General features: G+C 39.0%; 3 protein-coding genes across 4 annotated transcripts; 1 reads left to right on the plus strand and 2 right to left on the minus strand.

Annotated features, from left to right (window-relative positions):
* Positions 1 to 16,504: 16,504 nt before the first annotated feature.
* Positions 16,505 to 25,169, minus strand: MS3_00001125 (uncharacterized protein). The gene is made up of 3 exons (XM_051208631.1): positions 21,986 to 25,169; positions 16,748 to 17,097; positions 16,505 to 16,705 (listed from the first exon to the last, which is right to left on the minus strand). Exon 1 carries the CDS (start codon positions 24,817 to 24,819, stop codon positions 22,357 to 22,359), a length of 2,463 nt encoding a protein of 820 aa, XP_051070922.1. The 5' UTR covers positions 24,820 to 25,169; the 3' UTR covers positions 16,505 to 16,705; positions 16,748 to 17,097; positions 21,986 to 22,356.
* Positions 25,170 to 34,774: 9,605 nt separating this feature from the next.
* MS3_00010340 (uncharacterized protein) lies at positions 34,775 to 35,463 on the minus strand (the record flags this gene model as incomplete). The annotated part of the gene is made up of 5 exons (XM_051218702.1): positions 34,775 to 34,781; positions 34,817 to 34,862; positions 35,048 to 35,097; positions 35,131 to 35,363; positions 35,401 to 35,463. The coding sequence occupies 5 exons, from the start codon at positions 35,461 to 35,463 to the stop codon at positions 34,775 to 34,777; spliced, it is 399 nt and encodes a 132-aa protein (XP_051070923.1).
* Positions 35,464 to 35,639: 176 nt separating this feature from the next.
* Positions 35,640 to 53,038, plus strand: DUSP23_1 (Dual specificity protein phosphatase 23; the record flags this gene model as incomplete). Of its 2 annotated transcripts, none has more annotated exons than XM_051210899.1 (3): positions 35,640 to 35,891; positions 40,086 to 40,189; positions 51,986 to 53,038. In XM_051210899.1, the coding sequence occupies 3 exons, from the start codon at positions 35,729 to 35,731 to the stop codon at positions 52,049 to 52,051; spliced, it is 333 nt and encodes a 110-aa protein (XP_051070924.1). In that variant the 3' UTR covers positions 52,052 to 53,038. The 2 variants fall into 2 exon arrangements, with proteins under 2 accessions (XP_051070924.1, XP_012798104.1); XM_012942650.3 differs by lacking the exon at positions 51,986 to 53,038 and adding an exon at positions 49,907 to 51,955 and having other exon boundaries at positions 35,729 to 35,891.
* Positions 53,039 to 61,057: the final 8,019 nt, after the last annotated feature.

Below are 61,057 nucleotides of genomic sequence, written 5' to 3' on the forward strand. Positions count from 1 at the left end.
AAAGTGTCTTACAGTGATGTATTTAATTTTTTTCAGAATAAAACACACATTCATATGAGAACATCAGTGCAATATATATGTTTCTGTCTTTTTGACTTAAGTATGCAAACAATATAAAATAAAACGTTATGCAGTGTTCTATGAAAGGTGGTCATCTACGTGTTCTGGAAACATTACCTTTTGTCAGAGCGCGTTGTTGAGTGGCGGTTATCCGGTATCAGTGAAGTTTCGTCGTGGATGGTGATTATCGGGAACAGCATCGTAACTATGGGGTCCGTGTCAAGTAAAATCAAAATTATTGGAGTTTCCTCCTGAATACATAGATATAAGATGGTCAGTCCTGATACTATCGTTATTTCGGTTTTTATTGATGGTACATCACTTAGGGTTACAGTGAAAAATTTTATGGGGCACTCCGCACTCAGGTTCTAGAGGTCGGAGTAATGAAAGCTCGTACTCTTAGTTGTAAGGTGGATTGGACGATAACATTAATTAATAGCATTATAATGGAAGCAGGTTTAACTATACGCATCTCAGTTGCAAGTCTGCTAGTGTAAGAGCTTAGATCCATATTGTTTGAAGAAGAAGGACCAACGAACTCTCTCGGAAGTCGAAGTGTTCTTCTGTAAACTAGTCGTGCAGCTGTGTATCAGGCATCAGCGTTTGCTCTATTGAGAATACTAAGTAACATAAATGAAGAGCCTCAGTCTATTGTGGTATGGTTACGAGCCAAATTGAAGCTCTTAACAGTCGGTGAAGTTGTTCTACTAACCGTTAGCTTGTGGGTGGTGGATGGTCGTTCGGAATCGTATGATTCCTAGTGATGCGGTAAGAAAACAGGAAAGTCCAGATTCCAACTGGAATCCACAGTCTGTAGTACTATTTGAAGTACGGTCGAATTTTGCTAACTACCGTTCGATTAGGGCATGGGCATCTGTTTCAGCCGTGATGTCTTTGATTAATACTACTTCTGGCCATCGTGTGAAATGGCACACAATTGTTAATTGATAAGAGTATCCATTGGAATCTGGTAAGGGTCCTACTAATTCAAGATGGATATGTTCACACCGAGCGTCAGGAGTTTCTAAAGAACCTGAGGGGAATTTGTTGAAGAGTCATCTTAGATTTTTGGGAGATTACAAAACAACGTGAACACTCCCTCACATCGTTATTCATGCCAGGCCAACAAAATCGTTCAGCTAAGAGTTTAATGACTGAGAGAACACACCGATGAGAAAGCTTGTGCAACGTATTGAATACGTTGCGTTGATAATGTTTCAGCTCCACTCGACGACCCCTACCTGTAGATGGATTATATAAAAAATTGCCTTGCCTGTTTTCATCTATTCGGTCAGTAGTTTCAAGAATCTTGTTGACAACTCGTACTCAATATCGGTGTTTTCCTTTTAAAGCTTGGCGAGCTTAAGAAAATTGAAGCCTTGGAAACTGTTCGATGAAGGTACACGTGACAAGGTACCTGCAACTACATTGTTCACTCCAGAGATATGTTGTATTTCTGAAGTAAACTGGGAAATGTAGTCTAGCTGTTGAGACTCTCGAGGATAGTACTTGTTTGAAGACAAGCTAAGAGAAAAAGTAAGAGGTTTATATTCTGTGGAGAGTGAGTTCGCATCGCCACACGTCATGGTAAAAGTGCCGCACAGCACAATACATTGCTGGGAGTTCCCCAAAGAAGGTAGTGATCATAGGGATTTTATAAATGTCATCATTAGCCATAGGAAACTGGTTATATTATTCGACCAGACAGTTTTTTTAGGAAGTGGTTGTGCCTTTTCAGGTAGCCTTCGGGTCATGGATATGGTGCAAAGGGTTATGGAATTACGGTCTAATTTTTATTAGTATTGCCGTAATAATAGACCTTATCCTAAAATTGTAGATTTGTCATGATGCGAAAACCTAATCTATAAGATCTTACGTAGAAGTCACATCATCGTCTATTCTGACTCACTGTATCGTAACAATGGGCAATATGTTTGGCGTTTCTAAATGACACATTTAGGTTGGAGATAGGACAATTTATTTAATGTGAATAGAAGAGATAAGCTACGCAAGAATGACCACTCCTGCAAGGCTGAGTAATGCCATCCGACCCAATATCGAATAAGTGTTCCCGCGTTCACTATTGTTGACCTTCTCTTCGTGTTAATTGTTAAATATAAATTTTTTCAGTAATTATATGCTCGACTTTGAAGGTCGTGTGGTTAAAAACCAATGCCACTACAGGGTAGTGTTTGTGAATGGCTTTTGCATTCAGTCATCGTTAATCACTAGTTGGACACTAATCGTCGCTATTCTTTTCAGGACCGTGTGCAGAGGAGATGCCTATGGGCTGAATAATTCCCTAGTCTATTATGTGCCGGAATTCGTTTTTGGCAAACCTTAGCTTTATGGGAGCCAGTCGACACGAGATGAGATGCACAATATTCCCAGGTACTTACGGTAATTTTGTTCGCGTTGGGGACAGTTTGGGTACTTGTTGAGTGTTCGTCAGAAGTATAGATCGATTATATGCTTAACAATGACTGGGATAACCTGCAATCAAAAAATGCTTTCGTCTGGGTCGGGTAGTAGTTTATGGTGTTGTAGCAGTTCTACACCAATGATTGGTATAAAGACATCAGCAACAACGAAAATCCAGTGAATGGGTTTGCGTAAATCCATGTTAATACAGAAATATTGCTTACCGTATGTGACGGTCGATTTTCCATTTGGTATCTGTAAGTTGAAGAACGGTCCATGCATAAAGTCGTTAGAGTTAGCAAGAATAACGCTTACGTCTGCGCAAATGTTGAAGAGGTAGCTAAATTTCGTCGCCGAATGAGTGACGTGCAACAGCCGACTATGCGTTCTGGCGGTGAGGTTTCCCGAAAGGATTTTCTTGTCCGGTAGTTTGTAGCTTGGAAATCTGCAGGGGTTTTTGCAATTTATGGAAGGCTTACCACACATATTGTGGTACCGACACTAATCAGGAGTGTATTCCTCTTGCAGTCAAGAGACAAATAATTTTCTTCAGTCTCTTTTTCCGGAAATTTCGTAGTGTCTATGATTATAGTGAATATTAAGGCAGCGAGCGAGTTTATGACAAATATACAGATCAAAACTAGGGAAAACTTCTTCCACATCAAGTATGCAACAATATTGAACAGACTTCCCTCCGAAATACGCATGGCAGCTGAATTACATACGTTCGTAAAACTGCTCGATCAATCCCTCACTTGCACTGATCTTGCATGTACGAACACACCTGCGCCCCACTCAGACATCATAGGTTCTCTCCATGTCTAGACCAAAATGGACTTTAAGTTCAGTTCGCCTTATTTTTCCTACCTTGCAGTTGTATTAATTACTTCTTCCACCATATTTCTTCACTTGAAGTAGACAGGTAATTCACTGGACCTATCGATACTGTTCAACTAAGCTCGGTCGCTAAGGGACACTCACTACCAGCCCCAAAAATTCAAGAGAAACGCACAATTGACTGCCTACTGCCAGTGGTCTTGCATCTATGGAGCCTGTTACCAATCAACTGGTTAGGACAACAGAAAATAACATCGGCACCAAGTTACTGTGAGTTCCTTCTTGTTTATCCTGTATTAGCTTTTTACTCTCCTGTACACTATGTTGACTAGCAATTAATATTATTTCTCCACTCGTTACCTTCTTTACAACTCATATACTTCTTTACTTTTTCGCCTGCTTTAGTAAACAACAATCCTACATTATACCCTTCTTAATGCTTATACTCTGATTGGCAAATTATACTTTATACTATAGTCAATTAAAGCACTACATCGATGCCCTACCCATAGTCCATAACTTGTAACTGCCTGATAAGCTTGTAAAGTGGTACTTGTGGAAATAGTGTTTTCCAACAGGTTGTGAAACACAGAGGATTGTGTGAGTTATGACATATATCCAAAAATAAGCTCAAACGAGCCCAACATCACAATTGGAGGGGGGTGGAGTTACTGACCAGCAAGTTTTGATGGTGAGGGGGATGACTTCAATCCACCAGTGTTTGTGGGGCAGAACATTTTGAATGTATCAGGCTCTTTATGATTGATAATAATTCAATCAATCTGTGATATAGATTGTCTTCCTACGCTCGCCAGTCAGACTAATGTTTCCAATTTTATTCTGGATTAGCTGTTCCACTAACATTCTACTATAACATGCTAACTCGCTATAATATTTTTAATTCTTTGAATTATAGCACGAACTAAGAGTCCCAGAAATAACGCAATTGAATTAAGAAGTGAGACACAAGCACAAACGAATGTATTGTATTTGGAATTCGAAATCGAGCATTCAACCAGTGTAAAGGCATCATTGGTTCATTCAAACACCACATCCGCTACAGCTAAAATTGGAGTCTAGGTGTTTGGAATCAATCGTACGTCTTCTCAAATTCATCCTGAGTCTCTCTGACATTGTATTGGATAAGGATTCTGTATTATCTGGTTCCTGAAATTGTATTTGATCTACATCTCGACTGTGTGTACTTAAGTCATCGATGTCTAGAATTCGCACCATCGATTTTCCGACATTCTTCAGAACAATACCCGTAGATGGTCGAAGATCATTCCCTCGATAGTATGTAACTTCTACAGACTCCAGACATCTCATATTCGACCGAAGAATTCTTCCTTTCAATAGCTTCGCTGGAGTTTCCTTCGTCACCGAATGTTTGACATTTCTATATTGCAATAGAAAGGTATCTACTCCCCTCTCCAGCTCATTAAATGTTGAGGGGGCTATAGAATCAATAGCAGTCTTTAATGTCCTAACAAAATTCTCTGCCTGACCATTAGAACACGGATGTCTGGGAGCAGTAAATAGATGTTTGCACCCTATACCGTTCAACCAGGTAGTGACTGTATCTGCAGCAAAATGTGAGCCATTATCAGTCACCAACACCAAGGGAACACCTTCTCGACTAAACACCTTTCTTGATGCTTGTATTGTGAAATCAGAATTTGGTGAAGTTGTGAAAAAAACTTCAGGCCACTTTGAAAAAGAATCAATGACTACTAGTGCGTAGTATTTACCAAGAAATGGTCCACAATAGTCAGCATGAATCCTCTGCCAGGCCTCAGACCATACTGGCCATGGCACCCACTTCGAAGGATGATTTTTGAACTGATGACATTTCTCACAATTGTTTGCCGTACGACATATATCTGCATTTATCTCTGGCCACCAGCATGTGAGCCTTGCCAAGGACTTCATTTTCTCAACACCTAAATGACTACTATGAAGATCTTCAAGAACAGATTTACGCAATGAAGGAGGAATGACAACACGATCATTTAAACACAGAATACCATCAGGAGTAGTAGATAACTCATCCCGCTTTGAAAAAATAGATAGGAAATCTCCGTTTCAAATTAGCATTCCAACCTTTCCTTATAGCACTGAGTATACATCCAAAATATCTACGCGTTTCTCTAATGAGATCTGAACGTCTCATTGGTAAAGGTTGCACTAACAAACAATCCGAAGTATTAATAGATTTATCTTGTAATGACTGTCGAGAAATGTAATCAACATGTTGAATCTGTTTGGCACTTCTGTGCTGAACCGTATAGTCATATGCACTCAAAGCAATACTCCATCGCTGAACCATAGCAGCTGAGGAACGTGCTAAGGATTTTTCGGGATGATAAATAAACTTTAAAGCTTCATGATCAGTAACAATAGTGAATTTCTTTCCGAATAAATATTTATGAAGTCTTTTAACAGCCCAAAACACAGCTAATGCTTCCCGCTGAGTCTGTGAATAACCTTGTTCAGTAACAGTAAGTTTGCGTGAAACACGAATAACTGGCCTACCTTCCTGTTCCAAAACTGCACCAATTCCCACAGGTGATGCATCAGTAATAAGCACAGAATGTACATTAGGGGAGTACGTTCGAAGAACAACATCACTTTGAAGAAACTTCAGTAGACCTCGTAAGCATGACTCTTTTTCCTCACTCCATTTGAATGGATAGGATGTTAAAATATTAAATAAACAATTTGCACGACAAGAAAAATTAGGAATAAAACGGGAATAGTATTGAAGAGCACCCACTAGTGAACGTAATTCTGTAAGATTTTTCGGAGACAGTGCATTAGACAGTGGAGCTAGTCGTTTCATATCTGGTCTAAAACCATTACCATCAACTAGGTATCCAAGGCATTCAAAACTAGATACACAAAATGAACACTTATTTGGATTCACTGTCATATTCTTCTCAACTAAACGACACAATAAAGCAATAAGCCTCTGGTCATGAACTACCTTATTAGAACCATGAACAATGAGATCATCTTGATAAACTTCAACACCTTCAAGATCACTAACTACTTTATTCATAACTTCCTGAAATATGGCTGGAGAACAACTTAGACCAAATGGAAGGAAATTGTATTTAAACAGACCAAAAGGAGTGTTAATTGTCGTCAAAATAGATGAAGATTCATCTAAAGGAATTTGAAGATAAGCATCTTTTAAGTCAACTTTCGAGAACACTTTAGAACCATGAAGTCGATTTAGAATATCTTCAGCTTCTACCGTCGTGCACGTTTGCTTCAACAAATGGGAGTTCAATATTAATCTATTGTCTTGCCGTCCGACTTCAGTGGCTTAACAATAAGAATACCCCATGCTGAAGACTGAATTGGTTCAATTATGCCTTTCGCACACAAATCGTCCAATGTCTTATGTACTGCTTCTCGAAGACCATAAGGAGTTATTCGTCTTTTAAGAAAGACTGGATCACCCTGTACTTGAAGTTTTATAGGCTTAATTTTCATACCTCCACTGCACTTAGCACACATAGCTATCAAATCTTTAAGCAAGGCATCGAAAATGTTCTTTAGAAACTAGGAAAGACAACTCCAATTTAAGCCTTTTCAAACTTCTTGAACCCATTATTGACCGTCCTGTTTCGCTAACTAAAAATTCACAAGGTATGTATGAAGAATTATCATCTCTTATTAGCAATTCACAACATCCTCGTATGGGCAGTCTGTGTCCAGTAATCCCCAATATCGATACTTCAGTGGGTCGTACAACAACGTTAGGATCTAAAGATTTCAAGTTTTTGAATGAAATAATGGGCTCTATGCTGCCTGTGTCCAGAATAAAGTCATGAAATGAACCAAGCGATGTGTATAACTGCTTTTGAATATGAGCATTACCTTTCAAAATGGTAGAAAAAGATTAATGGTCATTAGGAACAACTGAATTTTTAGGATTTAAATTGCAAGATTCAGTACTACTTGAGGCAAAATAAACAATAGCTTTGCATACTGACTGAATGTGTCCTATCTTACCGCATTTAAAACATTTAGCGTTACGAATTGCACATGAATTACGAGAATGAAATTTGCCACAGGATAGACATTTACCAAACTTCATCTCACCTTTGTGATTTGCTTTGTAATTCCTCGTTGAAACACCTTTCATATTTACAAGAGAATAGGAATCACTATTAGACGAACAGAAGTTTGCTTGGCCCTGAGGTTGTATTTCATCATGACGACTAAGCAAAGTATTAGAAATTTTCATCGACTGGATATCTAGTTCGTTCACTGCTTCGTAGTTAATACATGTAGTTCTAGCATGTTGAAAGGAATGGTTCGACATTCTTAACAGCTCTTTCCAGATCCGAAATGTTAATTCCTGCAATTAAGCGATCTCTCAGTTGCACATAAAGTTGATTACCGAAATTACATTTGACAGCTTGCTACTCCAATTTGAGGATGAATTCCCGAGCCTTTTGGTCATTTTGACGAACCATCTTATGAAACTTCGCCCTTTCACGGCATTCAAAACTGGTGCATTTTCCATGACTTAATAATAGCTCTTTAAGAGTTGCATAGGGGAGTGAGATAGGTTTTTCTGGATATGCCAAAGTTTTTAATAAGCTGTACGCTTCTTTCCCAATGAATGTCAGAGAATGTTCCACAATTTTATCACCTTTAACATCTTTCTTGGTCATGCTCCAGATTTCGAAACTTTCCAAGTAATCCTCAAAAGCTTCAGGAGTTGAATGAATATCTAACTTTTCCATTTCAGGCTCCATCGCCAGGCCAATATAATATTTTGAATTCTTTGAATTATAGCACGAACTAAGAGTCCCAGAAATAACGCAATTGAATTAAGAAGTGAGACACAAGCACAAACGAATGTATTGTATTTGGAATTCGAAATCGAGCATTCAACCAGTATAAAGGCATCATTGGCTCATTCAAACACCACACTCGCACTTTCACACTAGGATTGTGTGGCTGGTATCGGATGGGCAAAAAGAAGAAAGAAAAAATTAGACAATAAAAGATATAGTCATTGGTATTCTTAACACTTCACCCTCTATATGCACACTCTCTTTTAACAAACCGCTTTCCTTGTACCAACCTTGACTTCTCTTCCTTCATGTGAGCTTACTCCAACTTGTTAGGCGACAAAACTCATTGTTCTTTATTACTACACTCCCTAGTATGGTGCCTCTAACTTCATTTCACTCTAACAAGAGATAATATGAATTTAACCTAATTTATTATAACTCCGTCTGTTCTACTACACAATGTTAAGCAAAGTTTGCTGTTCATATCCAAGTGCCCTGCTGCTCTTCTTTTTCTCTGTATTCTTTTTCAGAATCTTGCTCTGAGGGCACAGCTATGGAACTTCTGACGTCTGGAACAAACTTGACGTACGCTTCTCCTCAAGGTCATGGTCTACAGCAAGCACTCTACGAATCTACTTTATAACAACTATAAACCTAAAAGTTGGGAAGCATGCTGTGCACCAACAAATGATGTAATTTATAGATCATGCTTGTGAAAATGGCGTGTGCCTGCACATGCAGAATTATATATTATTATTATCTGTGACGTGATTTTGTGTTGTTTATGTCTTTTTTGATAGAATAAACCTAGAAGCTAGGGGTTTCAGCGACCTATGCAATCCGGTTGGCAGATGCAGCCAATGTGTTAACAAGAACCGAATTCGATTCCTAGGGAAGCTTGGACAAGAAGAGCTGTCCTAACAGCCTCTCGTCCCAGGTCCGTCGACCAACGGCCCCTTTCATGCGTAGCAACATTTCTGTTACTGAGCTCTATCGCAGGTCGATATTCCGAAAGAACTGGTCTAACGTTCGTCTGTCTGTTGTGTATACGCTTAAGGATGACCCTGTTTGGTGGTAGACATAGATTTTAGTCCAACAGAGTAAGATACAGCATCTATTTAATCCAACACATTTTTGTAGCAATCTCAGTAACCACATTTTTGTCTGACATGTATAGGATTAGGCGTGTTGTGAGTGATTTTTGTGTCCAAAGGTTATAGAACAAGTTTATGCCAGAAAAGTTAGACATATAAATTGTGATTCTCATCTATTGTCATTACCTTGCTAGGTTTTGATGAGTTTTAAATACAGGATAATGGACTTACTCTCTAATCTTTTCATTAAATACAAATGCGTAATAAACCATTAAAGATGTTAGTTATACGTGAGTTTAAAATATTAAAGATTCCCGTTGTGAAAATTAGAACAACACATATAAGCGAACAATTGTTTTAAATTAGATCGTCATCAGGCTTTACTCTAATATACATGAATATTTATACGAAAATTTTTAAACCAATCAAGGCAATATGAGTCAATAATCACAATGAAATAGAATAAGTCACTACACATAATAGGTAAAAGTACAAGTTGATAGTACGAAAACAGGTGAACAGATAGTGGTAAGAATAATAAACTACAATAACAAAGCTCTTATCAATAGTTAATCGTTGGAAATAGAAGGACAAATAAACATGGGTAAATAGACTAGGAATAGTAATCACAAAACATTAAAAATCATTACGTAATAAGATGTGTGTAAATAATTAGATAGTGAAGAATACAAAGAGGCGGATAATGACAAACAAATAATGGATGTGGAAATAAGGTTAACAATAACACAGATAGAATAAAATAAATAATGATAATAATAAAATTTAAAATAAAAATAAAATAAAAATTGTTAGTTAAGTTATAACTGGCCATGGAAGGGACAGGGGAGTCACGTATTTCTTCTGTACACATAGATTGGGGTTATATGTACGAATTCCAATGGCTTCAGCTATATATAGGAGACGGGAACGGACTCCGTCGGGAAATGATGGAGGTATACGATAGATAACTCGAAATGATTTCAATTTATCTACTGCATGACCGCTATCAATAAGATGTGCTAGTATAGAACTGCGAATAGTTTTCTCTGACCCTTTATGTACCAAGTTGGTAGATGTTCACTCATTCGTTGGTTAAGTTGCCTGGTAGTACGCCCTATATAGCTATCTCCACAGGAGCAGCTGAATTTGTAAATGCACATGGAAGAGGCCAACTCAGGTAACTTATCCTTCGTTTGAGTAGACATCGCTGGTCGACAAGAGAAGGTCAACGCAAGATTGGCTGCGTAGAATGTCTTGGTGATTACTTTGGTTAACCTATATTTCAGAGTGTCACTAGCCACATCCCCGTTGAATTGCACTTTCATGTATAAAGGTTTCTTACGAACAGTCGAAATCTCCGACTTCTTTATTATATCCTGCATGTATTTCTTAATGAACGCGCTGGGGTAGCCGATCTCGGTCAGTGAGTTGTTGAGAAATTCAAGCTCCTGACTTAGAGTGTCTACTGTACAGATCCTTTTTGCTCTACTCGTGAGACGTCTGACCAAATTTCTCTTGTAACGGATGGGTGTGAAACTGCAGAAGTGAGTATATTGGCATGAAGAGGGGTTTCTTCTATACACGCTTCTACTTAATGTGCCGTCACTTCGTCTGCTTAGTGTGACGTCAAGGAAGCTCAGCTTCTTATCATGCTCGCTTTCACCAGTGAAGGTGATCGCTGGGTGAACACTGTTGAATTGGTCTAGGAGTTCCTCCTTACTAGTGTTTTGGTCTACGATAATGAATGTGTCGTCAATGTATCGACAATATAAATCCAGTTTCTTAATAGTCTCATTGAGAGGTCCGTTTTCTAGCTTTGCTAGGAAGAGGTCGGCTAAAATCGGGCCTAGAGGCGAGCCCATGGCTATCCCGTCTATTTGTCTATAGTAAGTATTGTTGAAGACAAAATGTACATTCAGAGTGCATCTTAGGAGCAGTTCCCTTAGGCTATCGTTAGGCAGGCCAATGTTGATTTGTTTCTTTGATATTTGCTTGCATATAAAATCAATAGTCTCTATAAGTGGTACGTTGGTGAACAAAGATTCTACATCCAATGAGATCATATTTTTCATACTGACATTAATATTTTCTACTTTGGAGGTGAAGTTGAAGACATCTTTTACACTATTTCTAACAACTGATTTGTGTAAAGGTTCTAGGATTCGTACTAGCCACTTTGCGATTTTGTGGTAAGGAGAATTGTACATATCTAGAACTGGACGTAGAGGAAGACCCGATTTATGTACTTTAGGCAAACCATACAATCGTGGTGTAAATGATCCAGTCGGCTTAATTGAATCGTAAATCTCAGTCGTAAGTATTCCCTTTTTCGTTAGATCTTTAAGGAAATTGGCCAATTGTCTTTCTACTTTATTATTAATGTCACAATTACTAGTAATTTTCTGAAATTTGCTAGAATCGCCAAGCACTGTTTCCATTTTTCCCATGTAATCATTTTTGTTCATGAGAACTATACCTCCTCCTTTATCTGGTTTGGTTATGGTCAGGGTTTCATCTTTTCTTAGTTTCATTAAAGAGTTCTAGATATGTACAATTCTCCTTACCACAAAATCGCAAAGTGGCTAGTACGAATCCTAGAACCTTTACACAAATCAGTTGTTAGAAATAGTGTAAAAGATGTCTTCAACTTCACCTCCAAAGTAGAAAATATTAATGTCAGTATGAAAAATATGATCTCATTGGATGTAGAATCTTTGTTCACCAACGTACCACTTATAGAGACTATTGATTTTATATGCAAGCAAATATCAAAGAAACAAATCAACATTGGCCTGCCTAACGATAGCCTAAGGGAACTGCTCCTAAGATGCACTCTGAATGTACATTTTGTCTTCAACAATACTTACTATAGACAAATAGACGGGATAGCCATGGGCTCGCCTCTAGGCCCGATTTTAGCTGACCTCTTCCTAGCAAAGCTAGAAAACGGACCTCTCAATGAGACTATTAAGAAACTGGATTTATATTGTCGATACATTGACGACACATTCATTATCGTAGACCAAAACACTAGTAAGGAGGAACTCCTAGACCAATTCAACAGTGTTCACCCAGCGATCACCTTCACTGGTGAAAGCGAGCATGATAAGAAGCTGAGCTTCCTTGACGTCACACTAAGCAGACGAAGTGACGGCACATTAAGTAGAAGCGTGTATAGAAGAAACCCCTCTTCATGCCAATATACTCACTTCTGCAGTTTCACACCCATCCGTTACAAGAGAAATTTGGTCAGACGTCTCACGAGTAGAGCAAAAGGATCTGTACAGTAGACACTCTAAGTCAGGAGCTTGAATTTCTCAACAACTCACTGACCGAGATCGGCTACCCCAGCGCGTTCATTAAGAAATACACGCAGGATATAATAAAGAAGTCGGAGATTTCGACTGTTCGTAAGAAACCTTTATACATGAAAGTGCAATTCAACGGGGATGTGGCTAGTGACACTCTGAAATATAGGTTAACCAAAGTAATCACCAAGACATTCTACGCAGCCAATCTTGCGTTGACCTTCTCTTGTCGACCAGCGATGTCTACTCAAACGAAGGATAAGTTACCTGAGTTGGCCTCTTCCATGTGCATTTACAAATTCAGCTGCTCCTGTGGAGATAGCTATATAGGGCGTACTACCAGGCAACTTAACCAACGAATGAGTGAACATCTACCAACTTGGTACATAAAGGGTCAGAGAAAAACTATTCGCAGTTCTATACTAGCACATCTTATTGATAGCGGTCATGCAGTAGATAAATTGAAATCATTTCGAGTTATCTATCGTATACCTCCATCATTTCCCGACGGAGTCCGTTCCCGTCTCCTATATATAGCTGAAGCCATTGGAATTCGTACATATAACCCCAATCTATGTGTACAGAAGAAATACGTGACTCCCTGTCCCTTCCATGGCCAGTTATAACTTAACTAACAATTTTTATTTTATTTTTTATTTTAAATTTTATTATTATCATTATTTATTTTATTCTATCTGTGTTATTGTTAACCTTATTTCCACATCCATTATTTGTTTGTCATTATCCGCCTCTTTGTATTCTTCACTATCTAATTATTTACACACATCTTATTACGTAATGATTTTTAATGTTTTGTGATTACTATTCCTAGTCTATTTACCCATGTTTATTTGTCCTTCTATTTCCAACGATTAACTATTGATAAGAGCTTTGTTATTGTAGTTTATTATTCTTACCACTATCTGTTCACCTGTTTTCGTACTATCAACTTGTACTTTTACCTATTATGTGTAGTGACTTATTCTATTTCATTGTGATTATTGACTCATATTGCCTTGATTGGTTTAAAAATTTTCGTATAAATATTCATGTATATTAGAGTAAAGCCTGATGACGATCTAATTTAAAACAATTGTTCGCTTATATGTGTTGTTCTAATACGTGAGTTTGTTCTTATTCAGTAACGTGTAAGCCGTTAGCTGTGTAAACGGTCTTTTCGTTTTTAATTATGTACCTAATTCGGATTTAAGCATTTAACTATTGACTTATATTTTTGTAATAGGCCCATTACCATGTGATATATAGAGACAACTAATCTGTTTACAATCTTCTCTTTCAGTGTAAGTAAGCTGACTGCTGGTGTACTGAGGTACGAAGTTATTAGACATAAAAGGAATGCTTTTGATACTTTCCCGTTTGTGTGCTGATACTTTTGTCCATTGCAGCTATCCAGCTTTTAGCTTTCAAGTATGACGTGTTGACAAACCTTAAATGAAATAAATACCACAGGAACCGGTTCTTGGAGTTGCAAGACAAAAAATTTACAGAATACTCAATAACTTAGCACCTTTTATTCTTAATACCGTGTGCCTGATAATATCAATTACCGGTTGATCTAGGCTATTGCTAAACCAAGTATATTCATCTAAAGATTGTCTAGATTGATGGACGATGTGGTTTAATATGTATACAACACAAAAGTAATTAAATAACAAACATTTTTAGAACTTTCTGAACAACTTCAGAAGTAAGAGACCTACCTACAAACCATCGTGACAAACAATCTCCATTTATCACCGAATGACCCAGTATAGCACAAGTTATCCTCAACCATGTGATGCAACTTAACAGAACATATAACATCAAGAAGTAGCAAATAAGGAACCTTCGTGGGATATGTTGTAAACTATATTGAAAATAACTCTTTAAGATGTTTTATGTGACCACTTGACAAACAGAGATGTGACACACCTTGCTTATACGACAATAGGTGATATAATTTCACTCCAAATAAGCGAACTATTATAGTCTATTCAAATACTTAAGCCCACCGTTCCTTTGGCCCCCCAGTCAGTTCAAACCAAAAAGACAATTTTCATCTCTGAATGACTGGTGAGACGATAATTTATGTAGTACTTACTTACTTACGCCTGTTACTCCTCGTGAAGGAGCATAGGTCGCTCACCAGCATTCTCCATCCAACCCTGTCCTGGGCAATCCTTTCCAGCTCCTTCCAGTTGTAATTCATCCTTTTCATATCTGCTTCTATTATCCGACGTAATGTGTTCTTTGGCCTTCCTCTTTTCCGCTTCCCTTCAGGATTCCAAGTTAGAGCTTGCCTCGTGATGCAGTTTGACGATTTGCGTAATGTATGTCCTATCCATTTCCATAGTCTTTTCCTAATTTCCTCTTCAGCTGGAAGTTGGTTTGTTCTCTCCCACACAAGGCTATTGCTGATGGTATCCGGCCAATGGATGTTGAGTATCTTGCGTAGACAGCTATTTATAAATACTTGTACTTTCTTGATTGTGGTTGTTGTAGTTCTCCAAGTTTCAGCTCCATACAGTAGAATTGCCTTGACGTTCGTATTGAAGATTCTCACTTTGATATTGGTTGAAAGTTGTTTTGAGTTCCATATGTTCTTCAATTGTAGGAATGCGGCCCTTGCTTTGCCAATCCTCGCCTTTACGTCTGCATCTGAACCTCCATGTCTATCGACGATGCTTCCCAGATATGTGAAGGATTCTACATCTTCCAAGGTTTCGCCATCAAGGGTGATTGGATTGCTGTTCTCCGCTTTGAATTTGAGGACCTTGGTTTTCCCTTTGTGTATGCTGAGGCCTACTGATGCAGAGACTGCTGCTACATTGGCTGTCTTTATCTGAATCTGTTCACGTGTACCTTTGGGAATTCTAAAGTAACCGTCGGAATCTTTACCTACTGGCCAGGGTTAAAAGAGGGCTATTAATTAGTGTAAGAAGACTCAGATGCATGTGCGAATCAGGCGGAATTAAATACTCTGATTACCTGGTTTAAAAATGGCTGGTGCTTTTCAACGCGACCAAGTATGTTTGCGTGTACAGTGGGTATACGAAATTTAGTAGGTGATCCACAGGTAGTCTATGCCCATGGTCTGGTCTCACGAGGATCTTGAGGTGACAGTAAGTTGTGACATTAAGACGACGGCCAACTGCCACAAGGTCTTAGCCAAGAGGTTTGAAACCCTATGGGCTTTAAGACGAACATTTACTAACCTAGATACTAATATGTTTGCTACAGAATACACGACCTTAGTGAGATCCAAGCTTGAAAACTGCGTTCAGACTGCAAGCTCCTGTTTAAAAGGCGACTTGGATACCTTAGAAAAAGTACAAAGGAGGGCTACCTGTGAAATTCCAGAACTCCGGGGTCTGCCATACAAAGAGTGGCTTGAGAAACTATACCTCATTGATCTGTTCTATCGCAGATTAAGCGGTGATCTAATTGTGATGTATAGAATAATAAGAAATGATTCTGTGTCTGATATATCCTCACTTTTTCTTCCTAGCAGATCATGAAATGTCAGATGTGTCGAACGAGTAGAAAAGCCAAGAACGAACAAAATTCATGTAACATACAGGTTTTCACTTCGAGTCATCAATCCTTGGAATCGGTTACCAGAAGTGGTGTCTGCCCCTTCAATTAACTCATTCAGCAGAAGACGAGATACTCTCAGAAGCTTATTATCAAAGAACTAACACAGGCCGTAGGTCTTTGCCCTCAATACACAAATCTAAATCTCAAATCTGAATTAGGATTAGGGTTTAGTGTTGTATATAAGCGTTGGAAATTAGAGTTACCTGCTTGATTTAGAATGCCCAAGTACCATGCAAAACCAACACAGTCATAAAGTTACTTATTCCTACCCCTTTATAAACAATTTGCAGCAAACATTTTTTATACTAGTTGCAATTGCTAATGTTGAGTTTAACGAGGTATATTTAAAACGTGTTTTCTGTGTTAATATTATCGGTATATCTCCCCATGAAACTACGAAGACGGGAATAAAATTTGGGCGGGAGTTTATTGATGCAGAAAAATCAGTTTACAAGTTGAATTTGTGGTTAAGTCAAAAATACTTCAACAAATAATTTCTCATAGTAAACAGTTCCTGTCACGTCTCCATATTTTGTTATATTCTGATCCATATTTTCTATTGTAAAGAATACTACACAAAGACAAGCGTTAGAGAAAATACAGTCTTACCCACTTATTGATGATTCTTAATTAAAACCTGGCCTCGTTGAATCTGTACATACTGTTTGCTTAGTCTGGGTAATAGAATTGTTGTGTTATTATGGAATGTGTGTGTGTTAGATAGCTTCCTCCGACTACAATGTCTACGAATATGATGAACCATACGATTCGTGTTTCGTAAATGACTGAGCTTACTGGTATGAGTTCGTCTTTTTATGTACGCTAGTAGCATATAATGGCAAGGACTCCGGCATGTCACAATTTATCGACGATGCAGGTTACATCTGCTCGTAATTCTAGACAAACAGAATAGCGCTCCCACGACCAGAATTATCCGTTACTACCAACTGAAATAACGAATACCTACAAAGTAGAATTGATCAATCAGCAGTTTACTTTTAGCGTGAATGTGATGGGTATTGGTATTGTGAGAAGAGAAAAATTATTCTGTTCTACGTTTTGGAATCCCCTTAGCACACTTTCGAGTTCAGTCCAGCTTCCGAAGTGCCTGTCCAGTATTATACATTAAAACGCCTCACGTCGACAGAAATATTTCTTGAACATGAAGCACTACAAACATTACTGGGTAATTAGTAAAAATCAGTTATTCATCGCAACAACACCTTACTAACTGAAGAAATTACTACTAACATTTAAGACGTACGGGTTATTTGACATTTTGTCTTAATCCTCGAGTAAAACAGTGATCCACAAAAATTTCAGGCATCTAAAACTGTTAAGTTATTCTTATTTTTGTCACGTTGTTTTCTGGATCTTATAAAGGTTTAAACAAAGGCAGTGAGGTTCAGTTTTGGATTTGGCATCCCAGATCAAGTTAAAAGGCAACAATCGAGCCAACGTATGCACTACAAGACAGAGGAAGCTAAGTTGATGTTCTTCAAAATGATTTTGTGATTTCGCTGCAGCAAAAGATCAATTAAATATGAAAAAACTTAATATCCAAGCAACCCAATGGACACCCAACAAACCCCACAGCAATTAAATTACGAACCCACCGACAAAACGGTAAGGAAAATCTCCGATTAGTGGGTTTTCGAACATTCAGGTCTTGAAAGCGAATGCTATCAAGGACTGTGTGGATAAGCCGTTCTCCCCAGGAGTTTTATATCCCAACGCTGGTGGTCTAAGAAATAAATCCTATGAACTAGAAACATTGGTGAACAAATTAGGGCCACTCGTTGTAGATGTGATAGAAACTTGGTTAGTCCATGGCTTCGATATTACTTCAGAATTAGCTGGATACCACTACCCAAGAAGTGATAGATATAGATGTTAGAAAGGAGGTGGCATCCTTCTATACATAGCCAATAATATAAATAACCACTCCTCTGTTTGAGAATCCCGTGATAGTGGAACTTGTGAAGTCATTAGCTATGAGCTCACTATCGGATGTTTGTACATTTATACTCGATGATATCTATTGCAGCCTAATCTGCTTAGCTGATGACTTTGTTTTAGAGCAAACTCAGCTATGGAGTGCAAATAACAGATGCTTGATATTAGAAGACTTCAATACACCTGATATTGTTTGGACAGAGACAACTGCGGAGAGATCTATAAAGTCCTTTGATAGTAGGTCTCTGATAACATTAATGGAGTATGCACTAGTACAGCATGTATCCGAACCCACACGTTTTGGTGCAGACCAAGGTTCTTCTCCGTCGGACTTGTTAATCACTCATGCGACTGAGGGTATTGCCAACCTAAATGTTCTTCCACCGTTAGCGAATCGCTATCCCACTGTTTTGCCATTCACTCTTAGAGCTAGTTGCATGATATACGATCAGCTAAAGCCTCACCCAAATGTATGGAGAGCTAACATATCAGCCATTCAGGAGTGCGTTGCTAAGACAGATTGGTCAGTGGATACTAGCTCAACAGTTAAAGAAACATGGTCTATACTTAAAGGCAAGTTTAATTCACTTACGTCCTCGTTCATATCATACCTAGTACCACATAGACCGAATAACAGTCCACCATGAATAACTAAACAAGTCAAGAAACTTATTAGACGTATGAAAAAAGGCACTAGAATATGTTCATTTCTGCTGACTTAGAACAGTACGGATCCAGTTACTGTAAGATTAGGAATTCTTGTAAAGCATTATTAAGTATGACTAAACGGCTATATGAAAAACATTTGGCTACTGATTGTAAATATAGTCCGAAACGGTTATTCTCGTATATAAAAAGACGAACTCAGCGAAGTGATGGAATTCAATCACTTTTGACACAAGAAAATCTGCTAATATCGGAAAGAAACGATACCGAAAAAGCTGAAGCTTTATCAGAATATTTTAGTAATGTGTTTCCTACCAGTAATGAAGAACAACCAACGATTCATTGTGATTGTGGCGCCTCACTGATGGACCCTGTAGTCATTGAGAAAGGTACTGTTTCAATACTACCTCAGCATCTCGAATCTGATAAATTCAGTGGGCCTGGTGATATTCATCCCAGGATCATGAAAGCCCTATCAGATGTAATTGCTGTACCTTTAGCGATACTGTTTGATATGTCTCTGCTGCAGTCCAGATCGTCCAAAGACTGGAAAGACGCGATAATTAGTTCGACGTATAAGGCTGGGAGTAGAGATCTAGTTAGTAACTATCGACCCGTTAACATAACTGGTGAAGTTGTAAAACTAATCGAAAAATTATTCGGATAGCTGTTATAAACTATGTGGAAGGGGATGGTTTTCGGAGAAGTCTATCATGTTTGACAAATCTTTTCGCAAAAGAAGATTGAGCTGCGGCAAAACATAGAAATATTCCTGTAGATGCGATTTTCAAAGATCTGAGTACAGCCTTCGATAAGGTCTTTTATTTTGGTCTTAAATTAAAACTGAAATCCATTATACGGCCATAGACTGGGAACCTGTAAAATGTTCAGTTCCCCAAGACCCAATCCTCGGTTTCTTTTCTTTTTACCTTATGCAAATGAATTACGAACTGATTCACAGCATATCAGATAGAATAGTATTACTGGATGATCTCAGCTCATTGATGGCATGGATGGACTGGTGGTCACAAGAAGTAAATCGTAACAAGAGTCTGGTGATGCAATAAAATAACCATGGTGATTCGTATCACTACACAATATATGGATCCGTGTTACCCAAAGGAAGAAACTATAAAGATTTAGGAGTCATAACAAGCAGTGATCTCAAAACTACCAGTCACTGTCAGGCTCTTACTACAAAAGGCTACAAGATATTATTGTCTATTAGTACGTTTTTCCAGTATTTGATGAGATATTTAGATTATTATAATCGACTTTCGCGTGACCACATTTGGAATATGGAATTCAAGCAGCTAGTCACTGCTTCAAGTATGGCGTGGATATGCTGGAACGAGTCCAACGACGAGGGACTAAGATGGTAAAAGGTTCATCTGGCCTATCTTATGAAGACAGACTGAAATACCTTAACTTATTTCCATGATCTTACCTAGATGACTTTAATGCACCTATGGTAGACTGGGAAAATCTACGAACTGAATCGTCAGCAAATCCCTTAGAGCAGGAACTAGTTGATGGGTTTATCACGTGCCCTAGTGCAAGAAGTGAAAGAAACGACTAGATACTACCCGGCCACTGAATCATCTTTACTAGATCTTATATTGCCTCACTATGAGGGTGACGTTGTGAACCTCCATCACATGCCACCCCTAGGTAAAAGTGACCACTCAGTTTTAACTTTCGACTTCCATATAACTGTCAATCACGAGCACGTGTTAGCTAAATCCAGACCTAACGTCTGGAAAGCAAACATACCAGATATCATGCGTTCAGCGTCGTCAGTAGATTGGACAATAAACCCAGAGTCCTCAATTGAAATGGCTTGGGACATATTTCGAAATTTATACTTAAAAGTTACCGTACCTACATCCCTAGGACCATACCAAGGTGGCCGAGAAACTCTCCACCATGGTTCGGTAGGGAGATCCGCATCCTTCTTCGTAAGGGAATAAAAATGTGGGATAGATTTAGGTTACTGCGGACTGATGAGACAAAATAATAATTTTATTCTCAAATAACAGTTCGTTACATGAGACATGCCAGTTTACAGGCAAGATCAAATTGATACAATATCCACTGTAGTAAATTACATAGCTGGGTTCATAATTTATAAGATATGAATGTAGATGGTTTTAATCAGTACTACAGTTGGCGCGCTTCACGAAAGTTGCGTTGCGAATGTGCAACTGATGGTCAAGGACAGGTCCATGAAGTTGGGAGCTTCTAAATGTCGCAACCTTATGTCCCTTTGGAAAGTCTAAGGCTTTGAGGATGGTGCAGGATGAAATCTTTCGTTCCATATCACAAGGGGGCTGAAAGAGGGAGCAAGTAAGAGAAAGGACGAGAGGCAGAATAGCCAATATTCATGAAATGTTTAAGGTATGATTACTCAGTCTAATTTTCTTTTATTAAGGTATTTGTTAAGAAAGAGCATTTTAATAGGTTAAAGAAAATAAGTGTTAACAAGGTGTGAGTGGACATACAACTGACAAATGGAGGCGATTCGGAAAGGAGCTGAGAGTATGGAATTATGTGTGATTATAAAATAAAATATAGTGCTAGAAACAGTATTGTGATATACAATTGGCTGTCTTTCTTTTTTTTTATCGAGGCTATTGGAGCCCCTTTTTTTATTATTTTTTTTCCAGGTATTATAGGGTCTTGAGTAGGCTTCGTATATTCGCGAATTGTCTAGTTTGCTTGTAATAGGATTACTGGGTAGGAAGTGAAACCAATTCAACGTTCGTAACACGATTTAATGAGGTATTTTGCGTGATAAATCAGCATCAATACCATAAGTTCGTGACATCCCACTAAACCATAAGGAGCCGTAATTAAACAAAATGTTCTGTCCTACAGACATGGGTGAATTGAATTTATCTCCCCACCATCATGTTTGCTGGTCAGTAACGCCACCCTCCCTCCTTTTGTGATGTTAGGCTCTCTTACGTTTGTGGTAAGTATGAATACTGCTTTAATCAAAGCCCATAGTTGGAATACACTGTCTCTACTAGGTCCATGTTACAAGCAAATCAGATAGTTGAAAAGTCTGTTTTATGGGTTAGATGTCCATATAGTATATCACACTGCTATGAAAATAACTAATGGTTTAAAGAAGTAAGGGCTAATAGCAAGTCAAAAGATATGAGAGGGTATAAAATTGTAGAAAAAAATTTTCAGGGTAAGACAAATAAAGCATTGAGAAACTCACAAGACTTTGTGGCCAAATTTTGAGCTTTGTATGATCGGCCTTGGTAGATCAGCATCCATAAGATTGAGCTATCTGTCTACTTACAGTAGAAAAAAAACATGACTTTTAGGAAGAATAATGTACATTTAACCTGTAGAGATTTGGGAACTAAAAGCTAGGGTTAGGAGCATAAGGCCATGATTAATAAACAATGAATAATAGGAAAGGATAAGCCATATATTCTGTGATTTGGTTATATTCGTATTAGTAACAGTCGAACTTGTTATAATCTTGTTCTTTCTAGATACTAGGCGGTCCGTAATAAAGTGCCTCATCGGTGGGCGGGAGTTCAAGGAAATGTTGAAGCTCTTTGGAGTCTAGAAATAGGGTTATTAGCTTTTTGAATCTGGTAAACGTATCACAGTTACGGATAGGCATTGGCAGCCTGTAAAAAACTTACAACGCATTTGTTTTTGGTGTTTTACGGTAAGTAGTGTATATGCGTTGTTCCTAAGTCTATAGGCTGGGTCGTGGGTGATAGTCGGGCAGGAGGTTAGAAAGGAAAGCCCATATATCGCTTTGTAGAGAAATATTAAATTGTTTATTAGCCTATGGTGCCATAAAGGTTCTAAAGATAGATGCTTACATCTGTCTGTGTAATCGATATTCGAGTTACATCCTAGTAGTTGACGTGTGAAACGTCTTTGAACATCTACTCTTATCTTGTCTGCGATATTCATATTAGAGAAGACAAAAAAGCAGTATTCAAGGGAGGGTCGTACACATATTTTGTAGAGAGTAAGTTTACCCTCTGTTGTGAAAAAGTTTTTCATTATAAAACCAATTAGCCGTCTAGATTTAGAAATAATAGAGGAGGCATGTTCTTCAAAGTTCAGGCTTCCTGTGTAGTTAATTCCTAAATCGTGTACTGATTCGAGTGTTTGGACTCTACATTCATTTAAGTGAAGTCGCGGTTTATAGGGATGCTTTCCAAAGTGCATGATCCCGCACTTGTTGAGGTTAAATGGTAATTGCCATTTTTCACTCCATATAGTTAAGTTATTGAGGTCCTTTTGGATCTGGGATACACTTTCGCTTAGTGTCTCAGGCTTATAGCTGTATACTATTTTGAGATCATCAGCATATAAGTATGGTTTCCCAAATTCTATGGTGTTACATATATCGTTTATATACATAAGAAACAAAAGTGGACCTAATACGCTTCCCTGGATGACTCCACTGGTGATTGGTCTAGGGGACGAGAGACAGTCATTGTACTTTACCATCTGTTTACGTTCTGTTAAGAACGAAGCAAACCATGAGTACAGTGGGTTGTGTATTCCGAAGGACTTTAGTTTGACGAGTAGCCTTTTGTGTGGGACCTTATCAAAGGCTTTCTTAAAGTCTAGGAATAGGACTGATACAAGGAGTCCGCTGTCTCGTTTCAGAGTTATATCATTCAGGTAGTCTACTAGGCATGTATCGCATGATCTGGACCTAAGAAATCCATGCTGGGAGGTCGAGATGAGATTATTAGTTAGTAGATGTTGGACTACAGCCGCCTTAACTACTTTTTCCATCACTCTGGATACCACTGAAGTTATGTTTATAGACCGGTAATTTTCAACGTTTGCTTCAGGTCCTGTTTTAATTTTGGGAATGATATGTGTAGTTTTCCAGGCAGTAGGGTAACACGCTGAAGAGAGTGATATCGCGAATAGTTTGAGAAGCAAAACACACATATCATCACCACGTTTTAACATGCTAGATGGAATACCATCTGGTCCATCAGTGTAGGAGTGTTTCAATGTACTGATTGCCTTGGAGATATTTTGTACACTGAATTCTACATTAGTAATTTCACAGGGAGTTACTGGGATTGGTTCTGAATCATTAAATGGTTTTTCGTTAGTTAGTGAGAAACAAAAATGTTCAGTAAATAATTCTGTGATAAGTTTGGGATCTTCGTATACTTGTTTGCCTTTAATGAATATACTCCCTCTCGATTTAGAGCGTTTATTTTGGAGTAGTATGGTGAGTGCAGAGGAGTTATTATTAAGTTCAACTGCACGTTTTTCCTGTGCTACTGCTTTTTGTTTACTTATTGCCTCTGTTCGGACAAGTATTTCTGTCATCGTTACTAAAGAGGAAAAGTCATTTAAGTTGTGGAATCGAGTACAATGTCTTTGAAGACGTCTTCTTGTACTGATCGGTATATAGAGATCTTTGGAGAACGTAGGTTTACAGTATTCTAAAGGTGCGATGTTGTTGATGATACTTTTGATGTTGTGATAAAATATATTGGTTAATGTGTCGGTATTGTTTGAGGTAAAGAAAGTTCTCCAATCAGTGCTTCTTAGGTAATTGTGGAAGTTATTCCAATCAACCTTGCGATAGTTTCTACGATATGTTACGGTTTTACTTCTATCGGTTGTGGCTTTTACATTAAGGCTGCATATGACAATATTATGATCACTACCTGGGAACTTTTTTCCAATATACAAAGTATTGGGGATGAGGCCACTGGTAAAGACTAAGTCTAAGATGTTTTGATGTCTGGTAGGGCTATCGACATACTGAGTCCATTGTCCAAGCTCTAGACATTCAATAAATGATTCATAACGTCTCGGCGCTTTGACTGGCAGCCAAGAAATTTCGGGCATATTGAAGTCACCACAAATGAGCTTGCCTGTGAATGAGAGGGATGGTGCTAGTGTGAATACCTCCGATAATACTGCTATTTCATCTATTGATGCGTTAGGTTGACGATAAACACAGCCAACCAGTAAGGTAACGGAATTCGACGGCTTTAATACAATCCACACCGAATCCTTCAGTTTGTTTAGTTCAGGCATATCACATAGCAGTGAGTTTAGGCTAGAGTGAGCGTAAATAAGGCATCCTCCGCCTCGTCCATTCAATCTATCGCTTCTATATAGAAAATAGTTATCAAGAGATATACTTCGGTCGGAAATATTACTGTTCGTCCATGCTTCAGATATCATAATAAGTGATGGTTGGTATATGGATACAAACAGGGCTAAATCCGTCTTTTTGTTGCAGATCGATCGAGCGTTGATAAGACATATATTAAGCAAGTGGCCTACTAAGTTAAAATGGGTGAGGGTATCTCGGATAAAGTCATCGTAACCCTCGCGGGTGTGAGATGAGTTTGATGTGAGGGATTGGATGTTCTTCATTAGCTCGGTATTTTGATAGCTAGACTTAGTGGGAGATGTATCAAATGAGCTAGTGAAGTTGATTGGGGAGTTTACCCAGGAGGAAAGGGTGTGAGTACTCTCTGATGGAAACTGTACGGAGGAAACAAATTTATGGTTTGCATGTGGTTTGAAATAACCTGGGCTATATGCTTCAACAGAGGTGTCACTAGGGGTCTTATTCCAAAAAAAATCTTGTACAGGCCTACTGTGAAGTGTATGGTTATTTACAAAATAGTCTTGATGGTTAGACTCGTAGCCCCTGTTATGGCTATTTAGGTTAGCGTGAGAGGGGTCTGCTACGCGTAACTGGGAGGAGTTGCGACTGTTGTTATACATGGGAGCCGTTGTTATGTGATGGGTCGGTACTAAAGGGTGTGGGAGGTTTTCTTTCTGAGAGTAATTACAGTTGCGATCCTGGGGAATGTAGGTAGGGTGTGGAGTGAACAGCTCGGAATACCTGTGCCTTGACTCTCCGTAAATCTAGAAAGTTGTACGAAGGAAAACGTTTTAAGGAATCCATAGAATGTCCTAAACGCCTGTATTTCTATATAAACCAAAGGACAAAATGAAGAGGAAATATTCATGTACTACGGGGAGACAGTACTGCCACATAACTAGTAGAGGACGACTTTGGTAAGGCTCAAGTGTGCTCGAATTACTTTAGGAATGTATATACCATAGAAGCACCCTTCCCGTCAGCGCATACAAATCCCCCCACACATACACTGGATAGCGTGACCGTTAAAGAACTCGACGTCTTTGGTCTGCTAAGTAAGCTTGACATAGGTAAATCCACGGGGCCCGATGAATTACATCCTAGGCTACTGAAGGAATTATCTAACTTCGTTGCGAACGATGGAGAGCGATACGATGTAAGGGTGATAGCTCAGAACTCCAAAATGACCTGAAGAAATTATCTGAATGGTCTCAAACCTGGCAGTTGCCGATAAATACTTCCAAGCGTGTTGTGATACATATCGATCGTCAAGGTACAGATATATACACGATGAATAACACTGAGCTACCTGTCGTCCAGACGCATAATGACTTAGAAGTCATCGTTAGCCAAGGCTCAAAGACTACTGCCCACTGCCGTGCAGTAGCCGCCAAAGGTTTTGGAACCTCATGGTCAATACGTAGGGCTTTTAGTCATGTCGACGCTAAAACGTTTTAGACTTCGTATACAGTGTTCATACGTCCTAAACTTGAGTACTGCATACAAGCGGCTAGCCGCTGCTTAAAAAAAGACAATGGGCTTCCGGAAAAGGTTCAGAGAACAGCAACTAAGCTGATTCCCGGAATAGCGAAGCTTCCGTCTGATGCTCGGTCGGCCAAGCTAAATCTTTTCCCGTTGTGATATCGTAGAACTACAGTCGACTTGATTACAGTTTTCGAATTGCTTAGTGATAAATTTACACCTGGTATGCTCACATTTTTCCTATTTTTCAAAACAGAGAATTTACGGGGACACTCCAAAAAAGTTCACGAGCCCAGAACAAATTACTTGTCAGCTGACTATCGACTTTCCCATCATATCATCAACGAGTGGAATTCATTACCTCAGCACGTAGTTGAGGCTCCATCCGTCGACTCTTTCAAAGGAAAGTTGGATCAACTGAGAGACCACCATTGCCAGGACTAACACAGGCCATCAAGCCTCCTGTCCTTTCCGAACTGAAACTGGATACGGGGGGATCTAATATTGGCTTATCATGTACTGCACAGTAATCTTGGCATTAATATATCCTATCTTTTCCTTCCGTCTAGGACTGATCATTCGAGAGGATATTCGAAAAAAGTTCAAAAACAGAGATCAAATCGTCTACGTCTGGAGTTTCCTTTCTCTCATCGAGTAGTGATTTACTGGAATTCTCTGCCGGAACACGATCTATCAGCATCTTCTGTCGAGGTGTTCAAAATGAGATTGGACCTCTACAGTGTTACAAACTGCAAAGATTAATATAGGTCGGTAGACCTCTTATCATTATTACTGAAGACTGAAACGGCCGGCTCGTGTCAGACCGTTCAAGGTCGTTTAAACGAAACGGTGGGCAGTTTTGAGCGGACGTGACCTTTTTGCCGGGCAGCGCTCCAGGGGTATTGCGACACTTTTTCATTTCTGAATTTTTCACAGCCGAAATACGAAATTAATTATAAATAAATTTGAAATTTCATTTTCCGTTTTTACAATTAGGTGAAAAGGGGTTTTTCCATTTTGCAGTACATGGTATGGCGAAGTCCTTGAAAATTCATTAATCAGGTGCTGCTATAACAGTTTTTTCGTATTTGCATCGCGGACTAGCAATTATTTTTACTTAACTGTACACTGAGGGTAGAGAAGTCTTTTATTCTTATATGAAATTTCATGATCCAAGCATATGTCGTCATAAAAATTGTATTGTTGTCAAGGCTACCAAAACTGCGTTACAAGTAACGATACCATGATAAGATTTATCCTTTTTCCCTTCTTAAGCACAATTCTGGCTGATTTTCACGGTTTGTTCGACTTTTATGGCAGAAATAGGTTAATGGTGAAAATATTAACTGTCCTGAGGGTTGTAAATATTATGTATATACTGTAGATGATTATAACACATACCAAGATGTTAATATCACATTCTACAGTTAGATATATTAGCCACCAAATGATTATATTGAAGGAAATAAATTATAATCATGCAGAGGAGGCATATACATGTGAAAATCACAATTGATTGATCACTGGGTGGTGATCAATGTCATGCTTGTCTAGTCCTTATTAGTGCAGATCGAATGCTATCGATCATGTTGCAATGTGGCCACCAGTCTAGGTGACTCGACACTGCGGGCACTAAATCTCAATACATGTGAAAACTTTATCACAATGTATAAAAAATTAAGATAAAACAATAATATATAGAATCTCGAAATGGAACAGTCTCACAGTTTACGATTTGGTGTACCAGATCACGTTGGGCTCACCAATGAAGTTGACACAGGTATTCAGTGTTTGACAACGCTTTTACCAGTAACACCTTCTAATATAACTCGTACCCACCAAGAGAAATCAAAAGACAGAGTCGAGGAGATCAGAGGTTTTATTTGACGATTGCCAATATATCGGAATTGTCTGATCTAGTCTGGCTAGCAATTGCAGTAGATGTTGAGCACGACGTTCCCACACATGATCTGGTGCGGATGCATGACCGAGCGCCTTCAGCTAAGTGAGTCCACTAAAACATGTGGTCAGCATCCAATGTCGAAAACTTACAGAGCTACTTATTTTGGGGATTTATTAACCGCTACGCCGGTATTCTTGCAAAGATACCTAATAGCAGGAATAAGTACTATTATGAAGCGGTCACGAGAAAGCATTGACAAGTACGATTCGATAATCAAGATATCTTAATCTCAGGTGACTAGATTGTCTGAGATCCTATGTGATGATCTTCGAAAATCAACCAAGGCCTGTCTAGCTTACGTGCTGATGCCGTAAATGTAAATTACTTATACCTTACTTGGGACTGAAATAAAATAGGCATCAATAATTGCCGATTACACAGAACGATTCAAAATAAGTTCACATAATAGTCTTTAGATATGTTCATTGTCTAATTTTCCGACGTGTAACCTGTCCAAAGAATTAAATAATACAAGCCATGTATGTTGCGACCCAGGCTTGTGGTGGACCAGACGATATATAAACGCAAAAAGTATCAACAAAGTTAATAAAGATCAATAGGAATGTTAATATATATAACTTAATTATTACAAATACAATGGAAAGTTGGGACTTTACTTAAGTTCACCAAATTGATGCGTGTTCGGCTTTGGTCTGGTACTAAGAACCACAATTATAAATGCTTGGTAATTCCAATCTGGTTGACGAACTCTCCAGTGATATAATCCAACGTAGGATGTGATATATTCCAATTACAGTCTATAAACGTAGATGGCATTTGATTTAGACTTCAGTTAACTCAATCACAAAACGAAGATAGAACGAGGGATGTGTGAGTAGTAGTGTATTTGTTAGCCAGTAAGAGCATGTCACGCTTTGTCAGTATCACAACAGAAAGTGTGTTCAAGGTCATTTACTAAAACAACAGGTACAATCATTTAATGATAAAATATAAAAACAATGAAAGATTGACAAAATAAATACAAATAATATTAAAAACTATTTACAAAATAAGCTTGTCAAGCCCAACTCTAAAGGCTTTTCTAAGCAGCTCAAAAGATAAAGCAAATAAGCGTGATTGACTGTCTAAAGAAAGGGTGTTCTAAATGCGCTTTCGATCTGTAATTGGATACCGGTTTCTGTTTTCATACTAGTTTCTGTTAAACATTTATACTGCAATAACTAATTCCTGTCTATTTTATTTCCAGCTGGCTTCACAAGTGTTCACAGACCAATTTTTAAGAATTGGAAGTTATTTATTAATGAATCATTTGTTCTGGATTTAAACTTTAATATACGTTTTCATTTATAACGCATCAGTCTTTTAATTACGGCAATGCTTATCTATCGTGACAGGTCGAAATTCGAACTAGTAGTATAGTACACCACGTCCAAGGTTGCAGTATTTGGTAAACGGTCTGTATGACTTATCGCGTGTGCGCCAAACTGGTAATTATTACACAAGAACACGAAACAACATCCCTGTCTCACAGCCACATAAGAATGCACAGTACACTCTCCCTGCCGTTACGCTATAAGAAAAAGTCAATGGCCATATAAATGAATTTATGTAAAACTAAGATTTCAATATTAGAACTTCTTGTTATCAAGGAGCAAAGCTATGGTCACTGTTAACAATGGATTCTGACGATGTAGCTTCATCGTTAGCACCGATTGAATTCATCACGTGTGCGCATGTGTTTTCCGATGCTTCGAGGCATCAACGGATGAATTTACTTGCCAAACGTTCACTAAGAGCATGGATTGTCAGTCAGTCAGCCAGTCAGTAACAACGTAGAACTTCGTACGTACGTACATCAGTTCGAGTTGCCACACCACATTAGCACAGAGATGCAGTGGTCGATTCAAATCTCGTAGTGGTAGAGGTAATAAAAGTATAAGCAGTAATCGGTAAGATTAGTGTTTGGAGATGTTACTTAAAGAGTATAATACAGTGAAATAAATTTGGGAAGAGAAAAAAATAACAAGGAGGATTCAGGAGACTTAAATTTGGGAGAACACAAAGAGTGGATGCACCTGCGCCATTGCAAACGATTTTGAGCCATGTCATTCAGGGTCTCTAACCATCGGTTGCTATCATCTCGAGGTCCCCAACCAGGTAGTCTACACCTACCAACGTGGATCAGTTCACTTGTCAGTGACTTCATGGACTTGTGTCATGTTTTGGTCTGGCCAATCCTAGCTTTCGTCTAATCAACTCCCATAAAACAAAACATCGCACATCGAGGCAGTTGGTGGTTGGGTATACGTAACACATGTCCCAGCCATCTCAACTGATGAAGTTTCACTGCGTCATCAATTGATTTGCCATCCTTACCTAGTACCCGTTTCCTAACAACTGCATTACTTACTCCAAGGTCCCAGGATATACGAGCAATATTTCGAAGACACCTATGATCAAATACTAGTAACCTACGGATATCCTCTACTCTTACCGGCCATGTTTCACTGCCATAAAGTAGGACGGAACGAACTGCTGCACAGTAAACCCGTCCTTTGGTTGATAGACGGATATCTCGCCTACGCCATAAATGACGCAAGTTGGCAAAAGCTAGTCGAGCCTTCTGTATCCGTGCTGAGATTTCGTCACACACCAGACCACAAGGGCTGATGAGACTTCCAAGATAAGTGAAGCAGTCGATACGCTCAACTACTTCACTCCCTATCATTAGTTCGGGTGTCAATGCAACCCAATCCTGAAGCAACATTTTGCATTTCGAGGGAGAGAATCGCATCCCGAACATGCTTGCATTGTTGCTTAGAGTGGTCAGAAGACTCTGCATTTTGTCAGCGTCTTCACCAAATAAAACTATGTCATCTGCATATTCTAAGTCAACAAGTGAACCTCCCGGTAGAAGTTCAACCCTGGAAATCTAGACGAGGAAAGTGTTATCTCTAAAAGTACGTCGACGACAAAGTTGAACAAGAATGGAGAGAGTGGACAGCCCTGACGAACACCACTTGAGGTAATCAATCCTGATGACAGTTCGCCATAAGCTCTCACTCGACCAGTTGTGTTCGAGTAGAGAGCCTTTACAAGGTTAATGTACTTCTTTGGTACTCCTTTCAGTGACAAACACTGCCATAGAACCTCACGATCAACAGAGTCGAATGCCGCCTTAAGGTCGAGAAATACTACGATTATGGGGCGTCTGAATGTGTGTCTGTGTTCTAGGACCTGACGTATTGTGAATATCTCGTCTATACAACCACATCCAGGTCGAAAACCAGCCTGATTTTCTCTAGTCTGTTCTTCACGAGCTTTGGTTAGGTGTCGAAGTATTATTGAAGCTAATATTTTAGACACTATATTAGTTAAACTGATTTCTCTGTGATTGTCATAAGAGGACTTTTGCCCTTCTTTATGGACTGTCACAATCAGTGATGGAGACCAGTCAGATGGGATTACGTCCAGTCCCCAAATTCTACCTAAGACCTCAGTCAATCTCGCTGCTAATACTGGACCGCCACCTTAAAAATCTCAGGAGTGAACCTGTCAGGGCTTGTTGTTTTCCCTCGCTTCAGATTTCCGATAACTTTTTCAACTTCATAAAGAGTTGGAGGACCTACATTAACTTGCCATTCAGGTTGACTGGAGATCGTGGGAAACCGAAGTGTGGCTGAAGGCCAGTTGAACTGATCCCTAAAGTGTCCTGCCCATCGATCCAATCTCCTGGATTGAGAATGTATAATATGTCCATCTTTCTCTGAGTGCTTCGCTAACAGTCGGTTTCCTTAACAAGTCTGAACAATTGTCTGCTATTACCTATTGCCGCTGCCTTTTCCATCTCTCTTGCTTTCGCTACCCACCACTGTTCACGATCATTGCGTAGACTTCTTGTCAGCTTGCGCTTAAGCTGACTCCGCTCCTCATTATGTTGAGAGCCAGGTGGAATGAGTTTCCGAGCATCTATCAGTGCGGTAGATGCTGCTGAGATCCAGTGTTGCTCCCTAACTTTACGGGTTACCGTACTAGCAGATATCATTGCTGTTTCCACAGCTTTTCGGATATCATTCCATGCTGCCTCGGGGTGGGCATCACATACATGGCTGCCTAACTGTTCTCCTAGTTGTTCCTGAAATATACTCTTAGCTTGACTATCACTAAGTAGGGCCCTAAAAGGTTTACTTGCAGCGTCTTTCTTACGTCCAATAAGACGCAGACAGATACGCGCTCGTACTAGAGCATGATCTGAATCTAAGCATGTGCCCCAGAATGAGCGACAGTCTTCTATTGAGCCCCTCCATCGGTGGCTGATGGCAATGTGATCTATTTGGGTCCAACGTTGGGACGAATTAGGGGTCGCCATGTTAGAAGATGTTTTTCCTTATGCTTAAAGCTAGTATTTGCAAGGAAAAGGCAGTTATCTGAGCATAGCTGCAACAGACGGTCGCCATTATCTGTTCTTTGAGCCACGACACTATAAGATCCACCCAGGTGTCTTTCCCTATCGCTTAGTTTACCTACTTGAGCATTAAAGTCACCGGCCACTATTACTACATCAGAGCGCCTAGCTTTTAGGAGGAGGTTGTAAAGCTTCCTGTAAAACTCATCTTTTACATCATCTGCGCTGCAGTCAGTGGGAGAATTGACAGAGACGACGAAGAGGCAACGACGAGTGTCCCTATCTTTTCGGATCCTTACTGTTCCGTTCAGTCGGACAGCGCACAAACGACTGTCTACTGGGATCCAATCTAAGAGACCTAGTTCTGCCCTAGGACTCAATACTATACGTACGCCGGCGAAGCCACGGGAAGCAGAATCAGGGCTTCCAGATACACGAAGTGTGAATCGAGTCGGTTCTTTATTTTGGCATAGTGAGGCGTCATTCATTTGACTTTAGAATCCCGCGCCATCGATGTGTGCTGCGTCTCCGAAACGCGCATATAGGATCCGAGTAGCGTCATTCATTTGACCTCACCATGCCAAAATAAAGAACCGACTCGATTCACACTTCGTGTATCAGGAAGCCCTGATTTTGCTTCCCGTGGCTTCGCCGGCGTACGTATAGTAATGAGTCCTAGGGCAGAACTAGGTCTCTTAGAGTGGATCCCAGTAGACAGTCGTGGTAGTTGTTAGTGAACTTCTCTAACAGATCACCACTCCCTGTAGAGATTAACATGTTGTCCAGAGCACGGAGAACTAAGTCCATTATGTATTTGCTTGTCCACCGGCTGCTACGTCGAAACCAGTCTGCAAAGCTCATAGAGACAAAGGAACACACACACCTCCACGAATTAGACCTTTAGAATGCGCATACAGAATATAATCACAGGGCAGCATGTAGTCATTGAAACGCTCGCAAGCACATCGTGCACATCAAGTATCAACAACATACATCATACCCTTGTCGTAGCACTGGATGTATTCTCCTTCTATAAATTCGTGTCTCATTGTCCTAACACGTTTATAATTTACAGCTACAATTTTAGCTGCAAAAGATGTGAACTTATTTAAAAGAGTTCGAAATGAGATTGGAACCTGGAATTAATGATACATTTAACAATATTCCTTACCTGAAGAATTGGAAAGCATTGAAGATTCATTACAGTGTCATATGGACGCAAACGTAGGTCGGTGTCTGTTTTACTCCACATTTTCCAGAACGTCAATAACAGAGAATCACCTCTTCCGAGACATTCTTTTAGGTGTTTATGAGCACTTTCGACATGGTTGTTTGTGTGGTTGCCCAGGTTTGATACATGTCGCCGGTAACAGCGAGCCCACATTGACTTCCGGGCAATCCAGTAATCTTTTATGTAACCATACGCCCGTGGGTAATGGATTCTTAGATGTTCGTACTTCTGAGTAAATCTGAATATAGTGCGTTATGAAAAGCGAACCTCACATGTCAGACCGTCTAGTCTTCACAAGGTGTTCTATGCATTTGCGTACATCAGGATTTCGGAACTACAGAAAATAATTTGTACAGCTAACACATACCTTCCTGAAAAATGCCCTCAAGACATGGAATGAACAAAGTACTATGTTAGAATGACTGTGCGTAGACTGCACTGCTGAAATTTCGATCGCTGCCGAATCCATAATGAAAGTGCGTGTGTCATAAGTACCGCACATTACCTCTTTAAAGCCTTCCAATAGTTTTTCGACATCTTCATGTCGTTCTTGACTGCAAAGAGCATACATAACAGTGTGTCCTTGCCCAAGACTATCAGTCACCACTAGCTGGAACAGTGGAAAACTTTCAGATAAATTTATCACTATTCGTTACTTACCCAAATTTGTTGGTCTGATAAGTCGAATCCATGCATATTACCTCTAGGAATGCGTGGTAAACAGCTATTCGCTCCCTGCGACTGAAGCAAATCATAGATATGTTCCCATGTTCATTGAATACTTTAACTTCAGTATTTGCTCGAACGCGCTGTAAAATGTCATTGATATTTTTAGTGTCTAAACTTAATTAATTACAATGTGAGTTCAACAACCTGGGTACAACTGTGGACGCATTCTGGCGATACCGTCCTTGGTAAGCTGTTTATGAAACTTCCAAGAAACCAGATACCGTAAGCTACGAGTTGGTGTATTACTCAATAGAAACGTTCTTAAATATAAGCGTTCACTTGGCGTCAACTGTCGTCTCGATGGATTGACAGAAATATATCCTTCATTGCAAGGATGGTTGTGCACGGTCTTAATAGAGGTGAGTTTCAGCTCACCATTTATTGCACAGCCCCAAAATCCAGATTGACAATGGCAATATTTCGACCTGAAGGATAAATCCATTTGAAGTAAAGCATACGTAGATGACCGACGTCGTCTTCTTTGTCTAGGTTGTGGTGGTGACTTGGAAGTTGTATGCTCTTCAGAAGAATGATGATTACTATCATCATCTACATCCTGAACGCAAGCATCTGACTCTGACGAACTGGGTTTACGTCCATTTGTACAGACATATCTCACGAAAAAGTACTTTGGAGTTGGATCATCACTGTTCTTTCTGCATACTGACATAACGTACTTAGTATGCGTATACTAAAAAAGTAATTATTAACCACAAAAGTCATATTACATTATGTACTTCTTTCAAACAGGTCGCAAAATTGTCCCAACTTGTAAATCTTCGAGATAACATAATATCATTGAAGATTCGTCTTATATCATGCATCATCACGATGGCATCGTCTTCGTTACTTGAAGAATGAACGTTATCAGATGTGGTGTGGCTGAACTCAAGACCTAAAAATGTCTTGATTTGACCGCTTCTGAAAATTTTCACGAATTGTCGATGTGACACAACAATCATCTTGCGACAGTTTGACCTTCAAGTGCTCGCAACCTCCAACAGTAAACGATACCACTGAAGCGCTGCCGTCGCTGTGTCGACTTATCGATACATCATGTCCCATCCACCGTCCAACTTCTCTTGGGTTTCGAAATCTGTAGCCGGGTTCGCCTTTCCATGGGAAAAGTATGAGCTAGAATATCTAGTAGACAACGCTGGGATAAGCCATATAATTACTTTGTGCCATGAAGTTCCCCAGTACATTTCGGATTTTACGTGTAAGTTGTTCGGACTATGCGATATTTCATTGGCTATTTGCGAAAAATAAAATATTATATCAGTCTAATTCCTATGCTCCCAATTCTGGGGAAAATTTAACACATTTTGGGGAAGCCTCTATAGTAAACTTTAGGGAGATTTTGGAGAAATGGCACTAAAACCCCCAAATTTCCCCAGACACGGGGAAATTCCCCAAACATTGGTGAAGGTCAATTGACTTCGGCAGTTTCTTCAAAATTGGAAGCTCGAGGTGGTAGCCACAATCACCAGGTAACTTTGAAGATTTCAGCTCGAAGTAAACTCTTCGTTAAGAATGCTAATATAACGGCTTTCCCTATGTTCTGTCGAGTTCATCGGGACTGGTTGATATTTGTGAACATACTGCCTAGTTACCTAAATGACATCAAGGAAGTAGGAAGTTGATTGAACACATTTTGTGTGCGATGCATTTTACAACAACACATCAAAGGAGATATATCACAAAGTCAGCTAACTAATCATTAGTGTCATTTAGAAGTCATGTACATTTGTTCTCCGCATTGACATATCCACTTCTAGGAAAATTTATTTTCGTCATCAATGGTCGAGGTCAGCGATAATAATTCAGTCCGTCTGGATATGTTTCACGAAGCCATCATAGTAACTTCCACACCATGCACCATATATAACGACTGAGTTTAGGTAGTAAGAGCTCAGAGGTATTCAAGTGATAACACTGAACCGTTATAAGAAAGATAATCCATATTTTCCAGTCATACTTTTCGTGTACTTGGTTTTTAGTCACACCACTTTCGAGGCAGTCATACTTGTTGCTGTTACTCAAACCAAAATACAGTTATTAATTTCATCTCAAGGTTTAGTTTAAATCAAAATGAATATATCTGTACCTCTTTGACCTTTTTTATACCCTAATTAGACCGTGGATTGATCCTATCATTGGAATACTAATCAGGAAATCCAAACTTAACGGTATAGTTTACGTCAGTCACTGATGGATTAATTTCATGTCTTGATCTACATGACCCTAGACTTTCTCAACCTACTCTTGGGCCAGCGGTAAATGGGGTGGACTGTGGTGGCATATGATTGAGGTTTGCATCTTTATCGATTGATCCCCTCGTTTACCATACATCCTTAATCCTTAGCATTACCCACTTGTTGGTTCCATAATTTGTTACACCTATCAGTGATACATATGGCCATAAAACATGTTAATCCAAAAAGCCTAAATTAAGGAGCCTAAATAGCCGAACATTATTAAAATTATTAATGTCCTAAAACCACAAATGATATGTATTTAGTCAGTGCTAGGTCTAGGAATAACCTTTTTTAAGTTTAAAAACCTCAAATAGCTAAGTGTTGGATGATAGTAAATGATATTGTTTTAGGTTCATTATCAGTCTTATGGACTGCTCTGTGGTTGTCTCACTAGGATTTTCATCCTCGTTTATAAATCGGAATGATCGTTGGTCACAATCAGTTGGGAAAAATTATATCCCGGTTCCCATTCTCTAACTTGTCAGTCAATCTAACTGCTGAAGATAGACCTCAGAAAACAATTAGTCAGCTGTTATATTTCCATCGAGTCGTTGCCTTCTCGATTTCTGTGAGATCGATAGTGCTCTACTGTTCAGGCTGTTAGTGAGTACTGGGTAGTTAGACTGTAGCTTAATAACAGTTAAACTGCTGCAGCGTTTTTCGCTCATAATTCTGGTTGCTCGATTTGAAAGTAGTCCATCTCTCCGAGAGATAATTTTGCTAACAACCTACTTTTTATCCCTTATCTTCCTGAACAATTGCTTCATGTTACCCATCACCACTACTGTTCCCATTATTTTGTTTTTGTTACCCACCACCTCTCGATTACCACGTAGTCTTTGTTCGTTTCTATTTCAATCTTCTTTGCTCCCTCATTGGTAATGGACCCACTGATACGTTCCTAAGCATATACTAGTCTAGCAGAACCTCCAAAGTTCGATTGGTCTTCCTTGACCTTTTGCTTCTGTTTTACTTTCGTCAACATGCGTCACTTGTAGTGAAGGCTAAATTTCCGTTTACCAACCAAAAGACGAGTATACAGTTAATCACTTCTGTTTTACTTTGTTATGTCCATGAGATGACTTTGAAACATTGTTCTTATATTTTAGGAGCACCGAGTGGACGATGTTGATGCTAATGGCAAGGTGCTAAGCAAGGATAGAATGCCACTTGATGAAGTAGTGAATATTCACCAACTGAGGTAGTTAGGACATGTAATATGTATGCCCAGCCACTGTCTACCTTAACGCACGTTGTTTGTTGGCGTAAGAATTAGTTGGAACATAGCTAGGGGTGACTGAACCAAGACGTCGTGTCAATTCATGAGACCATTGACTGTTGGACTGGGCCGTATAGAATACCTGTTTGTGGTCAACGCGATTGTCGTAACTAGTGGCTAGAGGTTTCAGATAATATGGCTCATAATCGTTGTAACTGGCGTAGGGGCATCCACGCTGTCTTTCAGTAGATCCTAAGTTTCTTAATCATATTGTACTCTACAAAACCATTTTTTCCTGAATCAGATATACGCCTACTTTTTCCTACTGCCATTAACACTGTTACTGCTCTGACATCTCGGTGTGATGCGGCAGCTTAAAGCAATGCACGAATACCCCATGTTCTACTTTTCGTTTGACTGAATGATCTCCGAGTAAACATTCCGTTTATGGTATACTAAGTGCTTATTCAGTTTTTCTTCAAACATTTGACATTTTCATTTTAGAACTGAACTCAGTAAAGACTTGATGAAATCTCCTTGCGTCCACTAAGTCTCATAAAAGCTCATGCCAACACCAGAACTTGGTCAAAGTCTGGATATATGCTACAGTAGAAATAACAGTTCTATTGACTTACAATCATGTCATGATGGTGACCCATTTGTCTATCGTTCTATTAACATCAGGAGTTTGTATATTAGACTTTTCATCCCTTAACCTTGTGCTTGGTAAGAATAACCAATCGTATGGGCTTGATCTGAATATTGGAAGCCGTACCTCAACATTTTCGCGCTTGACTTCGCTCACCCGCTTGGGCGTTAAAACCCTCCACCACAATTATTATATCTGAGCTTTTAGTTTTTAGAGGAATTCAGTTATTACATGGGACTTCACAATTGTATATGAACCCGTTATCCCACTACACGAGCACAGTTAAATGAAGTTGACAGGATGAATACTATAGCGACCTAAATGATGACACTATGCAGTAGTAAAAATACCAAGGACTGAGAATATCATTTTAGAAGAAATAAGGGGTTATAAAGTATAGAGTAATTTTGAAACTCATAATATAAGGGGATATAAGAAAATTAGTGATTCTCCACTGTTGTGACTACTTTTGAACTATACCACCTTATGTGTACAACCACTAATCATGATTATCGCGTGAACCTTGACCTGGTACTGTGCACCTATCAACATGCTTCAGACCAGTAGTTAATGACTTGACAGAGTGATACCACACCTTGGTATAATATTTCCTATCATTTTTCTTACTACTCCATTGGGCAATAAGGTAAGTAGTGGTTATGCTAAACCTCTCAGTCGGTAGAAATTCGCATCGAAGGAACTCTGAGTTTCGGTAAAACTCATCTTTGGTCTCGTTCGAGCTGTAATCAACGGGAATGTATGCAGAGTCTATCCTTATCCTTCCAAGTTTTTGCTGCTGATAGAATTATGTAGCACAGTAAAACTACTACTGACACCGAAAATCTGCGTAAGGACAGGATTTTGGAGATGTTAGTTGTCCTTGGAAAACATCTTACTACCTTCATAGAGCTTGATTGCGTCATCAGAACTGGCAGATGAGACCACTACGTCAAAATAGCAGCACTTATAATAAGAACTGGTTTATGAAATATCCAGGTCAAATATAATGATTCCCATTTTTTCGTTTTTATGAACATTTCTCAAGCTTTGGTCTCTAATATCAAGTGTTCATCAGGAGTTTCGCAATTTTCTGAAAGTAAATTCGCAAGCTGGTTCAAATGGAAACATGATTAATTTTGATAATCCCGTACTTCATTATGTAATCTTGTCAAAATATAGTTAAAGAAGTACGTCTTCGTGTGTAAATGTACTAGATTTAGAAATATTTCATCATTATAATTTAAATTTTCTTTAGAAACATACTATTTGTCCAATTTCCATTCTTAGCGGTTAAACATTATCACTTACCTGTCGAAGATTTAACCTCTGCAAGCTTGCCTGTTATTCAGAAAGCAATGGAAATTATCAAACGAGCTGAAACAAATAATGAAGTAAGCTCTAATTTACATTTGAAGAGAAGTCTTTATTATGATATAAAGTCGGTTTATAGTCCAATAAATATTTTGCTTTATACTATTAAAATCATTAGCTCCTCTGACAAGTTTCAATAGTGTGATGAGAAAACGAAGGTTATCAGGATTATGTGATGTATTTGCGCAATGCATCTCGAACAATCTGACCACACATTTACTTATTAAGAGATTATGTATAAAAAAATAGGTCAACCATAATAATTAGAATGTAAAAGGAAACAAAGTTAATAATAACGTACGCGATGTGAAAACCAGTCTAGACAACAAATCAGTATCACCGGGGCGGGTTAAGAGTAAGAACAAATTGTTTTTGAACACGTAAAACAGTTTCAGTTTTTGCGTAGCCAAGGATTCAATAAACCTTAGTATACGCTCTTGAACACTTGTATAATACTACAAAGGCTGACTTGATATCAACCTTATGACCGGCTTACCAGGCCGGAAATCACATGCGTAGACTAAGTCATCTGCTTTAAATTCTCGAATCTTCGGGCAATCCTCTTTCTAATTTTTTGGTAGTCCACTCATTCTGTCTTTCGGGTTCAAAACATCAAAAAATGTTCGGCCAAATATTGTTTCGGCTGGTGATTCAATCATATTGCAGACAGTGCTCAACTGCAGACCCCATAAACCAAATTCATCCATCCATTCAATACTTAATAAGTTGGTATGACAGTTTCCAGTTACATAACATTTCCCGATCATAGTCTTGTCACCTAGTGTGAGAGGTAGCTGCATTTCTCCGAGAAGAGTAATGCCAGTTCCCGTCGCACTCTTAGCATTATGATATGTAAGTTGATATTGTGGTCGACCAAGTTTTATCCAAGTCTCTCTAGAAATTAATGTTTTGTCAGACTCCGTACCAATTTGGAGCTTAACCGGTTTACCATTAAAAAAAGATAGTTACGTACTTTCTTTTAGATGAAAATTAAGCACCTTTTGTGGCCAGAACAATATTCGAATTATGTGGTATCTCTTTTTACGTCTGCGTCTTATTTCCTTCACGAAACTTATACTGATAGTCGGCAATCTTTTTCCCACTTTCACAACATACTTTCACCTGACCATATTTACCACAAAGGAGACAAACTCTTTTTTTAAAATAGCAAACATCAGCAGAATGACGCTTACCGCATCGCCAACAACACGTTTTGGGTTTGATTTGATTTGGGATTCGCTGGGAGTATGGATCTTTATTTCCATTAAAAACATTCCTCAAAGTTTTAACTTCCACGTGTTCACTGTTTCTTTCTACTAGATTTGTGTCATGCTTCAAATTAACCATTCTTTGACATTCTTCAGATACTGATTGCAGACTAATATTAGGGTCTTGTTCGATTCTCGCTAAAATCCGTGTTCTGATATCTGCATCTACTGCGGATTGTAACCCACAGACAAAAATAAGGCATTTAAACTTATCTGAGGACATTTCCTGTAAACGAAACCGCTCACATTCCCGGTTCATAGTTCTTGTATACGTCATATAATCGTCCTATGGTTTTTTACAAGCTGGAGACACTGGTGTGAAAAACTGATGATCGTTCAACAAATGTACGTGTCAGACACTCCACTGTCTCTCTGAAGTTTATGTCCGTTAGCTTCTTTGGGAGGATGAAATGACAGAACTTCTCATGTTAAGACACCCCGAACTTCCGTAATAGTAATCTCAGTTTTGAACCTTCGTCCCACTCTTTATAATCATTAGTAAACAAATCCTCATGGCGTTTAAACCATGCCTCAAAAGTAATCCCACATTCTGGATCAAATGTAAATTCACTTATTGAATTCGCAATAGAATCCGGAGTCATAGTGGAATTAGGTACATTGGCTCTTGGGGATAGTGACATAATTTTGACCAATAATTCGATGAGAGAATTTTGCCGTTCCAATGAGTTTTTCAAATCATCCATTTTATTGTTACAAAATCCACTTTAATTGAACATATAGGCGTAGATCCGTTCTAATCACTGTCGCCAATGTTATAACGCTCGGTTTTACTTCACCTAATGCTTTAACGGTTGGGTTTCCACTTTTACACGTATGGGACGTTAATTTACCTTAGACGAGTATCTATACTAGGTTCCCTACCAGTTTCTATTCTACAGGACTTCAACACAACTCAGATCAAGAACACGTGATTAGCCTGACTAGAACGTAAATATATTTCCACACCAAAAACCGATACAATCCAACAACAGTGAACAATCAATAATAAGTGATAATAAGGATATGGGAATATATAACTCATCTGACAGCTGTCAGAATATCTACATGTCTGACTAAGCAGAAAATCAATTATTATCATTCTCGCCCACACATCACCTTTGTAAACAACGCGATTAGTTCCTTAACCAGAAGGTCGCCACCATCTTTAAGAGGGCTGGAGGTAAGTCATCTGGGCCCGGGGATTTGTAGAGCTTCAAGAGTTGGAGTTCTTTGCGGACTTCCGCCTCATTTGGTGGACCAGTCGTCACGGGCTATGGAGGACACGACAGTCTGATCTATGTTGCTGGGGCAGCAGACCAGTTTAACTGCTCCTCGAAAAACTCTGCCCATCGTCCAAGACGGCGATGGGTGTTAGTGATTGGCATCCCGTCATCACAGATTGTTTCGCTCACACCAGACTTCTTGCTGCCAGTGGATCAGATGGGTTGAAAGGGCTTCCGGCAGTTACCAGATGCAGCTGCTGCTTTCAACTAATTGGCACGCCCCGACCACCAGGCTTCTCGGTCCTTACGCAAGCTTTGCCCAATTTCCTTACGTAACATCCTTCGTTTATGGTCAAACTCACGGTCACCCGGAGTAGACCGACGGGCTTCGATGAGTTGTAAGGAACCTGAAGAAACCCAGTGCTTATAAGCGGGTCGGTTCGCGAACCCACAACTGACTGTACCCGCCATTTTCATGGCGTCATGCAATTGCAACCAATGCTCATCTATACTTTTCGGTGGAGTGGTAGCTAGCCTAGAGGCTAGCTCGGTTCGATACTTACTTGCAACAGAAGTTGCAACCAGCTTGCTAATATCAATCCGTTGATGGCGGTCACTTCGTTGTCCACTGAAAAGTAAGGCAAGATTGGCGCAGACCAAGGCATGGTCAGAGTCCAGATAGGTACTCCTAAAGGAGCGGCAGTCTTGTACACAACCACGCCAGTGGTAGCTGATCGCGATGTGATCAATCTGAGTCCAGGCTTGATATGCAGAGGGAGGACGCCAGGTGGCACATCGGCGATGACTGTGCCGAAAGTTAGTGCTAGCCAGAAACAGGTTGTGGTCTGTGCAAAGTTGCAGTAGACGGTCCCCGTTATCTGACCTGCGACCAACGAGTCCCCATCGGCCACCTAAACGACTCTCTTCCTGTGCCTAGACGCCCGACCTGAGCATTCAAGTCTCCGGCTAGTACCACAATATCTGTCGAACGCACTTTCTGGAGAAGAACAGATAACTGGTGGTAAATCTCATCCTTGATTGCATCCGGACTGCAATCTGTCGGGGCATAGGCGGAGATGACGAAAAGACATCGTTTCTCACGCCGATTTCTTCTCACTTTGATGGAACTTTCTAATCTAACAGCACATTACCGACTGTTAATGGGGATCCAATCGACTAGTGCTGCCTCAGCTCTAGCGCTTAGTGCGACACCAACGCCAGCAAGACCAGACGAAGATGCCACAGGGTCCCCGGATAAGCTCACGTAAAACAAGCTTTTCGAAGCGACAGATGGAGATCGAATTTGTAGTACTTCACCAGAGTCTTGAATACGGGTCTCAGATAGACAGCAAACATCGATATTAAGACTTTCCAAAGACATAGCCAGCCCTATCTGTTGTCCGACCTGCATAAATATGCGAACGTTTAAGGTAGCCAGTTTGAATGGTGCACGTGGTTTCAGAAAAACTGCTTCAGTTCTCGTATTCGGTGGTAACATACAATTTTCAACCGGACAGTGACTCGAGAACGTTTAGATACAGTCGAATTTCCACCAAAGACGAGCCGCTGTATAAGTATAAAAGAGGGTGAATAATGTGGAAAATAATAGTAATAATAATAATAATAATAATAATAATGACAATAATAGTAATAATAATAATAATAGTATTCAGTCAGTCAGCTACAACGTAGGACAATAATTGTAATGATAATAATTTGAATCAATTGATTGTTTTTCGAAGCGAGAAAAGTAATTTCCATAGACATAAAGAGTTCATCATTTGTGTGTGGGCTGTGATACTGCCCGGGTGCCCAAACCGAAGCAGGTGGTTATCTTAGGGGGCCACACCCCGAGCCTTTGACCTAAAGGTGTAACCCACAAGGCAGTGGAGCATCGTAAGGAGATGCAGTCCCATGGTAGTCGACGACCAACGATTGGTTCATACGCCATTTGTTCCCGCAGGATACTGTAGCCCATGTGCACCATTGGTTTGGAATCAGGGTTTTCCAACTACCTTAAGTGGACTCTCCGTGTCCACCAACTCGGTTAAAGCACTGGACATTCGTCCTCTCAGTTTTGTAAACAACACCTCTTCCACGAGAAGGCAATGAGTAGGACTTCCTTGGCAGTGATTGTATGCACGTGGCCATGTGAGAGCATTTTGAGAGGGAGAGCTGACTTCCCACTCTCGGTCGTACCAGGGCATTTGGGGGCAACTTCGTCTTCTCACCGCATTATCTGGATTTCAACGTTTACTCATTACTTTATGCCTTGTAAAACTCTGATGTCAGTAACCCATTAAAGTCAAATTATTTGCTAGTTTATAGGTGCATGTATTCACAATTCTCACTACTTAGTTATTGAATGAAGCCTAACTTTAGCTTACGGGTTTGTTTGCACCGTTCTCCCGACCGAAGCTGCTACCTTGACACGGTGGTCGGGCTTGCCTATCGTGATGACCCAACCGAGCTATATTGGCTGGAACATATGTTCCTGTAGGTTCTACCATGCCAGGCAGGTCGATTGTAGAACGGTAAGACTAAAAGCAGCAACTCAAGGTCTGAGGGCGAAGTCGTACTGCTGACTGTAGAGGGGTGTGACAGCAGTAAGGTGTTTCCCTCGGACAACCAGCATCTGCAGCGATGCTGCTTTCCCACAAGGAGGGGTGGGGTTAGAAAAGGTCGACCCTAACAATGTCACACCTCACCTTACCTCACGGATTTCCGTCTCCGGCGGTAAGGCCCTTTGAAGAACGGAGCTAACACATTAAAAACCTTCCACGGAAAGGCCGTGCGCGACCGGCCTCAAGCAGTTGTCCCTTGGGCTTTGCGGTCACGCTCCCAGGTCGTTAAGACCAACACTAATCCAATTTCCTTTTCAGGTTCTTCAAGAAATACCCTTCCATGGTGTGGGCAGCCGGGAAGTGATATCAGCCCTCATACCCGTAACAGCACACGAGACCAAGTTGGTCACATTCAAACCCTTCCTACACCTCCTAATACCTCTCTTATCTCCATGACTAACCCTCCTCACGTCCCTTTATCACCTCGCACCGCTAGGGCAAACGATTCGAGTACGTGGAACGCTATTCCTGGTCTCCTGAAACCACGCTCTAAACTACACGTAGGAGCTTTTAACGTCCGAACACTGTGCTAAATAGGACAGCAGGCTTCCTTAGCTAGGACTTTAGAATCATACGCCATCGATGTGTGCTGCTTCTCCGAAACGCGCATACAGGATCCGAGTAGCGTCATTCATTTGACCTCACCATGCCAAAATAAAGAACCGACTCGATTCACACTTCGTGTATCTGGAAGCCCTGATTCTGCTTCCCGTGGCTTCGCCGGCGTACGTATAGTAATGAGTCCTAGGGCAGAACTAGGTCTCTTAGATTGGATCCCAGTAGACAGTCGTTTGTGCGCTGTCCGACTGAACGGAACAGTAAGGATCCGAAAAGATAGGGACACTCGTCGTTGCCTCTTCGTCGTCTCTGTCAATTCTCCCACTGACTGCAGCGCAGATGATGTAAAAGATGAGTTTTACAGGAAGCTTTACAACCTCCTCCTAAAAGCTAGGCGCTCTGATGTAGTAATAGTGGCCGGTGACTTTAATGCTCAAGTAGGTAAACTAAGCGATAGGGAAAGACACCTGGGTGGATCTTATAGTGTCGTGGCTCAAAGAACAGATAATGGCGACCGTCTGTTGCAGCTATGCTCAGATAACTGCCTTTTCCTTGCAAATACTAGCTTTAAGCATAAGGAAAAACATCTTCTAACATGGCGACCCCCTAATTCGTCCCAACGTTGGACCCAAATAGATCACATTGCCATCAGCCACCGATGGAGGGGCTCAATAGAAGACTGTCGCTCATTCTGGGGCACATGCTTAGATTCAGATCATGCTCTAGTACGAGCGCGTATCTGTCTGCGTCTTATTGGACGTAAGAAAGACGCTGCAAGTAAACCTTTAGGGCCCTACTTAGTGATAGTCAAGCTAAGAGTATATTTCAGGAACAACTAGGAGAACAGTTAGGCAGCCATGTATGTGATGCCCACCCCGAGGCAGCATGGAATGATATCCGAAAAGCTGTGGAAACAGCAATGATATCTGCTAGTACGGTAACCCGTAAAGTTAGGGAGCAACACTGGATCTCAGCAGCATCTACCGCACTGATAGATGCTCGGAAACTCATTCCACCTGGCTCTCAACATAATGAGGAGCGGAGTCAGCTTAAGCGCAAGCTGACAAGAAGTCTACGCAATGATCGTGAACAGTGGTGGGTAGCGAAAGCAAGAGAGATGGAAAAGGCAGCGGCAATAGGTAATAGCAGACAATTGTTCAGACTTGTTAAGGAAACCGACTGTTAGCGAAGCACTCAGAGAAAGATGGACATATTATACATTCTCAATCCAGGAGATTGGATCGATGGGCAGGACACTTTAGGGATCAGTTCAACTGGCCTTCAGCCACACTTCGGTTTCCCACGATCTCCAGTCAACCTGAATGGCAAGTTAATGTAGGTCCTCCAACTCTTTATGAAGTTGAAAAAGTTATCGGAAATCTGAAGCGAGGGAAAACAACAAGCCCTGACAGGTTCACTCCTGAGATTTTTAAGGTGGCGGTCCAGTATTAGCAGCGAGATTGACTGAGGTCTTAGGTAGAATTTGGGGACTGGACGTAATCCCATCTGACTGGTCTCCATCACTGATTGTGACAGTCCATAAAGAAGGGCAAAAGTCCTCTTATGACAATCACAGAGAAATCAGTTTAACTAATATAGTGTCTAAAATATTAGCTTCAATAATACTTCGACACCTAACCAAAGCTCGTGAAGAACAGACTAGAGAAAATCAGGCTGGTTTTCGACCTGGATGTGGTTGTATAGACGAGATATTCACAATACGTCAGGTCCTAGAACACAGACACACATTCAGACGCCCCATAATCGTAGTATTTCTCGACCTTAAGGCGGCATTCGACTCTGTTGATCGTGAGGTTCTATGGCAGTGTTTGTCACTGAAAGGAGTACCAAAGAAGTACATTAACCTTGTAAAGGCTCTCTACTCGAACACAACTGGTCGAGTGAGAGCTTATGGCGAACTGTCATCAGGATTGATTACCTCAAGTGGTGTTCGTCAGGGCTGTCCACTCTCTCCATTCTTGTTCAACTTTGTCGTCGACGTACTTTTAGAGATAACACTTTCCTCGTCTAGATTTCCAGGGGTTGAACTTCTACCGGGAGGTTCACTTGTTGACTTAGAATATGCAGATGACATAGTTTTATTTGGTGAAGACGCTGACAAAATGCAGAGTCTTCTGACCACTCTAAGCAACAATGCAAGCATGTTCGGGATGCGATTCTCTCCCTCGAAATGCAAAATGTTGCTTCAGGATTGGGTTGCATTGACACCCGAACTAATGATAGGGAGTGAAGTAGTTGAGCGTATCGACTGCTTCACTTATCTTGAAGTCTCATCAGCCCTTGTGGTCTGGTGTGTGACGAAATCTCAGCACGGATACAGAAGGCTCGACTAGCTTTTGCCAACTTGCGTCATTTATGGCGTAGGCGAGATATCCGTCTATCAACCAAAGGACGGGTTTACTGTGCAGCAGTTCGTTCCGTCCTACTTTATGGCAGTGAAACATGGCCGGTAAGAGTAGAGGATATCCGTAGGTTACTAGTATTTGATCATAGGTGTCTTCGAAATATTGCTCGTATATCCTGGGACCTTGGAGTAAGTAATGCAGTTGTTAGGAAACGGGTACTAGGTAAGGATGGCAAATCAATTGATGACGCAGTGAAACTTCATCAGTTGAGATGGCTGGGACATGTGTTACGTATACCCAACCACCAACTGCCTCGATGTGCGATGTTTTGTTTTATGGGAGTTGATTAGACGAAAGCTAGGATTGGCCAGACCAAAACATGACACAAGTCCATGAAGTCACTGACAAGTGAACTGATCCACGTTGGTAGGTGTAGACTACCTGGTTGGGGACCTCGAGATGATAGCAACCGATGGTTAGAGACCCTGAATGACATGGCTCAAAATCGTTTGCAATGGCGCAGGTGCATCCACTCTTTGTGTTCTCCCAAATTTAAGTCTCCTGAATCCTCCTTGTTATTTTTTTCTCTTCCCAAATTTATTTCACTGTATTATACTCTTTAAGTAACATCTCCAAACACTAATCTTACCGATTACTGCTTATACTTTTATTACCTCTACCACTACGAGATTTGAATCGACCACTGCATCTCTGTGCTAATGTGGTGTGGCAACTCGAACTGATGTACGTACGTACGAAGTTCTACGTTGTTACTGACTGGCTGACTGACTGCACCATTCTGAGTGCCCATTTCATTAATTTTCAGATAATATCTGACTTCTAGGGTAGACGGCATTGTAATGTATACTTAACCTACCAAATATTTATTTCATGGGATGAAAGCTAAGTCGGGACTCAACATACTGTTCGTCATACACCTTCTCTTGGAACATAGCCCACCAGCCAGGAATCTGAAATCAAATTTGTCCTGAGCTTTCCTTTCTAGTTATTACCGGGTGCTATTCATCGTCTTGATGTTTGCCTCTTATTCACGTCACCATGTGTTGTTTGGTATGTCTCCCCTTTTGTCTTGGCCATTCCATGTTAGGGTATACCTTGCAATGTGGTCGGATGGTTTGTAAGATTCAGGTTTAGGTCGGTGTCGGTGCACTTATCTATGCTACTAGAACAATAGTCCTATATTGTGAACTTTCCGTGATGTGACTCCCCAATCTATAAGATCTTATTTTGAAGTCGTATCATTAGATGGTAAAACTATGCAGTGTCGGTTAAGTGTACTCGCATTGAGCATTCAGCAATAAGTAGAAAGGAGAGTTCAGGACAAGTTTGGTTTCAGATTCCTGGTTGGTGGGCTTTCTCAGAGGAGGTAGCTTCTCCGAATAAGTAAGTTGTAGAACGGTAGAGTTTTCTATTTTTGTATCCTAGACTGCATTCGGGTTCTACTTTGAGTGTGTTAGTGGTTAGTAGTTCTTGATTATTCCAATTATGAGAATCTGGTAACAGGTTCAATTTTGAAAGTAATTACGAATCCTAGTAATAATTAGCTTGTAAGTGATCATGGAACTTTTGTTCTTGATTATTTGTTAGTGGCTTTGCAGTGTTGATTATGACTAGTGCTAGCCTAATTATCATTTTTATACGACATTCGTTCTCTGGAAATGCTTGGTTGTTTTTTAGAAAGTTGGAGTTCATTGTCAACTGGGTAGAGGTCGTGCGGGAACAATTTTAGCGTGCTATCTTGCCTACAAAAACAATCTTGATGCCAATCAAGCCATTATAGAATTGCGTCGACTTAGGCCAAAATCAATTGACGATGAACAGGAAGAAGCTGTGAGACGATATGTGAAGTCAATCAAACAGTAATGACGTAAATTGGTTGACGAAAACGTGTTACTCATACAACAAATTGTAATTTAAATGGTTCCTTTTTAAAGGGGCCCATTCATTGTTACAGTGGGAAAAAAATCACTAGTCGTTTTAAACCATTTCTTATTCTTATTTTATCATTTCGCATCCGACAAGAAACACAGTTCTGTTATATTGACTGGAAATCTTATTTTCTAGTATCTTCTCATGTGTTCAGTATGTTGGTCAATGATACTGTCTACTTTTTGGTATTTCCTCAATCAGTTTCCTAAGCGAATTATCAGTTCAATCAAATTAGTCATTCCGATAACCCATTATGTATTAGGTTATCATAACACCTAACTATTCATGAAAACTACTAACCTTGTCTTTAACTAAAACTGTCTGCCCAATATTCATCATTGTAGTGTAACAATTCATCATCAACGACTACTGTATAAGATCACAATTATTCAACTAGAGAAGACTTGTTCAAACTTCTGAATTACCTACTTTGTAACTGTAAAAATTTGCAATAACGGTCACCGTTTTAGGTTTGTTTTAACTGTTTGCACATGCAGCTTATAGTACATTTATCATACTGAAACGTTGGAATTAGTTGGAAGGAAAGCTTATGTCTGGATTGTCTGTTAGCTAAGGCTCATCAGGGAATTTTATTTTTGACCACAAAAATTCGGATGGTGCTCATTTTACACTAAATCAAATGCCAGTTTCTATTCACTTTGTTTATGTTACTTGTTTCGGTAAACATTTTAGACTGTGAATGCTTGTTTTTTTTATAAAACATGTGTCTATTGCGTTTCCCAATCGGGTAGTGATATGGTAAGCCAATCAGAAGTAGCCAAATGAGGTCAGTCGGTTTCAATCAGAAGTGACCTGAAGGACAAGTGTATATCATTGGCTAAGAAATTAATTTCCTAAGGGATAGAGTTATATATATAATGAGTATTTGTGCATTTTATTGGATAGCCCAATATACTTTCTCGTTCACTCTTATGTCGTCGCTCAAAGTAGTCAGTTGGGGGGATAGTGTGTGTCATATCGTGTATCAGTATCAGATTTCGGATACCACCTATCATAACAGGTAGTACCATCAAGTGTTTGTTAACATAACCTTCTATATGATCGAATGGGATTCACTTAATGCATCAGAGAATTTCAATAGATAATGATTCACTTTATCGGATTCTACGTAATAGATCATAGACTTTCCAATGTTACTGGCAGTGTAGGTAGTTTTAATGTTGTGATGCGAATTACAAAAACTAGTCCTCAACTCTAGTCTGTGCAATATCAGGATTTATTTTGGCTGTTCTAAATAGTAATAATAATATACAACTACTGGTTTCTTGAATCGAATTTCCAAACAAAAGTGTATATCGTTTTAGGTCACTTAATTTCAAGTTCCATCAGATTTACATTTATTCTTTATAATGTGTCATTATTTGTGGTTGTCTTTTTCTAATCGGCAACCAAACAATTCGATTCATTTGCGTTAACTTTCTCATGTGTAATTTCATTACTCCGTTACGGTGAGTCATATTGCGTTTATGTTGTTTGCGCTCATTTCATTTGATGGTTTAGCTTCATTTTCTTCTTGTTTAAACTTCTTGAAAAGTTTAAATTATCAAAAAACCTAACTGTAGATTTAATCATTTTGAACAGCACATTGTAACTCTTGACAGTTGATCCTTTTGTTCTTACGACTTGTGAATTCAAATGTTCTTGCTTTAAAGCATGTTGACCACCTGTTAAACAGGACTCATAGAAAGATTTTGTTAAACTTTTATTATATATATATATTATCTGGAATACAATTAATTTAACACCAACTTATAAAATATATTTCTACTTTAGCTACATTATTTCCAATTTTGATTTCTTTTTCAGTCTTTGTCTTTCTCCTATTTGTTAAAATGTGGATTAGTACTGTTGAGACTCATTCAGTTCAAATGAGTAATTACATCCTGAAAGATATGCATAAGATTATAACTGTCTGGGGTCGTGGAGAGCATTAATTGAACTTTTTTTATTTTAAATATAACGTTTTAAGAACTAGCATGGATGACTTGCCAAAAATAATTTCTCAGTTATAGAGTAACAAAATGACGTTAGGTATGCTAATCGGTTCCACTCAACGTGAATTGATTGTTTAATTGGCTCAATGAAACTTCGATCTTACCACATTCAACCGATTGAGTTGGCTGTCGTAGAGTTAAAGTTCATTTAAAAACTAGGAACTGTGTTTATCTACAATATACCACTTAAACCCCGTTTGCTGACAAATATCTTTTACTTAGATGTATAAACTTGGTGATATAACAGATTGTTCAAAATATTTCTCCCTTACAGGTATACTACAAAAATATTTTAATAAGACTAGTCACTTTATATCAAAACAAGGATTCACGACCATAATAGAGAACGAGAGTACAGACTACACTGCTTCATTCAACACAAGAAAAAGTAACCACTCTCAGCGAGTCCTGACTAGAAATCAATATCAGGAAAGGGAATCACATTTAATAGTCAGTAAGCTAATTGCCTGTTTGTCTACGCTCAACGACCAACGACATTTTACTCTCACTACCACTGTAGTTGGAGTTCATGAGTTAACTTCATTCGTCCTATAAATCAAGGTAGCTCGGATAAACAAATTCAGGAATTCGATTTATAAAAATATTAACATTGTTGTGACTTTAAACTTGGATCGATTTATACCCCGTGCCAATTGTTGCGTCCTTGACTGAAAAGATTAGAGAGCAGTGTACTACAGATCGAATCAGTGACAAGTAAAACACGTACGAACGACCTAGTGTCCTGATTGGTCCCACCTCCCTGTCTAGCCCAGCCAGTTGAGTCCAGAACACAAGTCACAACCCCTGAGACATGAATCGTTATATTTCAAACATGCTCCGTTTATATACCAATCAAGCATACCACATCGTACCATAAAATAGAAAACAACATTTTGTACAATATTTAACAAGTGAACAAATATCGACCAATAGGAAGTGTCCATTTAAAGTCCAAGGACATCATTAGACTTAACATGATAATGATTGGTATATTCCTCTGCATCCCTAACAAATATCAGATGGATTTTGCGGATATTATAGTATTTCAATGGTTAAGATCATGAGTCAGTTGAAGCTAGACCACCATGGAAAACCTGGAAGCACTGGACGGCCGTTTCGAATCTCGCAGGGGGCGAGGTCGTGAATGCGCACAATAGGACGGAACGGCCGTCCAGTTCTTCCAGGTTTTCCATGGTGGTCTAGCTTCTACTGACTCATGATCTTAACCATTGAAATTATAAAAATATGTTTAAGTTCTGAATCCATAAGATGCCGTGACCCAATTTTACAAATATTGCTTCAGTAACCTCTATAAAATATCTAAGTGAATGGAGCACGAAAGCTTGATTGTTTTGGTGAATTGGACTATGTAACCAGTTCTACAAAGTGGTATTTCAGTTTTCCACTTATAGTTTTAATATATATCTTGTTTACGTATCGAAATGTCGTGTCGATTAGGATTTGTGGAAGTTTACACTCCCATAAAACTGACCTACGGTTATGGTCTATATTTGTATTGTACAATTAGTGAGCTCTCGGATTTTTGTATTTGCCTATTTCTAAGCCTTCGCTGTCATGTATTTCGAATTTTTCATCAATTAATTATTTCTCCATTACTACGGTTTTATTTCATTCATGACTAATTTATACACGCAATATGATTTCTTGTGTCGGTATGCAGTCAGGTATTCCAAGTATATTGTTGTATGAGTTTTGGGTCATGCTTGAATGGTGTACGATGGAATTAATTTGCTCTCTTTTTCTTTTGACTAAACACTGGGTTAGAAGTAGCTCCAGTACCAACGAATGTTAAAGTCCCGGTAGTTGTTCGTTGAACGCTGCTATTGATGAATAGAATGTCACCGGATCTCCTGGCAATATAAGCGAACTAATCGGTAATTGAACCCGAAAGAATACAACAGCTACCATAATAATGATCCGGTCAGACGGGCCCCAATTCTGTCCAGTTGTCTGTCTTATCACGAATGCAGCATATTTTGTATTTTTGGCGATACTATAATTTATGGACGAACCAATCAGATTTAGGATAACAGGTCTTGGATTTTGGCGCGAAATTCACACACCCATTTGTCTAAATAACGTCTTGTCAGTTCATGATGGAAAACCGTAGATCTAATTACTAACCCTAACCATCAACTGTGAAAAATAATGCTTATTCTTGAAACTGCTTTATAACCCTCATTTAGCCCTAGTAAGTAGGTAGACACTCAAGGTCAATTTAGCGTCGCTTAAAGGTCGTCCATAAATTATAGTCTCGCCGTATTTTTTTACTTGGTGTTGGTTCATTTTTAGCCCTTATGTGAGTAAACGTGATTCTGAAGTCGACATATAATGCACATAATTAATGCTTTACTACAACTATAGGTTCGTTCTCTGTGATTCTATTTCTTTATTCATAAAAAGACGTGTTTGATCCATCCTTCGATAAAATTTACTCAATAAAATAACTCACTTTATATCAAATATAGTGAAAACTTCTGATCAACGAAACAATTCATTGAGAGCGCACGTATCGCAACAGAGAGGGGTCAGTTGCGATCTTTAATATAAATAACGGTAAGTCATAAACCCTTACTAATAATCTGATAGAGATTGGTTAATGAAAAGTGTGACTGGAAAGGGATTCTGGTTTCTGGTGTTAGAATCATAGATAAACTCAAGGGTATAGTGTATGCAAACTCTAAAACTATTCATTTGTCAAAAGGAATATTTGAACATAAGTTTGCAGACTTTAAAAGGCACGTTGAAGTAATCAGTTTGTATGTAGTTATCATAACTCGAGCGAAATATTTGTAGACTGGGGTCGCGTTTGACGTAGTTATGCTGAGTGATAGTGTAGTGAACGAGAACACAAGAGGGGACAATCGAATCTATTTGAACACAAAATTACAGAACGTCTTAGTAAAATCTGAGAACCATGCAGTAAATACTTCATTTGCAAAATATTCACTAATTGTCTCAGACTTCATTGTTCCTACATTTCCATACCAATTGCTTTCTGTCCCCGTTCTTTCCTGTTCGACCTTCTGCTGTCAGATATTTTATTTCTGACCAGCGTTATATACTATTTATGTCGACATGAGCAGCACACACCACAATAGTAATAAATTCGCACTTCTATCTCATGTTTCTGATTTCAATCCTTAAACAAGCTAACCGCTGTCTCAGCTGGTACTAGTAAAACTACATCTTCCGTTCATTTAGTCGAAATCTTTAAATATCAATGTTTTTGTGGGATACTGTTTCTAGGCATAAACGTGTTTCTTGTTATAATCTCGCACTCCATTCACAGTAGCTACAATGCTAAACTACTTATTATTTTCTGTGAGATTTAGTTTTTGTGTATGAACAGTGAACTGTAGTGATAATCCCAAATTTACACAAACATAACCACGAATTCGGTAACCTTTGGCAGAATTTTTATTTATTATTATTTTATTTCAACACAAATATTGGTACAAGAGGGCACCAAATATATATGGGCTACACCATATTTGTGTGTGTGTGGGCTGTGATACTGTCCGGGTGCCCAGACCGAAGCAGGTGGTTTTCTTACAGGGCCACACCCGGAGCCTTTGACCTAAAGGTCTGATCCACAAGGCAGTGGAGCATCGTAAGGAGATGCAGTCCCATGGTAGCCGGTGACCAACAATTGGTTCATACGCCATTTGTTCCCGCAGGATACTGTAGCCCATGTGCACCATTGGTTTGGAATCCGGTTAAAGCGCCGGACATTCGCTTTTCGTCCTCTCATTTTCGTAAACAACACCCCCGCCACGAGAAGGCAGTGAGTAGGACTTCCTTGGCAGAGGCTGTATACGCGTGGCCGTGTGAGAGCATTTCGAGAAAAAGGGCGGGCCCATTCCACTCTCAGCCATACCAGGGCATTTGGGGGCTAAATGAATGAAAACCTCATTACTAGTATAGGGGTTGTGGAGATTATTAAGTTTTTGATTGAGATCATGAACCGATTGATGTTAGACCACCTTTGGAAACCTGGAAGCACTGGACGGCCGTTTCGTCTTATTTCGGGACTCCTCAGCAGTGCACATCCACGATCCCGCTCGCGAGATCCGAACCTAGGGCCTTCAGTCTCGCGTGCGATCGCTTAACCAACTGGACCACTAAGATGCATTTAATTGCTTGGGAATACTCTGCCATGTTTTTTTTTGCGGTTTAAGACTGATAATTTGTGCTAAAATATCACGCTCATCATTTGTAGTCAGTAAATTCGTAAAACGTCACTAAAAGTTGAGAACTGGCAAATCATAGTCGTACGTTTCTTTACTGGGTTCCAGAATTTCTGAAATTCAGTTAGTACTGAATTTCTTCATGTCAACGTTACCATATTCACCACGCATGTGGGTCTGCATCGAGGTATTCCTAGCATTTCCTCAAAGGATCCTTGTTGAGAATAAATGAACTAAGCTGAGTACAGGAAGTCATGACTCAAATTGTACACCTCATGACCCTATGTGTAACTTCAACAAAGTTATTTGGTACCGTTAACAACTACCAAGTCTATAAATTGGGAACCTGGATTTTTCTGAGCGCGTTTTGAGAAAAAAATACTACACTAGCTCTCTATCTTCATCATGTAGCGTTTAATTTTTTCATCTTACATCGATGTTATGTGTTGCAAATACTTAAAGAACTGCCTGTGAAGTCAAGTTCACAAAAGTTAGATGAACCTTGAATTATTCAGAACTTAAGCATCCGGCGAAATACACTGAGGAGATCAGGCTTGGTCGTTTTGTTTACTGAAGTTTCATGTATGAGATCGATAACAACGCCTGCAGCTCCGAAAATCAATAGTTTCAGTTTGGAAAGCATATGTGTCCTCGATTTGGTCTTCCTTCAAGTAAAGGAACTAAAGGTTTCCCTCATATGGGGGAATAGGTAGCACCTACTGGTTATTATCCATTGACCTTAAATCCGAAAAGTCACTGGTCTTATTGGTCTGAAAGTAGGAATCCCATTAAGTGTCTGAAATAAACAGTCCTTAAAATTCATGATTGCAGCTTGCTAAACACAGAACCTAGATAACTCTTCGAAATTGCTCGACAGCTGTTTCATAGTATGAGATTCCTCACCACTCCAAACCGATGATCCAACCAGAGAACGAACCGAGGTCATACAGCGAGAATATAGCCACTAAACCGTTGGGAATCTCATGTCCTGATAGATGCTACAGATAAATTTAACCAATCTCTGCAGAACCATTTCAAAAAGAAGCATGCTACATGAAATGCTACAGCTTACTGATTTTACAATAATAAATGTTTGGAAATGCATTTTAGCTCCATAATCACTGACTGATAACTAGGTGGATGTTTGCTATAAGTAACAGAGACCTAAATTCATGTATGTATGATTGCTATGATACTGTCTTAAGTTGTATTACTGTGATATAAAAAAACGCTTATCAGCCTAGAACGAAAGCCCAGCACTGGTAATGTTTCATAATAAGATCGGTATAGTAATTGTATTTTGTGATAATACTTTTTTGATGATTCTAATGACAACTGACAACTAAAAAACGAAATGCGCTTCTAATAAAATCAAATACTATCTGAAATAAGATATTTTACAACGCAACTAATACTTTCCCCCCTGCAGAATAAAGTGTATATTTTAAGAGTGATTTTCAGTAGTAGAAACTGGAGAAAACTCACAGGATGGCGATTGTACATCACAACTATCACAGGTTTGTAGTGTGGCGTCGAGTCGCGGTTGACTATGATCACCACTACAGGAAGACCACGTGCCAGTTAACCGATAAGATCTCCCGTAATTCAAATGTCAGAAGGCAGTCGATGGCTGTAGTCGAGATGTATTTGTTGGGGATCCTGTAGTATCGAAAGTATACCGAGATCGTGCCAGGCTACAAGTGTGGTTACTGAGCGTAACCCAATTCGTGCAAGGTCGCAATCAACAGAAGAATGTATGTGTTTTTGGTACAGTTAAACAAACAAGTATGGTAAAACAATCCCTGGTACAACTGGTTATAATAATGATTGTTTCCATTACACCAATCGCGTTCTCTTGATAAAAGTAGGTCATTACAGGTTTCTGATAAATTTCAGTCTATGAAGACTTAGAACCTTATACGCATCACAAAGCCGGTTTTTTCAAATTTTATGGTACGTATGTTGCTTCCAACTTTAGTGATTCTTCCCGTGCATACCTAACCACCACTTCATTCAAACCTAAAAATTAAATATTTTGTAACATGGATAAATCATAAAACGTTAGGAGGAAAAAACAACTTCAAGCTTGTGAAAAATGTCATTTATCGTTTATAAGTATTTGATTTATTTGATCCGTAGGTTATGGAATATACACAGTTGTCATAAGTTTTGTTTTGCTTAATTATTATTACTATTGAGTTCGAAATGTACTTGACTCCAAATGAAAACCAATCTCAATAGCATCTAACTCTTCATTATGAAACACGACTTGATCTGTTTAATGTTAAACTCCTGTTTTATTTGTAGTTAATGTGGCCGATATGTTTGATGCAGTAATTTAAATCGTCTAATTTTTTTACTAAACAGAAGTTTTTCAACATCTGGATCATTTTTTCTACTTGTGTTATTCAGGTGGATTAACATAGTTTATAGAGCATTTCGAACGTTTAAACAAAATCCTAAAAATGATTAAGTTCTTTCGTCCTCAATTTAATAAACAATATTGATTCCCGTTTGATATCTAGTACAATCAAACATAATTAACCACTAATTACGGCAAATATAAGCAAAAGTATCGCTGAATTAAAAAAAAAACACATTATAATTCATTAGCATATAGAATTAAATTTGATTTTGAATAATGCTTTTTCGACAGCAATATTGTACAATATTCATTCACAAAAGAGTTTGCATAGTTGTATCCACCTAATATCTGATGTTCAATTATATTATTATTACTGTATTCAAGACATCTTGTTATATAACAAATATACTGAATTTTACTGGAAATTATTTATTACTGTTTTGAGTGCTAAAATTTACTAATTTTATTTATCGAAAGTCACTTTTAATATTTGATGAACACATAGTCTTGAACTCGTATTTATCTGCGTAGTGTATGGGATCTGCATCAGAAAATTTATTTCTGTAAGTTGTCATAAGTAAAAATAATTGTTTACATACTTGTCTTATAATAAATCAACTTCATGAAAAAATACACTATTTAAAGTTAACTGATTTACTTAAGATTAAACTGTAATCTAAAAATAATCTTAAAAATTCTAAATTACACATCAATGTAAAACATGAGTAGGAAGCGGATACATTTTTTGTTCAATCGTTTCTTGACAGCGTCCGTGCTTCGTGACAGATGTAGTTTCGTACCTTTCCTAATAACTAAATTATTTTAAGCAAGAATCGTTTTGCTTAATTAGACGGGGAATTAGGCTTTTGAATATGTGAAAGTGCTATGATCGCAAATTTTTAGTTAATTACTTGTTAGATTACCTAAAGTTATATTACGCAGCACTGGTATTGTTACTGGAAGATATTGTACAATATGAGCATATAGAAGAGGGATTTAATAATGGGATAATATAATCTCATTAATATATTAACTTAATAAATACAATCCGTCAACAGCAAGCGTCAAAAGAGCCACATATCAATAAAGACGACGGAATGAAAAACCATTAGCATTTTATGTGAAAACTATATTTGAAATAATCTCAGCGATTAAAATTTATATCAAATATAATTTTCACATATAGTGACTTCTCTTTACCCAATTTGTGTCAAACTATTCGTTCTAATCTTGACGAATATTCGTATAAATTAGCATTTTGTTTTAAAGTGATCTGATTGAACATCCCGCACAGTTGCAACTGGAGTAAAATTTAAAGGTTTTGAGCTAAATTACGATTAACTAATATATTAAAAGTGTGGTTGTATACAAAATAAATTACTACCTGTTTATTTTAAAATAAATAAATAAATAGAATTCGAAACGACAATTATATAAAAAGGCAACGAGTAATATCTCATGTTATTCATAGCTAATTGGAACGAGATCAAAGTGCGTAAAAAGTAACAAGGGCTCTGACATTTTAGTAACGAACGACTACACCTATAGAAAATACAGAAAGTGGATAATGACGAACAGATTTGGAGATGTGCACAAAGTCGTACGATAATGTCCAGGTGAATTTGTCAGATGATTTATGAAATTATTGCAAAGCAACTGACGGAACACAATCATGATCCACATAAACTAAAGTACATGATAGTAATTAATCATATTATTTCATTTTGTCAAAAAGTGTTCACTTTTTGTGAATACGGGTAAACTTTGGGAAGAAATTTAAAGTTTCTTTCAGATTTCTACTAAAATAATTTAAGTAGAATATCTATGTGGAAACAAAAAAGATTGTCGAATATTTCAATTAATTCAGTACAGCTATAAGAACAAAACAGAATTTAATAATCATAGTGACACGAAATTTAGTTCATCAAATTTCAAAGTTTCTCTTCTATTTAAATTATCCTACATGGTTAATGATAAGTAGAACATCAATTTGAAGCGGTTGTATATGGTATATTTGTACAAACTACGCAAATTTGTTAAAACTGAATGAAGGAACTTATTAACAGTCACAAACTCTTAATCCTGAGCAAACATATTTTACAATATTATGTAAATTACAGGAAGGTTCGGTTCGTTAACATTCTGTATCAGATCACCTACCTACGTAGTTACTGTAAATAATTATTGGTAGTATATTATAGTCTGCTATGTTAAGTGGATAAGCACACGATTAATGAGCAGTAAACGTACATTATATTAGCGAGCGTGCCTTTTCTCTTCTAGTAATATAATATGCTTGTTAACAATG

The sequence above is a fragment of the Schistosoma haematobium genome, chromosome ZW, assembly GCF_000699445.3.
Source record: "Schistosoma haematobium chromosome ZW, whole genome shotgun sequence".
In the NCBI taxonomy this organism is placed as follows: Eukaryota; Metazoa; Platyhelminthes; class Trematoda; order Strigeidida; family Schistosomatidae; genus Schistosoma; species Schistosoma haematobium.

Bases quoted from the DNA above. Each gene is read 5' to 3' on its own strand.
- MS3_00001125 (XM_051208631.1), bottom strand. From the start codon at position 24,819: ATGCCTGAACTAAACAAACTGAAGGATTCGGTGTGGATTGTATTAAAG.